This window comes from Culex pipiens, chromosome 3 (assembly GCF_016801865.2).
Source record: "Culex pipiens pallens isolate TS chromosome 3, TS_CPP_V2, whole genome shotgun sequence".
Lineage (NCBI taxonomy): Eukaryota > Metazoa > Arthropoda > Insecta > Diptera > Culicidae > Culex > Culex pipiens.
The window spans coordinates 1,010,908-1,082,996 of NC_068939.1; the positions used below are offsets into that span (position 1 = coordinate 1,010,908).

General features: G+C 33.6%; 3 non-coding genes across 3 annotated transcripts; 1 reads left to right on the forward strand and 2 right to left on the reverse strand.

The window, feature by feature from the left end:
- Nucleotides 1–24,835: 24,835 nt before the first annotated feature.
- Nucleotides 24,836–24,908, reverse strand: Trnav-cac (transfer RNA valine (anticodon CAC)). Its single transcript has one exon. It is a non-coding gene; the product is annotated as a tRNA-Val (tRNA).
- A 2,718-nt stretch (nt 24,909–27,626) lies between these two features.
- Nucleotides 27,627–27,699, reverse strand: Trnav-cac (transfer RNA valine (anticodon CAC)). The gene has a single exon. It is a non-coding gene; the product is annotated as a tRNA-Val (tRNA).
- Nucleotides 27,700–30,198: 2,499 nt separating this feature from the next.
- On the forward strand, nt 30,199–30,271 carry Trnav-aac (transfer RNA valine (anticodon AAC)). The gene has a single exon. It is a non-coding gene; the product is annotated as a tRNA-Val (tRNA).
- The last annotated feature ends 41,818 nt before the right edge of the window (nt 30,272–72,089 follow it).

Consider the following 72,089-nt stretch of genomic DNA (forward strand, 5'->3'; position numbering starts at 1 on the left):
ACACGCAGCTGGATTACTACTTTTTTAGCTGTGTAATCACTGAATTATCTAAATTTGGTCGTAGAAGGCGTAGATTGCGATATAAAATTTTGATGTCCGTAGATTGACAAGCCTAACAACTTTCAAGAAGACAAAAAATCCCAAAAATATTCCTGCAAAGCTAAAATGTCAAAAACACCCTGGTCTTTTCAACACTATGTGGTGCTTGGCTACACAGCTAAAAAAGTAGTAATCCAGCTGCGTGTAAAAGGCCTGGGTGTAAAATAAATATTGCATTATTTTATGCAATTTTGTGTGAATTTACACCCTGAAATATGTAGCCCATCAGTATGGAAAACCTACATGAACTATATGTCAAGCTCATATATGCGTTTATCCTTACAGGTTTTCATCGGTCTGCTGGCCGAGTGGGCTAAGGCGCCAGTCTTTACTGTTGGTGCTGGGTTTGAATCCCGTCGGTTGCAATTTTTTTTTTGTGTTTGCAAAAAAATTACATGCAGTGTGTAATATTAAGTGTTTATTTTGACGAAGGTGGTGTGCATGCTTTTGCATGCGATTTTACCATCGAATTTTTTGCTGTGTATTCTTCCAAAAACAAGCTCTCCTACATTATGCATTTTATAATTAAGCAACTCTCTACGAAATCGGCCGATTTAAACCATTTTTATTTTTTGTGTTTTTTGATTTGGCTCAAACTTTGTGGGGGCCTTTCCTATGACCAAATAAGCTATTTTGTGTCATTGGTTTACCCATACAAGTCTCCATACAATTTTGGAAGCTGTCCATACAAAAATGGTACTTACATATTCAAATAGCTGTAACTTTTGAGTGAATTTTCTAATCAATTTGGTGTCTTCGGCAAAGTTATAGGTATTGTTGAGGACTATGAGAAAAAAATAGGTAAATAAACTTTAATTTCACAAAAACTCAATTTCCCAAAATACGTATTTTTTGATTTTCGAGATTTTTTTATATGTTTTAGGGGACAAAAACCCGCAACTTTTGAGCCATAGAGAAACATGGTCAAAAAATCTGTTGCCGAGTCATGATTTTTTGAAAAAATAGTCATTTTAGGAAAAATTCGAAATTTTATGCAAAAACAAATTTGACGTACATTTATAATGTAAAATTGAATTTTCAATCGAAAAGTACTTTACAGATTTTTTGATAAAGGGCTCTGTTTTCAAGATATAGCCACCGAAAGTTTGATTCTAGCGAAATATTTGCAGTTTTTCGATTTTTATAAATAGTGACCATGAGTGACCATTTCTGAAAATATTTGATTTGAAAAGTTCAGAAAATCTATATATATAAAAAATTTCGACGGTTTTGTTCGAACGCGAATCAGTCCAGTAAGGAGCGTCGGATCGAGGTGCTCTTTTTTGCGTTGGGTTCGTATAAGTCCAAGGAAGGTTCTTACGCCAAAAAAGTGACAACTTTGGCCACTCTGGGACCGATTCCGGAGCATCTGCAGATTGTATGGGAAAATTTACGTAAACTCAAATTTTGATCACAGGAGGCTGAATAAGCAAACAAGCTATACGTCAAGAAACAAAAAAAAAGACAAGACGAAGTTTGACGGGTTAGGCTTGTTTTCTATAAAATTGTCTAAGAGACATTGAAGATTGGACCTCGGGTTACTGAGATACATATATAAATATTTTGAAAATGTTTAAATCAATACTTACATTTTAAAAGGGCCAAACATTGAATATTACGCTCATTTAAAATGTTAGTATTTAGTGTTTTTAAAATAATGAAAAAATTATAATTTAATAAAAAATGTTGAATTTTTAGGTATCTCTACATATGCTGTGTGTGTTCTGTTCTACCTGAACTCCAAAAACTCGGGGACGTCGATCCGTACAGCATCGTTCTATTCTCGCGCTGCTGTGCGGTTCCTGTGCTATGGTTAGTCGTCACCGGACTCTATACTCCCACCATCTACCTCCTCCTACGGCAGGTTCTCACGCGGGGGAAGCAGCAATGTGATTTTGCACTGATAGAGATATGTTGTTGCAATTGTTTTTTGATTGCCACCAGTTTGGCTCTGGGATGTTTAGGAACTAGGGATGTGCAGGAAGTTATAAATTTGCAACATAAGTCAATATAATGAATTTGCCTCTTTTTTTATTTGTATAATTTTGTTTTGATTTGATGTCGTAACTACATTTTCAATCAATCCAACGTGTTTGCTGACTTTTGCATTGTTCCAACCGAATATCGTCAGCAACCAAACGTTCGTAGAAAAAGGACAGCACACGTCTAGTTGTGGAGAATAAGAGCATTTCAAGCTTCGAGATCCTCATCCCGCAAAGTGCTATCGTTCGTTGCACATAGGGTCAGAGGGCTGCTGCTGCCAAAGAGTAAATAGACTTTCCACACGGACCCCACAGAGCATCAACATTGCAAGCAACTTCACTGCTGCAACTACTGGAACTTTCCAATAGGGTGGTTCATATTTTAAAGGCTTTATTCGCAAAAAAAACTTCTTCCGCACTAAACATTGCTTTAAAGTTGAAGACTCTACAAACTTATATTTTTTTTAAAGATTACAAAATCACTCTATTTCACAAACTTCCTTCCCGAAGACTAGTTGGTAAAGGATGCTGGGTGGGAAAATGCGTTGCCCGATGTGATTGCAGCATTTCAGAGGACGATGCTAGTAGCAAGAAATGCACCATCACTACTGTGGCTGGTTCGTTCGGTGCAGCATGGTCCGAAAAGGTATTTAAGCAATGGAATGTGCATATTCTGCCCTTTGCTGCGGGCTGCGCCACCACCACCAGTTGGATCCTTCCTTTCTACGCGGCCACTGTCTGCTGTCTGTTGGTCCATGGCGGGGCGTCGCGATGGTTTGGCTAGACTCAATCTCAGAATGGGACCATCATCCGTCCCGTTGTTGGTTGGTGGAATGACCTGAGGCAGGAGTCTTTGCAGGGCAAACGCCGACTGCCGACTGACGCGATCACTTTCACGTTAAATGAAATTTTCGTCTAGAGTGAAGATTTTGGTGTTGGTTGCTTTCAGATTGGATGTGTGTTACTTAGCGAAAATTAGTGCAAGCTGTCGGGCGGAGTTGGATATTGACATCCACGTAGGTCACTGATAAATTCTTTGGCAGATGCTTTCATCCAAGATTAATATTTGATTACATTGCTACAATCTGAAACTTGTAAGAAGCTATAGCTTCGAGGTTTAAATTGTTTGTTCTGTAAAATGTTTAATAACACTGTTAATCCTGAAATATCTCTGTTTTGTATTCGCTGCATAAGAAAAAAATCCTGATTTGATCAAAATATGGTGTTATTCATTAGGACTTCGCACAACAATCGTTTCTTAAATTTTTGATTCGATTGAAACTTTGTGAGTGTTTTTTCTATAACCAATAGCACAGCTCGACATTTTTGAGTTTTATATCAGTGAACGCTTTAGATCCGATAAAGTATGATAGATTTGGCCTCCCTAAACATGCTCTAATCGTCAAAATTTAATTTAAGTGAACTCTCCGCCAATAAATAAAATTGTGTTTATGCAAGCTGCTGTCCATGTTCGCATAAATGTTCCAATGGACATTGTTCCATATGCAAATGGCAAAGCATATACTAAAGTTTTGGCTCAGAAACATTTTTAAAGTAATACAATTATAATTATTGATGTTCCTGTAAGGATTTCAGCTCTACTAAATAACGTAGCATGATGATTTTGTAATAATAATGCAATCGATGCCACTCCACGTGTTCACCGTCTGATATGGGGCGTCGTGGTTTTCACCTAGCCGTCATAGCATACTAAGGAAATGCGATGCTTTTGAAGGATGAATCGTTAGTTTTGGAGACACCGGACGTCGATCCAATGCGCACCTTGGGGACAGAACGGACAACCCTAATTCCTTCTGGTATGTGTTCATTGGACCATCCCCTACACACTTGTCTTTATTCCGAGTGAATCCAAGTTGTCCCCAGACCTGCAGGAACGATTGAACGAAAAGCATAACAATCCCATAGTAATTTCCATGTAAACTTTACACCGCTGGGGACAGGCCAATTCTCAACCAAATGGGCTGATATTTGGCATGAGAGTCCCTATGGGTATCCTCTACTAGGGGAACATCGGTTTGCCTGATTCTGAGAACTTTTTTGTTTGGATGAAACACCCTAATATACATACCTAAAACTTTGCCGAAGACACCAAATCGATCAAAAAATTCCTTCAAAAGATACAGATTTTTGAATTTTTATACATCGTTTTTCTATGGACAGCTGCGAAATTTGTATGGAAAATTATATGGACAAACTTATGATGCAAAATGGCTTCATTGGGTATACCGAAGACACCAAAAATGTTTCAGTCGGATTAAAAAATACGAAAATTAAAATTCTAAAAAAAAGACAGATTTCGTAGAGAATTGCTCAGGAAAGGGGGAAGGCAAAATGGACTTTCAAAAATGTTTGAAATGGCCCCACTACCATCCAACTAACCAGACTAAATTATTATCATTTTCATTTGGGAGTAATATAGTTCATCTAAAATCTTTAGCCCATACTTCTATTTGAAATGCGGCCAAAGGCAAACATTCGGGAAATAGGACAAGCTTTTCGGTAAAAATATTACCGAGACTGAAAAATCAAGTCTTACATAAAGAATTGGCCGAAAACTGCACAAAAAATAACCAAGACATATTTTATTTTGAACATTCCTATTTTCAAAATTTTGACATTTTGATTTTTCTCTGATCCCTTCTCGATTTGATTGCTTAGTAAAGGGAAGGTTTGGGGAAGGTAGTGTATCATCACAAGTTGGACCTTATCACGACACCTTAGAGAAGGTGGCCTTTGGATTGTTAACAGTAATTTTTACTTTAGTAGGCTAAATTTACCCTACCAAGATAGTCAAGATGGCGTCTAATATAGCGACTGAGTACGAAAATGAACACAAAAGCTTATATCTCTATGCAATCGACAACTCTATTTTAGGTAATTTGAGGTTGCTGAAACTTTTCTGAATCATTTAGGTGAGGATGGCGCCAACCGCATAGGTGGATTAAGTTATTTTTTAACCACCTTTCAGTACATTCCGCGATATAAATCCTTCTCTAAAACGGATCCTGTTGATTGGATTTTTCTAGAACTAACAAGGCTATGATGATGGTGAAATAAATCATTTTAGTTTTAATAAACATGCCCAAATTTAACAGGTAATCCTGATCAGTTTCGTTCATCCACCCTTCATCAGCCGGTCATCCCAGTAAAAAAAAAGGAAAAACTAGCACCCAGTTCCATTTTATTTGTTTTATCCTTTTTTGCACCCCCTAAACCTCCCTGCAGCGGTGTGTGATGTCCTCCAGTCAGAATCGTACTACTATTTCGTGGTACGATGGGAACTGGCACATAGTTTTCACCCAAAGTGAAATTCTGGTTTCATTTTGTTTTTGGACTAGAGAGAAAAAAAAAAGCTCGCTGCTACACTCGAAACGAACAAGTTTTTGTGCACTCCTCTTGTGTGGGCTAGGAAAAAGAGACGGGGTGGGTGGATGAGTCTCCTCTATATGCTACTGTTGCCACTATTACTCTGTGTGTGTCGCCTGGTGCAATCCGCTCCTGCAGCAGCCCCCTTTTTGCTAGCCACACGTAAGGATCTATGTGCAGAGTGGTGCAGCAGCAGCAGCACAGTCAGTGGTCTCCTCCTGGAGCTCTTCGGTTGCAAATATGTTGCTGAACCACCCCCACTCCTGCAGGTCCCACACCTCCCTTTGGATGCACTTGCTTGCAGCTGCTTTTGCTTGGTTGTGCTCTAGCTCCATCATCATGAATCAGTTTTGAAGTAAGTTTATACATAAAATATCAGAAGCGCTTTTGCCGTTCCACAAAAGCCATTGTGTCGGTGCTAGCTAGCTCGCTGGCTGGCTGGTGTGTTCTCTGTTTGAGCAAACTATTGCTTTCTGTACGAGCGCTGCTGCTGTTGGCAAGAAGTGGGCTGGGTTGGGGATGATGAGGACAAACGAACGGAGGGCAAAAGTTTTGCCGAGTTGAAGCTTTTGGCTGCCCCTCAAACCACCCTTTGCAAAAGCAGAAGCAGCAGGGGCAGGACGGGAGCTGAATAACTTGGAGTAAGTTGCACCTTGGTCTGGAGCGTACACGTACATACAAACACACTGACTGTGCATAGTTATAACAAGAATGTACTCTGCAAAACTGCAGGAAACTTATTCGTTTGACGGAGCTTTCCACTGGGAAAAGGGCTTGAGACGAGAGGGGTGGAGAACGGAACAACCCGGAGAGAGTGAGAATGAATTTTAGTGTCCTTTGTTTGATGAGCTGTATCGACCAATCGAACATTGTTTGGTTTAAATTTAGAGTTTGAAAAATGAACAGCAAATATGAGGACAAAGCGGGAGAATATAATTTTCTTAAGTAAGGAAAATTGGAGAGTTCGCTAGCCTTTATAGTATATTCTGAATTTTAACCCTGATGTATTATTAGAAAATTTGTTCGAAAATTGAGAGTTAGGGTCATTAAAAAACAATAAAGTTTGTTTCCCTGTACAAATTAACACATATAATTTAATTGAAATTTCAGCAATTTTAGTGCATAACGTTACTGAAGAAGTCCTTTCTATATCATCTTTTGCATTGAATGACTAGTAATGTGTTAACAGTAACAACCTTTTAAAGGAACAACTATGTTTATTAGGAAAGTAATTGCCCTACGAAATGAATGATATACGTTATTATTAGGCTTAGTGATTTTTCATGCTCCAAAATAGCAAATTTCACGGGTACCTCAATTTCAAAACACCAAATTTCAAGCAAATTTTGCGGAACGTGAAAAATGTTAAAATAACTCTGAAAATATTTTGTCTAAATCACATAAACAACTTTTTATGCTTCATTATATATTACTCATCAATAAACCACAAAAATCTTTACTAAATTTGAACGTGACACAAATATTTATATTTTAAAACAAAATGTAGGGCATTATCATTTATTAAACTACTTTTTTAATATTCGACTAATAAAGCTAAAACGTTTTTGCTGATTAGCGTCTGTTTTATCAGTTTACATTTTATTAAATTTCATATCAAAGCAAGATTCAACAGTCTTGTCCAGCCAAAGTGAGTAAAATAGTTTAAATTTTCTGCGACATTTAGCCCATTCAAAATAATGTTTAAGGATTTCATCTCTCTTTTCAAAAACTAAATTTAAAATCAATAGGTAAAAATAATATAATTTGCAACGAAATCAAAATTTTAGTTCAAAATGAGAACAGAGAACAAAAAACTTGTGGCATATTTAACTTTCACGGAGATCAATAAACCAAATATCGTTAAAATTAAACTGGACTTAGAAAAAAATCTGAAATGTTTTTAAAAGGTGATTTCAAAGATATAAGGCTGGTACAAATATTTTTAAAAGTTTTTGTCACCCCCCCCCCTTCAAAATTGGCCCGAAAAATCAGGGGGCAAAAAAAATATTTTTACAATAAACTTCAAAATTTTAATGAAAATTCAAGTGCAACCAGCTGAAATCAAATTAAAATACATTCTCCTGCGTTTAAAATCATTTTTAGCATGTTTGGGTTTATGAAAAAGTCTTAAGATTTTTTGAAAATTTTCGATGCAAAATCTTTTTTTTCGATACAATTTTTGTTTTTGTCAGATCTCAAATTTTTTGAAAACTAATGATTGCAAAACAACTGAACTAGTGTAAAATGCATTTTAAAACACTTTTTTCATTTAAATGTGAAGACTATGGCTTGTTATTTAAATTTTTATATTTTTTTATTTTTTTGCCCCCCCCCCCTTGACCTCGGCCAGGGCCGAGGGACAAAAACTTTTTTAAATATTTGCATCGGCCTAAATTCTCTTTATTTAATTTTAGATAAAAAAAGCTTATTTCTTTTATTTTTTTAACATTTCAAATAAAATAGTAGTTAAATTTTTACTAAAGCGAAAAAAAATTACTTTATTTTATGAGCCCCTAAACAAACTGAAAAATCTGAACAATTCTTCAAATGGATCATATTAAGCTTTTCAATTTAAAACTTATAAAAATTACAAAAAAAAAAGTCTTCATGGTTGAAATATTGATGTCATTTGAAGAAAAAAAATATTTGAAAAAAATTATAAATTTCAAGAATTTAACACCGTCCGCGAAATCTTCAAAATTCACTGACCCTATATTAGTAATTGAACAAGGGTATTCACTCGCTTAATTCTACAGTAGTTCTTTAAATTATTTTTATTTCTATTTATGTTTGATAAAATATTCTGAGAAAAATCGTTACAGTTTCACACAAACATAAAATTTCACGGAATTTCGCAGAAAAAGACAAATTTCGCGGATTTCACGCTGTCCTTCACTAACCCTAGTTATTATTATTATTAAAAAACGTTACTTAATCCACCCTTGGTTGGTGGTCGGTGCCTTCCTCACATTTAGAGAGTAATGCTATCCAAAATAGATACAAAAGGACGGACCTTTCAGTGTTCTATCAACTTGATTCATACCATCAGATTGGGTAGTAAGATCATCATAATTCAGGGCTTTTATGTGCTTATAACTTTTGATAGGGTTGTCAGATCTGCAATCTATTGAACTCATTGGAAAGGTCTTTCGATTACCTATCCAACGACAAGTCGCATGGTAGATCCGGACAACGTTTCCATCAAAATATATGAGATCCGGCCTCTTAAAAACTCATACATAACACTTAAGTGCCTATAACTTTTGATAGGGTTGTCAGATCTGCAATCTATTGAACTCGTTGGAAAGGTCTTTCGATTACCTATCCAACGACCAGTCGCATGGTAGATCCGGACAACGTTCTCATCAAAATATCTGAGATTCTGCCTCTAAAATGTGTATAAATAACACATAAAAGCTTATAACTTTCGATAGGGTTGTCAGATCTTCAATGTCTTGAACGCGTTGGAAAGGTCTCTTTATTACCTTTCTAAAAATGTATAGCATGGCGGGTTTTCTTACAAAAACCACCCTTTTTACAATCTTCCGGACTTTTGTCAAAATCGTTTTTTTAGCATAACTTTTGAAGTACTTAACTAAACTTTATAATTTTCAATAGCGACTTATGGGACCCCAAGACGGATCGAATGAGACCAAAACGGTCCAAATCGGTTCAGCCAGCGCCGAGATAATCGAGTGCATATTTTTTGGTGCACCCCCGTTTTTCGAGTGATTTTATAGCCTTTTCTCAGTAAAGTGAGGAAGGCAAAAATCATCGTTGAACGAAAGGCACCCCGAAAATAAATACATAAATATTTATTTAGCCGGAATATATATTTTTTTCGATATTTGGTCCCAAATAAAAAAACCGTTAGGTCGTTGCCAATATTTTTTAAAGTTTGTATCAATCGACTATGACCAAAGCAGATGGGGCGGGGTTCGAAACAGTCATAAGGTTACGAAATATAAGCAATGACGAATTTTTTTATCGTGGCATAAACTTTCAAAAATATTTGCAACAATCTTAAAAGATTTAATTAAAATGTAAACATTAACGATCAACGATGTATTTAAAATAGTTAACAATTAATTTAGGCTGGTCCAAAATTTTATTTCAAGTTTTTGTCTCCTCCCTCAAAGCTGGACCGAAGAATCAGGGGGCAAAACAAATATTTTTGAACTGTACATTCTGGCTTGTAATACCAATTTTTTTTTTACTTTTTCGCCATTTTTAAGCATTAATTTCATTAAAGAGTCGAGTAAATCTACTTGAAGAAACCTCCAAAAGTATAAGCTTTGTAATCTACTCAAATGCACCGATCACACTTTTGCTTGAATACATATTTGAGAAACAGGAAGTCCCTCGTCTGGATCACCCTAGAAATATACAATCAAACCGCCCTCGCACAAAGCAACCAGCCTCACGAAACAAAGCCCTTGCCACGCAGACAGGTTCCGTTAGCATGCCAAGCCATAATCAATCACGGCGGCACTTGGCCACACGGCGGAGACGACAGAGCGAACCTTCCAAAGATCGCTCCGGCGTCGGTGTGGTCCCTCCTCGGCGATCGGACTTCATGCGCGCTCTCCCCCAGAAACGGTTTTTGAGCCGTTTATTGCAATCCATCCATTTATGACTCTCCCCCCATTCCTCCTACGTCTTGCGGGGCGTTCAGTTCTAGCCCGTTCCGGCGTTCGGCTCGGGCTCCGTCAACGTTGTCAATATAAGCCGGCGAGGGCTTTGGGTTGAATCGTGTGAAAATATTGGTTCGCTTTCTGGGCTCTTTCGGTGATGTTATGTTGATTGAGGAATGCAGCTTCATTTTATGAATTCAATAATGATGAGTTGAGCGACCAGGGAGGTCTTCTAAACACCGGAACCAGTCATCTCTCGACATGATGCTGATGCTTAAATTTGAATTATGCAACTAAATTTGAGCAGTGACTGAAAGTAAACGCGTCATAAATCGATTGGGCAAAAAATGTGGCAACCGAACCGATCGGTATCACTTGGCCCAAAAAACTTCCAAATTTCTATTAATATCTTTATTTTGGTTTCGTATTGCATCCGTTTCCACCTTACCCCTGTTGCTGCTACTTTCTCGTGTTGACAGCGTGTGATTCTCCAAAAAAATAGAAAAAAAGCTAAACCTGGGAGAACGTGATGGTGCTAATTTCGATCTTTGCCACTCGCCACGGCGCTCATTAGACCCCCTCCGTAAAAGATCGACTCTAGAAAGAGTGCTCCGAGGCAAACACAGATTTCTGGGGAAAAACACAGCGCGGCCTAAAAATATCGACTTTTCATTTATAGGTGTAGTATGGACGAGTATAAAATAATTACAAGATTTATTTATAAATGTTTGCGCCGCTGCTCAGAGCTCAGCACAGCTTTTCTTTTGGTGGCCGAGGAGGGAAGATGATGAGCATGAGCACTGGAAGAGGTGTGCGCACATTGAGTGAAATGTACACCGAGAGCAATTTCAGAGCCGAGAAGTGAGCCAAAACGTTTAAAATGTGATCAACACTCATGGCACCCCTCTAGCGGCCAAGGCAGGCCAATTGGACGGTCCTAGTGGGGATTAGGACGACTGGCGGAGGAAACGACAGGAAAATGCTGGGTTCACCCACACGTGTGTGCGAGACAACAAACATTGGGAATTTGGAGGAAAATTAGCAGGATAAATTATTGGGCGGATTTTTTTTTTTGAAAGACGTAATTCAAGCTGAGCTGCGTAGTTGTTGAATTGAAGTGATGGATATGTTGTCTGTTCAACGAAGTTAAATTGATTCAGATGAAGTCATCTGTTTTGAGCGAGACAAATTCTCCATGAAAACCGGAATTAAGTTTGGTGTTTCAATTGGCCTCAACTTTACAAGGGCCTTTAAAAAAAAAATTAGGAACATTCCAAATGATAAGCTTTAAGCTAAAAGTCCTTGAAAATGTGAAAGGTACATAGCAAATTCTGAGGTTCGATTTCAGTTAATATTTACTGAAAATTGCACTACTGAAATTTTCAGTTAGTTTTTCGCTGAACTTCAGTTAAAATTTTTATGGAGCTGTCAAAGTTTGCTGGAATTTCAGCAAGTTTTCATTTACTGAAAATTTTAGTAGTGCAGATTTCAGTAAATTTAACTGAATTCAGTAATGAGAAATTATTGTTTTTTTGTGTATTCGAAGTTAACGACCTCCAGTAAGCCAATAAAGTAAATTTTCTACAACCGACATACTGGCCACTATCTTGCATAACATATACCCAAAGCACCTCGTTCTTATTTGTTGGGTTAAAAATTGGACTCAATGATCCAAAATGAGACTATTTTAGGAGAACTTATTTCAACCTAAAATTAAGTCCACGTACAAATCCAGGGTTGACAGGAAAATTGGAAAGTAAAAATCAAGTTAATGCCAGCTTGGTGTTTTTTTTAATAAAAATGATTTGCAAATTACTAGTATTGTTGAAGAATTATTTTAAAAAAACAGCCAAATAGCTTAAAATCTGGCAAAATATTTCAAAACCCTTAATTTGAACATTTATGTTGCAACCTGGCAAAGGACCATCTTTAAACCACGTGAATACATTTTTGGAAATCTCAAACGGGTGTTAAACAATGCAAAATTAGGAACGTATTTTCTGTTTTGGAAGTAAATTTTCATAAAAATTTTAGTATGGATAAAAATAATTAATGAAAAATATCACTTTTTAGCTTACACAGCATCAAAGGAAGTTGTTGTCATTTAATTGTCTTTATATTCAAAAATCTTCAAACTTACGTACCGTAAAACGGGGTGACTTTGATAGCCGGAGTGACTTTGATAGGTTTGGTATTTTTCCGCAAAATGAAGAGTACAATTAAAATACGAACGGAATTGTTTAGAATCATACTGACTGCGGAAGAGAAGTGTTCAAAGTACCTCAAAAAGAACTTTTTATAAAATTTTGAAAAGTTTAAAAAGTTAGTTAACTATAGTTGAGAAAATGTTGATGAAAGTCATTATTTTAAACTTCTCAAAGCCCAAGTAACATTTTAGGCTTTATCAAAGCTGTCGCAACCGCTATAAAACCTATCAGCCAAAACCAACATTAAAACCCCTTAGTCGTAACACACTCCCCAGAACCTTGATAAACCCCACTTAAAACCCAAAAGGACCTCCGCAAAAGGTTGTTACGGCCTATTTATAAAACCTACATAGGAGTTCAAGGCTTTACAACTGAATCCTAACAACATCCGCAGGGCCTTGATAAAACCTTTGTTAAAACCTAGTCAGGAGTTATGGAAAAATGACATTTCATACGTCTTTAAACGTCTTATGCCAAATAGGTTTTATTTTGGCAAAAAATAAGTCTTCGTCTTGCCAAATGAAATTATGGAGATGGTTGTCAAAAATGGCGATGATAAATAATAGATATTAGAGGTAATCCAAATAATTTGAAAGCTTATTTCTCACAATTGATGGCTCAAATTCAGCTGCGGTTGAAATTTTATTGATAAATGTAGGGGAGATAGAGCCAAAAAATTCAACTCGCTTCATCAAAAATCAATATTTTGTAATCATACACACCAAAAAATAATCGTGTAATTTTATGTCTTTTCGATGCACATAACTGGAGCGTCATATAAGACGTGAAATTACATCTGATTTTAAAATTACACGACATTGGAAGCCAAAATTATGCTCGAGTAAAATTACGTTATCTGAGAATTACATCGATGTATTTTTTATAAGCTGACGTTTGCTGACTTTTCTGGTGACTTGAAACCAACAATTTTAAACATTTTCAGTCAATAAACTTTATTTTTATGCCTTTTCAAACATATTCATTCACAACATACAATCAACAAATATTTTTTCACTTTTTTCATATTTAAACTGTTTCACTTTGTAAACACTGCCACAAAAAGACTGGCTCGATGATCCGCATTCAATGAAATTGCCATTTTGCTTCTTCCCAGTGGTATTGTGTCCACAGGGTTAAAATCCGCCGGCTCCAACTCACCGAGATCCCGGAGGAATCTCCTTGAACAGCTAGCAACCAGATAAAAATGGATCCGACAGGTTCCGAGTTGTTGTGTCCTTTTCAGATTCTCCTGTTGCTGAATGGTTCCGACCACGGCACGGTCACGGAGTCAACACGCATCCTAGCCAGCTATCATAGAAATGATTCCGTTGCTGATGCGCCTCGGAACAAGACCGTGATTTTCGGCTCACTGAAATTGAACAGAAGATATCGACGAAATGAACATTAATTCAGCCGATTCTTCGGAAATTCCAGAACATACCTTCGTATTTGATTTTTGTTCATCTCTCTTGTCCTATAGAGTCAGGTTCCGGAGTATTCTGGATTTTATTCCCGAGGTTTTCGAGGAACAACAAACCTGCGCCCGCTCCGTTTACTCACAATGCTTCGCGATGTTTTGACAATTCGATTGGCTACACTCTCATGGAAGAAGCAATAAATTGGCTTAAATTTGTGTTTCATTTGATGTAAAATTAAATCAATTTACACGCTCCAGCTATGTGCATCAAACGAAACTTGTTATTACGTTTCGTACAATGTAAAATTAGGCTGGAGAATTTTCCTTTGAAATTTGATAATTCGCGTTATGAAAGCCGCAATATTACATCGGATTTTCGATTACATTAATCTGTGTTCTGTTCATTTCTTAATTACGCTCAAAGTAATATTCATAATTTTTTAGTGTGTATAGTGTTTAATGTTAAAAAATATTTTATTGCAATTCTTTGAAAAAAAATGATCAAAATATTTTAAAACATCTATCGCTATATAAATCATGCCAGAAATTCAGCATAAATGTGTATTTTCATCAAATTTAAATCAAATTTTTCAGTTTTCTATTTTTTCAATCAAGATGGCGGTCAATCATATTCAATCAGAGCACGCGTCTAGCGCCATATTTATGCACTGCTATTTGGCCGCGATAAATGCTCTTTAAGGAGCTTATGGTTTTAAGTGAGCTTTTTACATGCCTAATGGCACTTGACAGCTACAACACCCTAGGTTTTAACAAAGCATGCGATAAAACCGTTTGGCATGGCTTTGCCATCTGGTTTTCAAGCCTCTGTTAAAACTTTCATAAAACCTTATTGAAAGCCAGTCGGCTTTTATTTCCACCCGGTTTTATGTCCGAGGCATAAAACCCTGTTAGAACCTATTAATTAGCTCTTGCTTGTTGGTTGCGGTGAATGCCCAAATAAAACTATTAGGCAATCAAGATGCTACAATAAACCCTTAATAAAACTTGGTGGTGGCTAGCTGGTTTAAAAATGTTACTTAGGAGTGTTATGATTTCTCAATGAACATGATTTTTAATCGGAAAACGGAATTCATTTTCGGATTCTTTGGGCAATTTTCTACTAGGAGAAGGGTAAATAAGTTTTTAAATAATAAATAATATGTGTTTTTGAAAAACAATTTTAAAAAATCTCCAAATTTTTAGGCAATTTCTGTTGAACAAATTCCATGTAAAATGTAAAAACCAGAGCGTCCAATTTCCCGTCCCGGGAAAAAAATTCCCGGGATTTCTCGAAAAAAAAAATTTCCCGTTTCCCGGGAAATTTGTAAATTTCCCGAAATTCAAGCGGAAGTATACATTTTCTTGAATTTTTGGAACTATTTTTTGAAATGCTCTGAAAAAATAATAAATGAACAAACTCAACATGATTTTGTTCAATTAATTGTATTGCTTGGTTTATATATAATTAATCTGATTATCAGAAATTATGATATCAGAATCATTTCTGATAATATTAAATTTTGAAGCAACTGGGAATAGATCTTACTTAATGAGTATTAAATTATTACAATTAGGTAAGCTTTTAACAGATTGATGTTATTTCATCAAATCAATATTAACTCCTTGCCTTCAAATTAAAATTGAGATTTTTTTATGTTTTTGTTTATCATGATCAAATGAGATGAAAATTGAATTTGTGCAAAAATAATTAATTCAATTGGTTGAATACCTACCTACCTACTAAAGAAATTACAATTTGAAGTAAAAGAATTATGGGGCACTGGTGCAACTACAGGTGTTAGAGGGTTAAATGTAAAAAAGAAGACTTTCTGTGGAATGTATTAATTAATCGTATAATTTAAATCATGTTGCATAATAATACAAAAAAAAATCATTGAAAAATTACTTTCTACTGCTTGTTCTCAAAAAATGTATTCAAAGCTTGCTTCAAATATTTGAAAACATTGGGTTGTTTGGAGTAAAACCAACACTAAAAAGCTTTATCATTTGTTCAAGAGCTGAAACCAGTATTTGTCATGAAAGACATAATTTCTGCATGTTTTTTTTCTCATTTCGATAAACTGGTCACAGAGGCAAGTTCAAAAGAAATTTTATGATTGTGGATTATGGATTCATTTTACTCACAGTTCAAACACATTGATAAAAAATATTTCTCATCAAAAAATTCCAAAATATATTTAATTGTAGTTCAATGATTTTTTACATGCAGTCAAGCTGTTAATTGATCTTTACACTTATTCAAACCATTAATTTTGATGTTCTATACAATTTTGTTGCATAATATTAATTAAAACCAAGATCATAACAATTTTCAATAAATTTAAAATTTCCTGGGAATTCTCGGGATTTCCCGGGAAATTGGCTGAAAATTTCCCTTTTCCCGGGAAATTTGTAACCCCGGGAAATTGGACGCTCTAGTGAAAACTTTTGATTTGTGCTTCGAATTCAGTATGAAATACAATAAAAATCAATAATTTTATAAGAAAAACCATTTTTAGCAAATTTCACGACAAATTTCGTCTTTTTAACAATTTTGCCTAAAATTTTATATGTATTTTGTTAAAAAAATTATAAACTTAGTTAACTAAATATAAACATTGATTTTTTTTTCTTAAAAACTATATCAGCTACATTAGTGATCTTTCATTTAACGTACAAATAAAGTTTGAACATCTTAAATATGTTTTTAACAAGAATAACTATGACTAAGAATTGTTAACGTAACTATTTTTCTAAACACTATTGAAAAAACTTTTTTCCAAAATAGTACATGGACTTTGTGTGGCCTTCCCCAGTACATGTTTTAAAAATAATAATCTTGAGAAAAACCTTACTTGTTGGAAAATATTCCAAAAACAAATTGAAATCCTATCAAAGTCCCCGGTTTACGGTACCCAATTTTGCAACAATCTGATTGTGAAAATAGTGAAAATTTGCTGTCTACAATTTTGTAGACATTACTTAAGAAGATGAACCAAAAATGTTGTCGATAGTTCCGGTAATTTTGAAGTTACTGAAATGTTTTTTACAAAAATCTTGACTCAAAAGCTCTGGTTAATGTGCACCGTTAATTTCTTAAAATCATCAATAGAGTGCAAATCTGTCAAACCAAATAAATAAAGTAAACTGGATAATCTTATGCCTCAAAATCTTCAACGCCGCCGATTTCCCTTTAATGTGTATCGTCTAAAATCTCTGTACTTGGATGATGATTTCAAGCAGTAAAATAGCTAAAAGACATCAAACAACGATACAAACACACACACACTCACACAAAACCCGTGATGACTACGACGCTTCTGCCATCTCCTACGGTTGGCGTTGACGATGACGATGATGATAGCATAAATAATGTGTCAAGGATAATAGAAGCTGTCGACGACGACAACGACAACGACGAAGGCAAGTGGGAAAAGGAGACGAGCGATGAAGAAAGCATCCAGATTGACGGTGGAAATACAACCATCCTCGTAAAGTAGCTACACCGCCGAGTACATGTTTCAAGTTCTAGGACCGGGGAAAAGGGAAATGGTTTGGGATAAAGTGGGTTGCGGGGAGGTTGGCAGATTTTCCCTCCTTCCCATCGAGGAGGCTCTTAAGTGGTTTGGGAAGTTTCGGGGTCGAGAAAAACTCGCTCCGAACTTCTCCTTTCGAAACAACGCTCGGAAAATTTTCTTCTCCAACATTGTGCCGTCAGAAGCACGGCGCGAAAGGCAGAGCTTTATGTGGAGCCATTTGCGAATCCGAAGCGAACCGGAGCAGTGCTGATGCTGTGGATCTCTATGTACGAACGGTATACCGTTTCCAAGCCGTAGAAAAGTACATAAACCTTTGGGGGGATGATGGTTAAATTTTCACCATGCTGCTGCTCTCTTTTGTCGATGCTGGAAGACAGCTTTTGTGACGAGCATAGCAGGACGATATCTGACGTCAGGTGGTGGTTCCACCCACGACGACGATGCGTTAGATCGGCCAGAACGCTCGTCCCGAGGCAACGCAAATTTTCCCATGCTTTTGCAAAGGTAGCAGTACTCTTCACTGAATTAACTACTTGAAATACTGAGAACAGCAATCAAGTTTCATTTTGGCACCTTATACCCTAACTAAAGATACATATTTACCAGGTACATTAAGTCTTGCTACCACTTGCTAATTTATTCTGCAGAATTGTGGTTGAATTCACGCTGTAACTTGAATCCGATTGAATTGTACAGTATCCAGCATAAATACAGAAATAACAAATCAAATCTTCATTCACCATTTAAAGATCCTTCACAAAACGCTCAATCCAAATCAACACCCAATTATAACTTGACATAAAAAGGATATCCGTCAACATGCTGAACGTTTCCTCAGAGGGTGAGTGCCATGCATTTTGAAAAGACAAGAAAAGACGAAAAGTTTGAATTTATAAAAACAAAAATCGTATTCCAAACAGTTACCAGGAGCAATGCGCCCAGTGGAAATGAAAAAAGCTTTACTGAGAAACTGTTTTGCGAAGAGTAAGGGAGGAAAATGTTAACAAAAGGAAAAAAAGCTAACCGGCAGGATTCTCTGTTGGATAGAGAAGGAAGAGAAAAGTGGAAGTGTAACTTTCTCATCGTGATATCGTCAGCTGTGTGCTATCTTGTGACAACGACCATTTAGTACTTTTCGAGAAAATCGATTTTTAAAGTTTGATGATAATTATTTTCAAAACTATGAATGATAGAACCAAATTTTTTGAAGCAATCGGTTCGTATACTATCGTTTAACAAACGCTCCAAATTTCAACTAATTTGGTTACATAAGTTAAAAGATACAGTAAATTATGTAATCAAAAATCTGAAAAGCACGTGTCACAAGTGTGTTTCGAAAGTAAAATTGTACTACGTGTCACAAGTGTGCACAGAATTCCCATACAAACTAAAATAAGCTCAAAGCAATGCATGGTTTAATCGACTTAATCAGTTTATTTTTTAAAACAAAAGATTGCATTGCCTTCAGAAAATGTGTATCAACATAAATTTGTGAAAACAAGAAAAAATTTCCACATTTTCCAACAACATGTATGACGTGTCACAAGTGTGCACGATCATTTTGATGATAAATTGGTCTATGTCACAAGTGTGTATTGCGATATCCGGGAAACGGAAGCGAGTATCAAAAATCGGGTTAAAGCATCTTGTAGTGTTTGTTAAGTATAGCAAAACGTCATCATTAACTCGTGTTCGACCAAAATGGTCTATGTCACAAGATAGCACACAGCTGACGATATGTTAATATTCTGTTTGGTCGCTCCGTACGAATGTATAGCTTAGAAAATAGGTGGGCAGGTGAAGGTTAGAGTATTTTCACATTTTGCTGGAAGCTCCAATTCTTCAAACTTTGCATTTTGTACTAAAGCTATTTTAGGAGTGGGTTGTTGTTGGATCGGTGGAGTCGGAATTTGTTTAGAGCGTCAAATTGCTCGTCCCGTGAAAAACATTCCCTGGATTTCCGTTTAAAAATAAATCTATTTTCCCAGGAAACTTTGTAGAATTTCGAAGCAAAATAATAAACAGAATCAGGATGAAAACAATTTTTTTAAACATAAAATCCAATTTCCCGTTTCGTGGGAATTTATGTAACCCCGGGAAATTAGACGGTCTAGCTTCTAGTCGGAATCGGAAATCAAAGTTTCCAGAAGCCAAAAATGGAGTCAGATATGAACCATCCTTTTTAAAGCTTCCGGACATTCGAAGTAATTAACTAAAATTTACAATTTTCAATAGTTCCTTATGGGATTCAAAGTCAAATTGGATGAGATCGATAAGGTAAAAATAGGATAGCTACACAGTGAAAAAATCATTACATCTGGGAAGGGGTACCGAAAAATTTGTACTTTTTCCTTCTGAAAATGTGCAATTTTACCCCTATCATTTAATCTCTTCCATCGAAGGTTTGAATGGGACTTCGGATAATCGAATCATGAACAAACAAACAATAAACGTTTTGTTAGTTTCTTTTAACATCAAACTTGAGCGGATCAAATAATCCAATTTTTTGCGTTACGTAATAAAAGAACACTCCCTATATGGTTCGAATTATTTTGACCAAGTAACTCGAATACCAATTGGAGCATTTTTGATCTTGATTCTGCAGGTGTGACGTGTAATCGCTATATACCTATACATCTGTGCTCTCTTGTTCTAACTAGATAGGAAACTTAGCAAGCTTAGCACAAGAGAGAACAGAGGCATCGATACACGAAATCATCATTTTTGCAAGATTATGAAACTTTTAATCTATTTAAAACAAGTTCAAGGCGGTAGTACCGCAGCCAAAGCATATTTGTATATAACTTCGAGATAAAATTAATTCACGACGCATTTGCTCGACAAGTCCTTCCTCCCTGTGCTTCGGGAGGGGTTAGAAGGCAGAGTGTTAATACTTGCCACTCACATCGTTATTGCCGTACTTTATACTTGGCTTCTGAGCTAGAATGCTGAACGTGAGGACAAGATTTTATCCCGGCTCCCGGTCCGTAAGGACCTGAAACTTTAAATTGCTGGAAAGTTTTGCCCTTCTCAGAACAGCATAGTGGAAACCGACACTTGCTAATGAAAATCCATTCCATTACACTCACTTACTCCTCCTCTATTGGTTTCAGGTGAACCGCTCTATGGGACAGTTGTGTGCTACAATAATTTGTATTGAAGAAGAAGCTGTTCAATAACTTCAACGAGCAGCTCTTCCAACCATAAACCATTTTACCAATAAAAATTAATCATTCCTCGTTCGACCTGAATCTCCCAATACGCACATAGATAATCAAAGTCACGTGCTCTTTCGATTAGATCCAATTATTCAAACGGTTCCCATCCTCCAGAAGATGCCACCAGCCAAGTAGCGGCAACGGCGAGGAAAATGAACGCCATAATCCAAACCATTCATCACGGCCCTCGTGTTTTTTTTTTCGCTGCTTCTTGTTTCGCTTTGCTATGTGTCCCTCCAAATCCAGAAACCACAATGGCTTGACTTTCACTTCATCTTTTCCATTCCACCCCCACCCACCCACACACACACGCCCAAATATCATTCACTCAAGGCTTCGCGCCATCACGGCGACGTCGACGGCAGCAACTCCACCGACGGCGGCTCCTACTTTGACTCCAGCAGGAGGACTCCAACTCCAACGTCCCACCAGAGGCCCCGCACACTCCGGAGAGTGCGTAATAATTATCTTACCATATGGTAGAAAGCACCGGTGCGAGGTGGCGGCGTCGACTCCGGAGTTAACCTCCGGGAAAAACGGCGATGGCATAAATCATTACACCCTCACAACAACCTCCTCGTCAGGGCTCGTTTTTGTGGCGAGCGAAATTTATTAGCGGCTGGAGCCAAAGTGGCAAGTGAACGTGCGTGCGTGCGTGCGTATGTGTGCACAAGGTTGGTGTGACGTCAGGCTGTTTGATGACTGTGTTCCTTGAAAGATTCTGAGAGGGCCGGGTTGGGTTTCAGGAAACATCGGCTTCTTCCTTGGAGAGGGGTGGGGTTTTGTGTTCACTCTGGTGGAAAATAATTACTTTGTGTGCTTTGCGAAGTTGTCGCGAATTTTGTTTGCTTTTGAAGATTTATTCTAAGTATTTGAAATACTTAGATTTATTATCAAGTTTAACTCAAAACCCTTATTCTAAAATAATTAAGGCCGTTGCAAATATTTTTCAAAGTTCATGGTGCCCCCACCCCTTGAAAATTCGTCCAAAAAATCAACTTTTTCAAAAAACCGAAAAATCAACTTTTTCAAAGAACTTCAAAATTTCAATGAAAATAGAAGTTAAGTAAACTGAAAACAATCTAAAATACTTTTTTTCTGCATTGATAATCATATTCAGCATGTTTTGGCTGGATTAAAAATATTTTGAATTTTTATTAAATTCCAATGCACAGCACCGCAAAAACTTTTTTTTACCGCGAAAAATAAAATTTTCGACAATATTTAGATATTTTGGAAACTAATGATTGCAAAACAACTGGACAGGTTTATAAAGCATTTTAAAACACATTCAAGTGTTGAAACCATGGCTCGTAAATTCAATTTTTAAACTTTTTTTTTTAATTTTTCAAAAAATGTTAAATTTGAGGAAAACAAAAATTAATGAAAAAAAAACTTTTTACGGTACTGTACATCGAAAATTTTCAAAAATTCCAGAGATTTTTCAATAAAATCTAAACTTGTTGAAAAATTTTCAACACGCAGGGGAATGCATTTTAAATTAATTTCAGCTGATTGCACTTGAATTTCCATTGAAATTTTCAAGTTTTCTGAAAAAAATATTTGTTTTTGCCCCCTGATTTTTTTGGCAGATTTTGAAGGAGGGGGGAGACAAAAACTTTTAAGAATATTTGTACCAGCCTAAGCAAATCCAAAGTTTTTTTTAAAAAAGGTCCTATAACCTATTGTCTTTCAAATGTTTATAGGACTTAATAAAAAAAAAATCGAGAAATGTAAACTTTGAGTGTATCCTTTTCACAACTTATGTCAATGCCCATCAGAGTAAGCGGGACACACTCAATTACATTTGTTTATAGGACCTATTAAAAAAAATCTAGATATGTTTTTAGGCGTTCATGTGAGTAGAGTATAGTATTAGCTGGCAAATTCGGAAAAATACAGAAAACGCGTTTTAGTTTTCTGCCACTAACTAAGGCCGTTGCAAACATTTTTCAAAATTTATGCACTTTGGTCAGAGTCGAGAGACATAAACTTCAAAAAATATTTGCAACGGCCTAAATGACGCCCCTCAAACAAAATGCTGACCAATTCTATTTAAACAAATAATTTTACAAATCAATTTTAATAATTATGGTAATATTCTATATACATTCAATAGCAGAAATTGTGAAAACAAGCAACAAATTTAAAAAGTGACTGAAAAACATTGAAAAATGTAAAATTAAAAATAAGAGTTATTGTGATAAACCAAATACAAGTCCACGCTCTATTTTCAATACTCTTTGCAAATACTATCAAAAACAAGCATAATCTACACATTCAAAAAAAAAAAAATACTGAAAATGAAAAAAAAATTAAGATACCTGAAAAAAAAGAAAAACAAGAAACATGCAAAATAAAACGATTTAATTTAACTCAACAACAAGATAAACAAAAGTACCAACAGTTGAAAAATCATGAGGAGCTAAGTTCCGTATATTTTTGAGAAAAACTAACTAAACTTATTCAACCAAAATTTTACCACAAACATGTCTTAAGGCGTCATCCATAAAATATGTCACGCTAAAATCGGCCAAAATTAACCCCCCCTCCCCCCTATGTCACACTTTGTCACGTTGGCTCTGACCCCCCCTCAGAAAGTACGTCACGTTTTGTCGGACCCCCCCCCCCCCCCGCCCCTCCGCACTATCTTGGTTTTTGTACAATTTTACACAGTAAAAAAATCATGGTAATATTACGTCTGGGAAGGGGTACATTTTTTATGTCAGAAAAAATGTGTAATTTTACCTCTGAAAATGAGTAATTTTACCACTTTTCTGGTGTATTGACAATTCTTGAGTCTAAATTGAGGTAAATTTACATCAATAAATCTGTAAAATTCAACCTTCAGAAATCACAGCTTCGAAATTTACACATTTTTTTACTGTGTGGCATGATTTATAAAAAGGATGATTTTGAAATTCGGAATTCATTCGAGAATGTTTTTAATTTTTGCAGGTTGCGTTTGGATTTTTTAAATTTTGTTCAATGTTGTAGTGATAAAAATCACCATCACAGTTTTTTGAAGCATATTAAATCTATCATCAAAAACTCTGTTTCATAAAGCCTTGAATCGTGTTTGATTTATGAGTAAATGTTATCAAACATTAAATTTTTAAAGCTATATTAAAAAAAAAGTTCAATATTAAATAAATAGTCTAGCGTGACGTCACAGTCTCACGTACCCCCCTCTCCCCCTTGTCACACTTTGTCACACTTGCGACAACCCCCCCTCGCCCCCTAGAGCGTGACGTACTTTATGGATGACGCCTAATCTGCAATACAAATCAATGAATAAAATGCCCACTGAATACTTAATAAATCACGAGAAGTGCTATTGGTTATAAATATTGACGAATAATCATCAATAAATTCATAGTGAAAAATATCAGATGTGCTACTACCAAAAATTATTTAAACGTTAAAACATAAATACTACTATGTATTGTTTTTATTTATTTTTAAAATCGTAATATGGTAAACTGCTCCTGATCGCATAAATGTCCCATATGCATTTTCATCGCATTTGAGTTATTAAGGGGTTACATACATGTAGAAAATCACAAAATTTCATATTACACAAAATTTATCAAATTCACTAAAAAGATAATTTTCAATCACTCCTGAAAGTTTCATGAAGATATTTCATGAATAAACTGAGTTAGAGACGATTTAAACTCAAAATTTTGCTATGTGCAAAGCGGACTGTCAAACTTTCTGAGCGTTTTTCTCGAAACACCGAGTTGATTTACGGGTGCCACGATATCTCGAGATGGGACGGACCGAATTAGCTGAAATTTGAGGTGAAGACTCTCAAGACATATCCCGTGTGCATAACGAAGCCCGATTTTGAAATTTTGCAATTAAAAAAATACAAAAAATAAACTTTTTGGAAATCGGCCTTCGTCATGCACACAAGACCGGTTTAAGGAGTCTTCACCAAAATTTTGAGCCAATTTGGTCAAGGCAGTGTTGAGATATAGTGGCACCCGTTTTTTGAAAATGCTAACTTCAAATAGCTATATCTAAACTGTGATACAACCAAATGTCTTCAAATTTATTTTGTTAACAGATGAGAATGTATATTTCAATACCCTGAAAACAGATTTAGAAAAAAAAATTAAATGTGTGCTCATACCAACCTCTGATTTTTTGCCGATTTGCATGTATGTAACCCCTTAATGCAATTTGGTCCGAAATCACTCTAAAACGCCTGCCGGTTGTTCTCCTAAATCAAAACAGTTAACTTCATACGCCCAAATGGTTTGCAGCCAGTTCAACTCAAGAATTGTACGGGCTTAGCCAAGACATAATCCAGAAAGCGAGTAAAGATTGAGCCAAAAATAATTCCCTGTTTCCGCCCGGGTTCGAACCGGGGACCTTCTGCGTGTGAAGCAGACGTGATAACCGCTACACTACGGAAACGCTCTGACAGGGTTGCAATCGGTTCGGATCAAGTCAACCGCGCAAACAAAAATGTTAGCCAAGGAAGTGTATAAGTTAATCGTCAGGCAGAGACTGAGTGAGTGAGTTGTGTGTGCGTCCGAACCCTAAGAAACAACTTAGTTTTGTCTCATCGTAAACCGTTTGAGTGTGTGTCTATCAGCTTTCTTGCCACACAAACTGTTCACTTTGCTGTTTTACATGTGCCGACTCGCAAAGCCGGACAGGCAATTATCTATTGAAGTATGTCGCTTTTTGTTGCATTATTTATTCGACCTTGTCTGGGGACTCTCCCTTTGGATAGCTGCTTCCCTTCCACAAGTAATTGCAATCCAATGTGAAACTAACTTGACTGACTGTCTCTCTCTCTGTAAAACATTACCCTTCGGTTTGTCCGGTTGTCGTACAGTCGGTGCATTGATTGACACGTAGATGTTAACATATGTTTTTCCTTTTGATCCCTCCCCACAGTAGTGCACCCTGTTTTGCTGCTCGGCTTTAAAGATTTGATTTCACACATAATGCATGAAATTGCTTGAAAACGACCGTCTTTGGGGGTCTCACCGAGTTGGATGGGGGAAAATCGCTGTAATAAGCAAATTGCTCATGTTCGCACCGAGTAACGGTTAATACTAATCACTCTCAGCTGCATCGCTTCAGTCAATTTGGATCATAAATATCTCAGGTATATCTCATTTAATTTGGTCATTTGTTTGCAGAGACCTTCGCGGCATCACCTAAATCATCACTCGTTCCAGGAAATACATCCTCTGGAATATATTGATCCGCAAACATCGACAATGACAGCAAATCATTTATCTACTTAACTGCCCTTCCCCCACTCCAAATCACGAATTCCATCGGAAGATTGCTCATTCCGGAGGTGCTTCGATATCCCAACCCAAACCCCCACGCACCTGTATGCACCCATGTATATGTCGACAGGTGAATTATTGATGGCAGCACAATGGGAGGGAAAGCTCCCGTGTTTACTAGGAACATAAACACACTCACTCACTGACGTTCACCGGTGGGACACATCGGGATGATTATAAGGAACCTGAGCTGCCGGAGTCTCGGAGTGTGTGTGTGTGTTTGCCTAGCGAATAATAACTGTATCGCCTCTGGCCGGACCGTGACAACGACGATTCCAAGCATCAACAGGAAGAGAGTCCATGTACTATGTACTAGTTGACTACACTAGTTAGTAGGAGAGAGAGAGAGAGAGTGAGCGTCGCAGCAGTTTATCAAATGATAGTCAAAATCGACTGTTTGTTTAATAGTTTATGCCTATCAATTATGCAAACAATCTGCGCCAGGAAGGAGTGAACACCGTGTCCGGAAAGGTGTCACAGGAAGATCCGGTTCGTTACAGCTGGAACGCTGTTGCTAGTCGAAGTGATTAATGCAAAGCTGATTTATTTTTTCAAAATTGACCTTTTTTAAATGCACGATTATCTGTATATGTTTCAATAAAATGTTTCAAACTCTAAACTGGCAGCACTGCAACTAAATTATTATGTCCCAGTCTAAGGCCACATATTTCAACAGAGATAAGCAACCTCTTAAATCTCGCCACCAGATCCTGCCTCATCCCAACCCATCCAATTGATGCAAATTCCGTTCTAGCGGGGAAGTCAGTATCAATATGTGTGCGCCTGAGAGTTGTGTAGTAGGAATAACCTAATAAATTAATTAGCCTTCTCGTCGTCATCGTCTTGTGCACACCAACCAACCCGTCCCCAGCGGGCTCTCCCTGTCCGGCAGCGAAGGACAATGAGGCGATATCTTAGCCGCCACCGTGTTCCGATTCCCCCAACAGGCACACACACACACAAACTTCCGCTTTCTCCTGACCCTCCCACACACACACACACACACCCCCGCCATTATGGTCGTGACAGCCGTGACTCGCGGCTCCAACGACGTCCGCCATGGATAATTTGTAGCCAGCGAAAACCAATTGATCCGGTGGCAACGGAACGGGGATCTCGCTTCTGGCGACACGCCACTTGACACGGACGCGCCGCGAATTCAAGTCCTTCCGGCCTGGTGGACTGTAAACAAGCGATTAGGAGAGAGAGAGAGAGCGCGGCAGAGTCCGCCGGCCGTCACTTGCCAAGGATACGCGGGTGTCAAAATATTGACCGGATCCTCGGGGTCACAGCTCAGCGTAATGGATAGTTTCCCGTTGGCAAAGGTGGAAACGTGGGTGTTACTCACGTCGTGCTTGAAGATGACTTCTTCCTGGAGTACAAACAGTACATTTAAGAGGCAGCGGATTTAGATTTTTGGTTTGCGAATACGTTTCAATTCGAATTTTTCAATTTCAATTTCAATTCGGTTTTATTTGTGAATAATCCAACTTACAATGAGTTCATTTAGGTATATAACAGAGTTTTGGTGTTCCTTTCAGCTGTGTTTTACATCGTAATTCAATCGAAAAATTATTACTTATAACTATGGAATAGACAAGAGTAAGAAAAAGTTTTCAAAAAACTTACAGAAAGACAATTTGAATTTGAAACGTTATTTTTCAACTTATTATTAATACTGCAAAGAAAAAAAGTTTCAGAAACTTTATTGTTATAAATAACATAAAATGTTATTGGCCTAGTATTTTCAAGTATCAAAAAAAATATTCCCAAGTTGTTTCCGTCTGCTCGGGTATATGTGGAAAATCCAACAAAAAATATTCTCTGTTTCCGCCCGGGTTCGAACCGGGGACCTTCTGCGTGTGAAGCAGACGTGATAACCGCTACACTACGGAAACGCGCTTATATTAGGAAAATCACACTCGACTGAAAAAATAAAAATTGTCGAAAAAATAAGTAATTTTAAAACTCCTGACCCGACTATCCAAAGTCCTCGCAAAAAAATTATTTCGAATAACTAATCGAATCATCGGAATAATCGAAACACGGAAAAAAGTTTTCATTACTTGTTTTGAGTCGTTGATCTCAAATATTACCCTAAAAATGCTCCTAATTGATTTGGATACTTAAAATACAAAATGCGGCCAAAATGCCGGTGCCGTGATTTATGGATGGTCGCTCGACACAATCACGTTTTACCCCGATTTGTTCAAATTCGAATAGTTGATTGTCTATTAGTAACATGCATTTTTTAATATTTCTAGATTAAATTTTCAAAACAACCTATCCCTCATGGGTTTCCTATGCAGATAGGGCCTTTTGAAAATTTAATCTAGATTTCATCTAGCCATTTTGGCCGCCATCTTGGATTCTTTAAACCACGTCGACACTTAAGGGAGGAAAAAAAATGTCCAAATTTAGTGAGCACAGCAATTTTTATGTTCCATTTGAGGTCCTAAAAAAACTCCCCAAAGTTTGGGAACGATTGGTTTAGTCCTCACTTTTCAGCGTTTTCAAAACTGGTCTAAAACGTGATTTTAGATTTTTTTTTTAAGACACGTTTTAGACCAGTTTTGAGGACACCGTATCTTTTTTAACCCACTTGAGGTCGCGTACGTGTACTTTGTACACAGTTTGTAAGAGCACTTGTAAGAAAGGCGAAAACACGCGACTTCCCGAAGGTTAAGGGGCAAGCTAGCACCACTCTCTTCGGAAAAGTTGTAGAGCACCTTCCAGAGCATCCGAATGTGAATCCGGTTTTAGTACAGCGTGAAACAAGAATATTATAAATATCAAAATAAAACGTTACTTAATCCCCCCTTAGGTGGTTGGTGCCTTCCTCATATTCATAAAGTCAATACATTCAGTAAAAATAGCAACATTCCCCTTAACATGTTTAACAAATCAACTTTATTACTCATTTCTTTTGATATGGTTCGCAGACCTTCAATATTTCTGGCTCATCGGCAAGGTCTCATAAAAAAACCTATCCAACGATAGTTCGCATGGAGGATTCAGACAATATCTGAAATCCGACATCTTAAAAGTGTATAAATAACACTTAAGTGCCAATAACTTTTAATAGGGTTGTCAGATCCTTGATGTTTTAGGCTCATTTGAAAGGTCTTTTGATTATCTATCTAACGATGGATCGCATGATGGACCCGGACATCATTTTTAATGAAATATCTGAGATCCGGCCTCCAAAAAGTGTATAAATATCACTTAAGTGCCAAATGCTTTTGATAGGGTTGTCAGATCCTTGATGTTTTAGGCTCATTTGAAAGGTCTTTCGATTATCTATCTAACGATGGATCGCATGATGGACCCGGACATCATTTTCATTGAAATATCTGAGATCCGGCCTCCAAAAAGTGTATAAATAACACTTAAGTGCTAATAACTTTTGATAGGGTTGTCAGATCTAAAATGTTTTGGGCTCATTGGAAAGGTCTTTTTAATAACTTTCAGAAAATGTATAACATGATAGGGTTTCTTGCAAAAACCACCCTTTTTACAATCTTCCGGACATACGCCAAAATCGTTTTTTTAGCATAACTTTTGAAGTACTCAACTAAACTTGCTGATTTTAAATAGAGACCTATGGGACCCCAAGACGGATCGAATGAGACTAATATGGTCATATTCCGTTCATCCAGTCCGGAGATAATCGAGTGACAATTTTTTTGTCCACCCACCTACACACATCCACACAGACATTTGCTCAGAACATGATATTGAGTCGATAGGTATTTGTGAAGGTGAGTCTACGAGGTCAAATTAAGAAGTTCATTTTTCAAGTGATTTTATAGCCTTTCCTCAGTAAGGTGAGGGAGGCAAAAATGGGTTTTTCCATACAAAATCCCATATAAAATTCAAATGCTTTGCGCAAAGTGAGGACTTTCGTTTCAAAACTTTAGGAAGTTGTTTAGGACCCCAAAAGGAACTGCAAAATGTATGTGCTGGAAAATCGATTTTGATATAACACCCTAATGGACAATTGTCCACAAAGGGGGGGGAGGGGGTCTGAGATTTCCAAAAAAGTGTCCACGTGGCCAAACAAAGTTCGACGTTCAAAAATAAGACAACGAAAAAAATAAATATTTTATTGTGATTCCATTGTCCACAAATTTGATTATCCGAAGTAAAATCTTTCCAAAGCTATCGGATAATTGAGCCTAAACTGTATTAACATATCAAGCTTGGAAAAATCGAACTGGCGCAATGTTCTGCGTCTGCGTCTGCGTTCGACGGTTGATCATGTTCTTAGCATTACCACGGCAAGAACATTTTAAACAGTTTGAAAAATTTCGACTCGAATTTGAAGTACCTTTTTTACTTTAAGCTGGCAATATTACTTCGACAAGAACATCCTTGGTGCTTTAAAAACGTACAAGGTTTCCGTGGTGTAGTGGTTATCACATCCGCCTAACACGCGGAAGGCCCCCGGTTCGATCCCGGGCGGAAACAAAATGTTTTTTTTTGTAATAAGTGGTAAACAACAATGTTAAAATAATTTAATGATTATTGTTGTTTATTTCAATAAGGTGTCTGTTATTAGATTAAATTAATAATCATGAGTGCGCTGAAAAAACCATCAGAACCCCCAAGCTTATTAAACACCCCTCAAATTTAGGGAAAAGTTCGGTATAAATCTCCTCACCGAAATGAGAGTCGGAAATTTCACGCCGGAACGGAGGTGTGAAATATTTACATCGACAATTTTCCGGCTATAATCGGGTTTATGTCCAGTTGGCCGTTGTCCCAGGGACGATGCGTTCGCTGTTTCTTGACAAGGACAATTTTCCGCACCTACGCTGCACACAAACACACGTACGTACGGATCCTGGATGATGATAGATGGGCCCGTTGTCGTTGGGACTTTGGTTCGCTGCACACATATTGCAGCAAACGCAGCCACAAAGAGAGGGGAGGAGCGCGTCACATGTATGACTTCATTTGCCCATCCCGTCTTCCCCAAATGCAACATTGTTGTGTTCATGGTCACGGATATATTAACACTGATCAACGACTGATAAAACCTTAGAGGGGGGTTGTTTAAATTTATTGGAAATAGCTTAAAATAGGGTTGGGTGACCACACAACAGGCCTCGTCGGACTATTTGGCATTGATTCAAGGACTCGTGTTCAAAGGGTGGCAAAAGGAGTGCAGGAGCGAAAAACACTGCTGTGTGTTTGTGCATTAGAACGGTGTTGAAATTAAGGGGGGATGATAGTATCACACACATTTAAAAATATTCGAATCTTGTCGCACGTCGCTTTTGACGTTCCGAGAAAATCGAGTTTAAATATTTGACCTTGAATAAACGAAACAATATTTGTTTGGTTGACCATTCTGTCCATTGTCCCAAAAGTTGGTTGAAATTGGTTGCCGAGGTCTCGAGTTATAATAACAAAAGTTTACGGTAGTCGGGCATGTACGTGTGTCAAACGTGATATCAAATAAAATCTCTTTGGCTAGTTGTCGCACTTCCAGCAATTTTCGAGGTGTGTCAAGATAGCACGATCAGATCGAATCCTCTTTCATATGAAGAGTGACAACAATGCACGATGTTTTTTTTCGGGTTTTTGTTGAATATTTCAAGGTTGAAATCGAATTTTGAGGATCTGTGAAGGTCAACAGTGAGGCATTGCGAGCTGCATAAAATGGCATTCTTAACTCAATTTGACCAAAAATGCACGTGTGACAAGATAGCACGACAAAAGATCGTCGTTAAAATGAAGCTAGAGGCTAACTTTTGTTTCAATTGATTGTGGTTTGTGGTTAAATACATTGTAAACTTACTTTTGGCCTTATGCTCATTTTTTTGTGCATAAAATCAAATGCGTTTAGAACATTTTCTATAACTCAACACCAAACAAAAAACCTTCCACAGATTCTATGTATAATTCCTCGATAGGTCGATCCACTTATTCCCAATAGATATTGACCATCAACTCTGTAAGCAAAAGTAGCAGAAAAAAAACCGTCTCCAATTCCTACCGATACACCACCAATGGAACCATCACAGGGAAAGTAACCTCAGCTTAGCCCTGGTACCTGTCCACGTCGGGGCCAATTTTTCCTCGAGGGATCGAGACCGACTGTCGGAGGATGGACACAAGGAAAACCCCCCAGTAAAGAACCCAGAAGAATTGGACGACGTGTATCACGCTATGTATCACCCATTATTGCTGGCAGCCATCAGCGGCAACCGACGGCATCCATATGTGTGTGCATGTGTGGGAAAGTTTGAATGCCAACATCATACATAAAATACACATACACACAGAAAGGGATGGACGAGGGTGGGCTCATGCACAAGGATCCAGGATATCGGCCGGTGGCACTTTTTAGGTCATCTCGCAATCCGTGTCCGTACACTTGTGCGTGTTTTGTACTGCCAAAATATCCACCCCGTAGGTTCGTACATAGAACGGGGTTCTAGTCTAGAACGAACATTTCAACATTCCGGGTCGCGAGGATGGGAACGACCAATTTTGGCAATAACTCAGAGGTAGCTGCTGTGATTGAACATAAAAGACAGGATTCAAAAATTACAGATGTAAATTCTATCGTGATCTATCTCTCAGACTTTTTAAATAACTAAAATTAAGTTCTAATCATAATTTGTGAAAAAAGAGTTTCAATTGTTAAACTCATGTGTTATTAGAAATTTCAACAAATTGTTAGTTTATTTGCTTTTAAATCACGTGAAATGAATCCCGTTGATTGTCCCAAATATTAAAATCGTCACCCAATTGGTACGATTCGATTCCACTTATCCTTTCGGTAAATAAACCTGTGCCAGTCAAACTCGATTGCGATGTGCAAGGCAGAGGGACCATACCGGACTCTCAATTTGGGTTCGACACACACACACAAACAATCACCCACGCGCACCTCCCGTACCGGACAGGATATGATGAGTGGGTTACCGACCCTCTCTAACTCTCCCTCTCCCACTCTCTCTATCCTTCCTCGTTGATCGGATTCACACCACAAAAGTGGAAGAGGGCTGTCCATGCTGCCACCCACAACCACCCACCACCCACTGTGCACCCCCAACCACCGATCGTCATCAGCTGAGTCGGAAATGGCTATTGTGTTGTAGTGGTGGTGGCTGAAGCGGTCCGACCAACTGCCCTGTGGTGATGGTGAGCTCGGTGGGAAAACGGGTCAAAAGCGGATGTTTAACAAGTGCCTCTCGAACCACCGACCGGCCGGCTGGCCGATTCAAATGATTGAGGCACGGTGTGTTGTTGTGGGAAAAAAAGTTTGAAAAAAAGATTATAACAATAAATGCAATCAACTCCCACGCTATGGAACGGGTTCATCTAGAAAATTTGATTTTTTTAGGGTGAAGCAAATATTTAAATATGATAAAAAATATGATATAATCCAGTAATTTTTTTTATAACTTTTGATTATGCTTTACCATTTTCAATTGCTCAAAAACTAATTATCGTGTAAACACAGCTGAATGATCTGTATTATACGCATGTATTGTAGATTATCCACCATGAATACTGAATTGTACCTAATTTTATAGAAAAAAATACTTTTATATTTTTTTTAATATTGCCAATCATGACATGTCCAGTTTGAATCAGGTACATTTCGCTGAAACTCGTCTTGGAAAATGTTTTTTTTTTGTTTAAAAGATTACAGGGATTGCTTTGTTTTTTCTTGTGTAAATATAAATTCTAAATTATATTTTTTTAATTCAAATTATTTCAATTGCACTTTGTCTCAAAACAAAACCTCAGTTAAAACAAAAATGAAATTTACTCTAAACTCTAGAGTCTAAAGCAGTGGTTCTCAACCTTTTTCGATCTATTCCCCCTTGGTTTATTTTCAAGAACTTCATTCCCCCCTTCAATTTTCATTGCCATTGCTAAATCTCTTGAAAATCTTTTACTAACTGTTTCTGTATGAAGAAAATCTAAATGCTCACAGTTTCAATTCATACAAATCCACTTAACTAAGCTACTCTTGTTTAATATTTAATTCGATATTCAGCAAAACGCTATAGAAATCAATCTTGGCTGATCTTTCTTTTTAAAGAAAGAATATTGTTATTTTTCAAAAGCTACTCAAGTTAAATTAAATTTTAAAAGAATTAGTTTATGCTTGGAAAAAAAATTTAACAACCAAAAATTTTAAGAAAGATCTGTTACAATAAAATATGAACAGCTCTTGCTGGAAAAACCCAGAACTCGTGGATTTTTTTTTAAAAAGCACAGTTCATGCTCAAAACAATGTTTATACTTGAAAGAATACTGTATCAATTAAATCAGTGTTTCTCAACTCGTGGGGAATTCGACCATTCTTGGGGGGAATGAGGATACAATAGAAATTCTTTGTTTTGATTTTTTTTTTTTTTGCTAAATACTAAAAAAAATCTGGGGCGCTTCTATCAAAGTTCAATGCTCATTATTATTTTTAAATTTCTTGTGATTTTTTTCGATTTTAATTTTTAAAAATGTCTAAAATATAACGGCTAAAAACTTAAAAATTATGAATGTTTTTTCGAAGAAATCAATTTCTCTGAAATTTCATATTGTTTGAAATATGAAGAGTTCTTGAATAGTTTCGTTTTCAAAAAAATGCTAAACTAAATGTCTGTTATACAAAATTCATTGACATTCTTGCAAACATGAGCAGTGCATTATTATTTTTTAATAATTCCCTCGAGTTCGGGTTTTTTTTTGTTAATAAGCCAATCTTAATGGTTTTTGTAAGAGATTTTTTTTTAAATTTGTTGGCTGTTTAAATTTTTCTTTAGACATTTGCATTCCATTGACCATGAGCAGTTTATGAAAAATTGTTAAAACAAATCGCTGAGAATTCGTTCTTTGCAAGAGTAGAAAAAATATTTTGTATTGAAAAATGTTATCTTTCTACATAAATTAAAGCCAAAATTATGATTTTTGTGAATTAATACTCAATTTCTAATTGAAGGGGGGAATGAAGGTCTTCAACATAATCCAAGGGGGGAATTGGTCGAAAAAGGTTGAAAACCGCTGAATTAAATAGTATGTACATCTCTTTTATAGAAACTAGAACAAAAATATTCAAGACATGCTACTGTTTAAAACAATAACGTCATGATTCGATTTCCCGGACGCTTCGAAACCCGGACACTTCATCTTGTTTTATCAATTATTTGGATATAAGTTCGCATTATGAACAGAGTTACCAGGTCAAAATTTGGAAAATCTGGCAAAGTATCGATCAAAAATCTGGAAAAATCTGGCCGATGAAAATCTAACAAACCTTACTGGAAAAGGGGAGGAAGGATATGAATTAACTCAAAAGTTTGTATGATTTAACATTTTCTTTTAGGCAACCCCCTTTGAATTGTTTTGATTTTCATTAAATTAGTTCATTTTAATCAAAAAGTTGTTCAAAATGGCCATAAAGTGAGAAATCTGGCAAAATCTGTCAATATCTGGCACTGAGAAGGATGAATCTTTATTCTGGCTGACAGTTGAAAAATCTGGCATTCCCAGATTTATCTGGCAGCCTGGCAACCCTGATAATGAATGTCAAAACTGTGTTATTTGATGAATTCCAACATCAACTTTCATTTTAAGTTTGTTTGAATGCTGTAGTTAGTGCCAAAACAATTAAATACAATAAAATTATAAGTTTACCAAAAATACGAAACATTTCACTTGAAATATTTCATAGGCGTTCGAAGCACCGGGAAGGCAAAGCAGAAATTTATGGTTTCGATTTCCTTAAATTCTAGCAAATTTTTATATAAACTATCGATTGTTTTGATGTGAACAGCTTATTTGAGACCTAAAGAATGTCATTAACTAACATTTCAGTCCAAATTTGTGCGATTCATAAGTAAAATCGAGTGTCCGGATTTCGAATCAGCTTTTATCAGTGTCCGGGATTCGAAGCACAACAAGTCATTTTAATTTCAAAATTCTGATTAAACATTGTTAGAAAAGACATATTTTGCATGCATTTTCTTGAAACTGACTGTTTATACTACATCCTTATGATATTTCTACATTTCCAACTTATTACATGATTTTTTGCCAGCTATAACAAAAATAATATGCTACTAAGTGTCCGGATTTCGAATCATGACGTTATAGACATTCAGTGAAATTGATTTAAGAAAGCCTTTTTGTCAATGAACTGCAAATATTGGAGAGAATGAACAAACTCATGAAATTGAATAAAATAATATCTTCAAATATACACAGGCTCATTTATATTAAATTAATATCTTCAACGCAGACTAAAATCGTTTTATGCTGAGAGCTGCTCATAATAAACAAACAATTATTTTTCCCAATTTGTTTGCTGCACAATTTGACCGATTTTTTTTTTTCAAATAGAACATCTTAGATATCTCTAAAGATGAAACCAAAAAAAAACAGTTTTATTTTTTTAAAGAAATTAAAATATTTCACAAGGTATTCATTAATCATTGTAAGCATAAAATATTTCGAATGAAGTGCCAAATAAAAATTTATGTTCTTAGTAACAATTTTCTAAAACATATAATTTCTATTAAATATTAATGACCAAATTCCCACCCAGGGGTTCCTCAACGGTTGAGAAACACTGGTCTAAAGTAATGAATAAAATTAATGTTGAAACTGCATTTTTCAAATCAATGCAAAAAAGATTATTTTTCAGATAAATAATCATAATTTTTTTTTTGCAAGAACTGCTCATATTTTATAGAATGAAATAACTGAAAAATAAATCAAAAATGTTTTGTAAGCTGCTTATTTTTTAAAGAAACAACTCATGCTCACGAAAAATGCAAAAAACTTTCAAAAATAATTATGAAATAATTATGAAATAATTTTAAAACCTTCTCTATAATTTATTCAACGATTGTTCAGGGAAAGTGCTCTAGAACGTAGAGTGTAATGTTCGATTGGATTTGGAAAACTGCATTGGCAGAACTGTTTAAACTCGAGCATCAGAAGAAAATAAATGTTTTGGAACCCAACAAAGGAATAGAAGCTTAAAAAAAATAAATAAAAATTTTAAATTGAGCATCACATCTTGATGATGCAAACACAAATTTTAAAAATCATCAAGATGAGTTAAAACTTCTTTACTCAAAAACTGCCTTCGAAAGGGCCACCGTTCAAGGCACTATCATCGCCATGAATATCCGGAAGGGGACTGCCGCCGCCGCCGCCGTTGTTTGTACGGCCAATTCGACAGTTTGGATAACCTAGAACCTTTTGCCACGGGGAGATGGCAGGACAACGGCGACGAACGTACTGGCTGGCTTGGCTGGTGTTGGTAGTTATTGTTGCTGCTGTTGCTGCTGGCGGTCGTTGTATCGTTGCGACCATATGTTGCTATTGTTGTTCATGGGCATTTCTATCCTGTGCGGTGAACGGACCTCTGTAGCCAGTGTGTGTGTGTGTGAGTGTATGTGCGAGCGCGTGGGTTTGTGTATTTGAGTTTCCAACATTCTCGCTCGCACTGTTTATGTATGTCCAGTTGGTGATCGAATCAATTATCATTAATTCATTTAGGGAGCGAATGGGGCTACTCGATGGCTACACTGGATTTGGTGCTGGAGGATGAGCCTGAACTGTGCTGTGGTGTTGGCTGGAAGCCGATACAATAAATATTGTTGGAAATAGCCTCCGGTATTGATTTACTGACAGTGCTTTGCTGCCGTAGGAGTCTGTTTGGGTGCAAACATTCAAAAATTTGGAAACCATCCCACCACCAGTTTGACCTCCGGTTTGAATCGACCTTTCTCACAACTCTCTCCGGTGATCTAATTTCCCCTTTTCTACAATGTTTTCCCAAAAAAAAGCAACCCCCAGCATTTCTCCAAGCATCTCGAAATCGATACTCTTCCCCTGCCAACGAGGGGCAAATTTTCCCCACCCCAAGCAAAGAGTACAGCAAACGCAAAAATTCACCGTGGAAAACTTCGGTTCTAACCTGCCAAAAGTGCTGCTGCCCTGGTGCACTCGAGGCGCGATTTCAACGGAGTGTGATTGTGCCCCTCACGACGGCTAACCGGTCGGACATGCTCCAAGAATCTCCCGCCCAGGAGAAAGAGGAGAGACTGGGCCCGGCGTGTGAAAAAGGAGCAATTTCTCCTCCTTCCCATTTGGGCTTGGAGAAAGAGCGGCTATGAGCATTCTACGAGATGTGAGTTTTTCCATTTGTAAGGAAACGGAAACATACCTTACTGTTTGTTTTTTTCTACCTTCTTGTTTGTTTTTTTCTTATTAATCGTAATCGAATTATGCTGAACTAGTAAAATATTTAAGATCATTCATTTTTTTTTAAATTTAGTAAACAAGCAAAACTTTAATAAATTGTGGTTTTTATTTTCATTCCAACTGTACAATAACTTCCCAGCCGGCCAGCGGGCTTTTGGTTGTACTGGAAAAATGTACTACCTGTTGTTAGATTACACAGCGTAACAAAAAAATTTTTTTTGTGATTAGCAGGACGATTCAAAAAACTCCCCGAGGGATCGGCTTCCTGAACACAATGCAACCTGGCCCATGTCTTAATTGTTACCCTAGCTCGAGATATTCAATGCAGAAGTATTGCATATGAATCACCCCCCGTCGAAAAAATATTTTTTATTTTGTTTTCACTGTAACTTAAGTTCTATTAGGTCTTTTTAGATGCTTCTGGTGTCATTAGACGGTAAATTGTTAGAAAAACCCAAAATATGGTCCCATTGGTCGGTTCCCGTAACCGGTTCCGGTGGAAATCCGGATTATTGGCCAAAATTGTGCGAAATCTTCAAAATTTTGAAATTTGTTGCTCTTTATGCGAAAAAAACATACTATTGCTTCAAACAATCAATACAAACTCAAAAAATGGTTTGTCCAAGCATATCCGAAGGTGTTTTATCGAAAATGTGGCCATTGAGAACCGGTTCTGGCCAATCCGGATCCGGAAACTAGAAAACATTTAAGCAGTTTTTTTTCAAAATTCCTATGTGCCAGACAATTTAGAAAAACAAATGTGGTGTTGAAGCATTTTTTGCTACTCTATACTTTCAGAATCCCAAAATATGGCCAAGGGGCCAATTGGAACCTGTTCTGACTGTCCCGGATCCGGGAAACAGTGGTCACATGACATTTTTATTGAATTTATTAAAGAGTTGTTTTAGTTACCAGAATTTCAAAATTCCTTGAAAAAAAATCTGAATTTATTTATAGCCAGAATCAGAAATGTGGCCATCGGAAATCTGTTCTAAATGTTCCGGATCATGAAACCAGTGGACACTTGACAATTTTATTTAAAATTAAAAAAAAAATAAGTTTAATTTTTTTTAAATTAATCTAAATTTTATCAAAATTAGATTCAGACATGTAGCCAAATGGCCAACCGGACCCTGTTTATATATTCCGGATCAGGGAACCAGTGGACAAAATTCAAGATTCCTGGAAAACAAATCAGATCAGAAATTTGGCCGAGTGGCCAACCGGAACCTGTTTTAAATGTTGTTAAAATATTGTCAAATATTTAGTTAAGAAATTTTCAGGATTCCTTAAAATGAATCTGAATTTATTTAAAATCAGATTTATTAATGTGGCAAATGGGAACTTGTTCTAAATTATCCGGATAAGGAAACCAGATGACACTTGACATTTTAATTAAATTTATTTAAAAAAATTACTGGATTTATAAGATTCCTGTTCTATTTTAAATTTATTTAAAATTTCATCGACATTATAATTAAATTTGTTTTAAAACATAGTTACTGGATTTATAAGATTCCTGTAAAAAATATGAATTTATTTAATATCAGATTCCGAAATGTTGCCAAATGGCTGATGGGAACCTGTTCTTAATAATCCGGATCAGGAAACCAGTGGACACTTGACATTTTAATTAAATTTATTTAAAAAAAAAACATAGTCACCGGATTTATTAAATTTCTAGCAAAATTCTGAATTAATTAAAAATTGTTTTGACAATTTAATTTCATTTATTTTAAAAACATAGTAACTGGATTTATCAGATTCTTCGAAAAATCAGAATTTATTTAAAATCATTTTAAAATTTTAATTAAATTTATTTTAAAAAATAGTTACTGGACTTAACAGATTCCTGGAAAAAAATCAGAATTTATTTAAAATCAAAATCTGACGTGTGGCCAAATGGCCAAATGAACCTGTTCTAAATAATCCGGATCAGGAAACCACTGGACACTTGACATTTTAATTAAATTTATTTAAAAAAGTTACCGGAATAATAAGAAAAGATAAGAATTGGATTAAAAAAAAAAGATTTTGTTTAAAATTATTTTGAAATTTTAATTAAATTTATTTTAAAAAATAGTAGCTGGACTTTACAGATTCCTGGAAAAAAAAATCTGAATTTATTTAAAATCAGAACCAGAAATGTGGCCAAATGGCCAATTGGAACCTGTTCTAAATAATCCGGATCATAAAACCAGTTGACACTTGACATTTTAAATAAATTTATTTTAAAAAAATTACTGGATTTATAAGATTCCTGTTAAAAAATAAGAATTTATTTAAAATTATTTAGACATTTTAGTTAAATTTATTTAAAAACATAGTTACTTGATTTATAAGAGTCCCTGAATATTCTGACTTTACTTAAAATTATTTTGACAAATTAATCAAATTTATTTAAAAAACATAGTTATTGGATTTATCAGATTCTTCGAAAAAGCAGAATTATTTAAAATCAGAATTAGAATTTAATTAAATTTATTTAAAATCAGAATCAGAAATGGGTCGAATGGCCAATTGGAACCTGTTCTAAATAATCTGGATCATGAAACCAGTTGACACTTGACATTTTTATGAAATTTATTAAAAAAAAAATACTGGATTTATAAGATTCCTGTTAAAAATACAGAATTTATTTAAAATTATTTTGACATTTTTGTTAAATTTATCTAAAAACATAGTAACTGGATTTATAAGAGTCCCTGAAAAATTCTGACTTTACTTAAAATTATTTTGACAAATTAATCAAATTTATTTAAAAAAAATGGTTACTGGATTGATAAGATTTTTCCAAAAATTCTTTTTTTATTTTAAATTATTTTGAAATTTTAATTAAATTTATTTTTAAAAATAGTTACTGGACTTAACAGATTCCTAGAAAAATCCGAATTTATTTAAAATCAATATCTGATGTGTGGCCAGTTGGCCAATTGGAACCTGTTATAAATAATCCGGATCATGAAACCAGTTGAAACTAGACCTTTTTCTTAAATTTATTTTTAAAAAATACTGGATTTATAAGATTCCTGTTAAAAAATCAGAATTTATTTAAAATTATTATGACATTTTAGTTAAATTTATTTAAAAACATAGTTACTTGATTTATAAGAGTCCCTGAAAAATTCTGACTTTACTTAAAATTATTTTGACAAATTAATCAAATTTATTTTAAAAAAACATAGTTACTGGATTTATAAGATTCTTCGAAAAATCAGAATTTATTGAAAATCATCTTGAAATTTTAATTAAATTTATTTCTAAAAATAGTTACTGGACTTAACAGAATCCTGGAAAAAATCAGAATTTATTTAAAAACAGAATCTGATGTGTGGTCAAGGGGCCAATGGGAACCTGTTCTAAGTGTCTTGGATCCGGGAAACAGTGGTCACATGACATTTTTTTTGGATGTATTATAAAGTTGTTTTAGTAACCAGAATTTCAAAATTCCTTGAAAAAAATCTGAATTTATTTATAGCCAGAATCAGAAATGTGGCCATCGGGAATCTATTCTAAATGTTCCGGATCATGAAACCAGTGGACACTTGACAATTTTATTTAGAAATAAAAAAAAAATAAGTTTAATTTTTTTTAAATTAATCTAAATTTCATCAAAATACGATTCAGACATGTAGCCAAATGGCCAACCGGACCCTGTTTATATATTCCGGATCAGGGAACCAGTGGACAAAATTCAAGATTCCTGGAAAACAAATCAGATCAGAAATTTGGCCGTGTGGCCTACCGGAACCTGTTTTAAATGTTGTTAAAATATTGTCAAATATTTTAATTAAGAAATTTTCAGGATTCCTTAAAATGAATCTGAATTTGTTTAAAATCAGATTTATAAATGTGGCCAATGGGAACCTGTTCTAAATAATCCGGATTAGGAAACCAGTTGACACTTGACATTTTAATTAAGTTTATTTAAAAAAAGAAATATCGAATTTATAAGATTCCTGTAAAAATCTAAATTTATTTGAAATCATTTTGAAATTTTAATTAAATTTATTTTAAAAATAATTACACGACTTAAAAAAATTCTGCAGAAAATCTTGATTTATTTAAAATAAGAATCAGAAAGTATCTGATTTTAAATAAATTCAGATTCATTTGATTGAGTTTTGAAATTATCCTAATTAATATATTCGACAACATTTTAACAACATTTAAAATACGTTCCGGTTGGCCACTTGGCCACATTTCTGATTCTGATTTAAAGTAAATTCTGATTTTTTGCAGAAATTTATTAAGTCAAATATTTTTTTTTTGAATAAATTTAATTATAATGTCAAAATAATTTTAAATAAATTCTGATTTTTTAACAGGAATCTCATAAATCCAGTAACTTTTTTTTAAATAAATTTAATTTAAATGACAAGTGTCATCTAGTTTCCTGATCCGGATAATTTAGACAAAGTTACCATTGGCCATTTGGCCACACTTAAGATTCTGATTTTGAATAAATTGCGTTTTTTTCAGGAATCTGTTGAGTCCAGTAACTATTTTTAAAAATAAATGTAATTAAAATTTCAAAATGATTTTAAATAAATTCAGATTTTTCGAAGAATCTTATAAATCCAGTAACTATGTTTTTTTTTAAATAAATTTGATTAATTTGTCAAAATAATTTTAGGTAAAGTCAGAATTTTTCAGGGACTCTTATAAATCAAGTAACTATGTTTTTAAATAAATTTAACTAAAATGTCAAAACAATTTTAAATAAATTCTGTTTTTTAACAGGAATCTTATAAATCCAGTATTTTTTTTAATAAATTTAATTAAAATGTCATGTGTCAACTGGTTTCATGATCCGGATTATTTAGAACAGGTTCCAATTGGCCATTTGGTCACATTTCTTATTCTGATTTTAAATAAATTCAGTTTTTCTCCAGGAATCTGTTTAGTCCAGTTACTATTTTTTAAAATAATTTCAATTAAAATTTCAAAATAATTTAAAATAAAATCTGTTTTATTTTAACAGTAATCTTATTATTCCAGTAAATTTTTTAATCAAATCTATTCTAATCTAATCTAACCCTAGCGCAGCCAGTTTTTCGAGGGCATCCTGGAAAATGCCTTAGGTTGATTAACGCGTAGCATCCTCTTGTCATTATTAACAGTTGCAGTGCCCCAATGCAATAAATTGCTTTGAAACATCACAAACGTTAAAACGGCCAGGCTAACTGCGTAAAGTTTACCACAAAGATGATTCGTTGAATTGGATTGAGTTTGAACACGAATGTTCAAACAGCAATACAGTTCTGAATCTACAGGGGAGGAAGAAACGTGGGGATCCCCCGCTCACGTTCCTGTTTGTTTAGGCAATTTATCGTTGGGAGCCACCATGCTAAGAAGTTTTGGTGCTCCGGGACCCTCGGGGAAATAAATAAATAAAATTAAAATGTCAAGTGTCCACTAGTTTCCTGATCCGGATTATTTAGAACAGGTTCCCATTAGCCATTTGACCCATTTCTGATTCTGATTTTAAATATAAACAGATTTTTTTTAAGGAATCTGTTAAGTCCAGCAACTACTTTTAAAAATAAATTTAAATAAAATTTCAAAATGATTTTAAATAATTTCAGATTTTTCGAAGAATCTTATAAATCCAGTACCTATGTTTTTTAAATGAATTTGATTAATTTGTCAAAATAATGTTAAGTAAAGTCAGAATTTTTCAGAGACTCTTATAAATCAAGTAACTATGTTTTTGAATAAATTTAACTAAAATGTCAAAATAATTTTAAATAAATTCCCTTTTTTTAACAGGAATCTTATAAATCCAGTATTTTTTGTAAATAAATTTAATTAAAGTGTCAAGTGTCAACTGGTTTCATGATCCGGATTATTTAGAACAGGTTCCAATTGGCCATCTGGCCATACATCAGATTCTGATTTTAAATAAATTCTGATTTTTTCTAGGAATCTGTTAAGTCCAGTAACTATTTTTAGAAATAAATTTAATTAAAATTTCAAATCCAATAACTATGTTTTTTAAATAAATTTGATTAATTTGTCAAAATAATTTTAAGTAAAGTCAGAATATTCAGGGACTCTTATAAATCAAGTAACTATGTTTTTAAATAAATTTAACTAAAATGTCTAAATAATTTTAAATAAATTCTTATTTTTTAACAGGAATCTTATAAATCCAGTAATTTTTTTAAAATAAATTTATTTAAAATGTCAAGTGTCAACTGGTTTTATGATCCGGATTATTTAGAACAGGTTCCAATTGGCCATTTGGCCACATTTCTGGTTCTGATTTTAAATAAATTCAGATTTTTTTTCCAGGAATCTGTAAAGTCCAGCTACTATTTTTTAAAATAAATTTAATTAAAATTTCAAAATAATTTTAAACAAAATCTTTTTTTTTTAATCCAATTCTTATCTTTTCTTATTATTCCGGTAACTTTTTTAAATAAATTTAATTAAAATGTCAAGTGTCCAGTGGTTTCCTGATCCGGATTATTTAGAACAGGTTCATTTGGCCATTTGGCCACACGTCAGATTTTGATTTTAAATAAATTCTGATTTTTTTCCAGGAATCTGTTAAGTCCAGTAACTATTTTTTTAAATAAATTTAATTAAAATTTTAAAATGATTTTAAATAAATTCTGATTTTTCGAAGAATCTGATAAATCCAGTTACTATGTTTTTAAAATAAATGAAATTAAACTGTCAAAATAATTTTTAATTAATTCAGAATTTTGCCAGGAATTTTATAAATCCGGTGACTATGTTTTTTTTTAAATAAATTTAATTAAAATGTCAAGTGTCCACTGGTTTCCTGATCCGGATTATTAAGAACAGGTTCCCATTAGCCATTTGGCAATATTTCGTAATCTGGTATTAAATAAATTCATATTTTTTACAGGAATCTTTTTTAAGTCGTGTAATTATTTTTATAATTAATTTAATTAAAATTTCAAAATGATTTCAAATAAATTTAGATTTTTACAGGAATCTTATAAATCCAGTAACTATGTCTTTAAAATAAATTAAATGAAAATGTAAAAATAAATTTAAATAAACTCTGATTTTTTAAACAGGAATCTTATAAATTCGATATCTCTTTTTTTGAATAAACTTAATTAAAATGTCAAGTGTCAACTGGTTTCCTAATCCGGATTATTTAGAACAGGTTCCCATTAGCCACATTTATAAATCTGATTTTAAATAAATTCAGATTCATTTTAAGGAATCCTGAAAATTTCTTAATTAAAATATTTGACATTATTTTATTTAAAACAGGTTCCGGTAGGCCACTCAGCCAAATTTCTGATCTGATTTGTTTTCCAGGAATCTTGAATTTTGTCCACAGGTTCCCTGATTTTTCGAAGAATCTGATAAATCCAGTTACTATGTTTTTAAAATAAATGAAATTAAATTGTCAAAACAATTTTTAATTAATTCAGAATTTTGCCAGAAATTTAATAAATCCGGTGACTATGTTTTTTTTTTTAAATAAATTTAATTAAAATGTCAAGTGTCCACTGGTTTCCTGATCCGGATTATTAAGAACAGGTTCCCATCAGCCATTTGGCAACATTTCGGAATCTGATATTAAATAAATTCATATTTTTTACAGGAATCTTATAATTCCAGTAACTATGTTTTAAAACAAATTTAATTATAATGTCGATGAAATTTTAAATAAATTTAAAATAGAACAGGAATCTTATAAATCCAGTAATTTTTTTAAATAAATTTAATTAAAATGTCAAGTGTCATCTGGTTTCCTTATCCGGATAATTTAGAACAAGTTCCCATTTGCCACATTAATAAATCTGATTTTAAATAAATTCAGATTCATTTTAAGGAATCCTGAAAATTTCTTAACTAAATATTTGACAATATTTTAACAACATTTAAAACAGGTTCCGGTTGGCCACTCGGCCAAATTTCTGATCTGATTTGTTTTCCAGGAATCTTGAATTTTGTCCACTGGTTCCCTGATCCGGAATATATAAACAGGGTCCGGTTGGCCATTTGGCTACATGTCTGAATCTAATTTTGATAAAATTTAGATTAATTTAAAAAAAATTAAACTTATTTTTTTTTAATTTTAAATAAAATTGTCAAGTGTCCACTGGTTTCATGATCCGGAACATTTAGAACAGATTTCCGATGGCCACATTTCTGATTCTGGCTATAAATAAATTCAGATTTTTTTTCAAGGAATTTTGAAATTCTGGTAACTAAAACAACTCTTTAATAAATTCAATAAAAATGTCATGTGACCACTGTTTCCCGGATCCGGGACAGTCAGAACAGGTTCCAATTGGCCCCTTGGCCATATTTTGGGATTCTGAAAGTATAGAGTAGCAAAAAATGCTTCAACACCACATTTGTTTTTCTAAATTGTCTGGCACATAGGAATTTTGAAAAAAAAACTGCTTAAATGTTTTCTAGTTTCCGGATCCGGATTGGCCAGAACCGGTTCTCAATGGCCACATTTTCGATAAAACACCTTCGGATATGCTTGGACAAACCATTTTTTGAGTTTGTATTGATTGTTTGAAGCAATAGTATGTTTTTTTCGCATAAAGAGCAACAAATTTCAAAATTTTGAAGATTTCGCACAATTTTGGCCAATAATCCGGATTTCCACCGGAACCGGTTACGGGAACCGACCAATGGGACCATATTTTGGGTTTTTCTAACAATTTACCGTCTAATGACACCAGAAGCATCTAAAAAGACCTAATAGAACTTAAGTTACAGTGAAAACAAAATAAAAAATATTTTTTCGACGGGGGGTGATTCATATGCAATACTTCTGCATTGAATATCTCGAGCTAGGGTAACAATTAAGACATGGGCCAGGTTGCATTGTGTTCAGGAAGCCGATCCCTCGGGGAGTTTTTTGAATCGTCCTGCTAATCACAAAAAAAAATTTTTTGTTACGCTGTGTTATTAGACCATTATCATTAATCGACCTTGATGAAATTATAAAACAAGAAAACATCGATGATTCATTGAAATTATGAGCTATTTTTTACGTGAAAATGTTCAGAAATAATATTCCAACATATTATTCAAAATCTTTCGAAATTTTATGAAACCTGTCTTTTATGTAAAATTAGATGCCATATTTTTCATCGGTCTTTTATGTAAAATTAGACGCCGTATTTTTCATCGGAAAAAAACACTGAAAAAGTTTTAAAAATTCTCCCATTTTCCGTTACTCGACTGTAAAAAAATTTGGAACATGTCATTTTAAGAGAAATTCAATGTACTTTTCGAATCTACTCTGACCCAGAAGGCTCATTTTTTCATTTAGAACAAAATTTTTCATTTTAAAATTTCGTGTTTTTTTCTAACTTTTCAAAACTTTTTTTTCGTAAAATCGCGATAACTCGTGATGTTTATAAGCAAACCCCTCGATGAAAAATACATTTTTCCAAATTCTGATGGCGTACTACAAATCAGGCGTCTAATTTTACATAAAAGTCCCTTTGACACAAAATTTCTATCTCATCACCGTTTCAGGCTGCAAATTATTTTAAAACACCTCTTTTTTCGCATGTTCAAAAATTGAAGGGGTAGTACCGCCCCTCCGTCACGAGGTATCAAAAACGGACCTCGGATTCATGATCAGGGACAAAAGTTACCCCTTAGGACAAAGTTTCACGCAAATCGAAGAGGGGTCGGGGCAACTTTTCCCTATTTCGTGTGAGTTGGTAGAGAATTACCCCAATACATTTATTAAGTTATCAAAGATTGAAATCCTAAAACTAGTAATTGCCATTAAGGCCGTTGTGACTTTGATTCAATCTCCAATTTGAATTAATGCAAAAACATTCAGAAGTGCAATCGTCAAACACTCCAACGCGTTCAAATTGACAAACAACTTCCGGTCGGTCCCTGATTCAGATTCACCCCAGGAGTTTGCAGAAGATGGCCGAAAATGGTGAGCCCGCTTAAATAATAAAATAAAAATGTAAAAAAATATCACACAAATACGCAGCCTCTGATTTCATCATCACCTTATTTCTCGGTAATGGTCAACGAACCAATAAACCAACAAGAGCACAGACGCACAAAAAAGCAGAAATCTTTGCACACCTAAAGAAACCGGGACAGAATCGTCGTCGTCGGTCACCGAAGTTCACTCGGTCTCGGACTCTGTGTCGCGTCCCTCCTTGCCGCCCGATACGCGCGCGAGATTTGTTAAACAAAGAGGGAACTCTCGACTCAACTCCCCAAAGTCCAACGAGTCCAAGAACTGGTTTACAACCCTTCCAACTCAGACATACCTTGACGCACTTCTTCCCGCGCGTCTCGATCGGATTGTTGGCCACATATTCTCGGGGTTTCGCGCTAATAGCTCATAAATTTATCATCACCATTGCGTCGTCCCCTCTCCACAGGTCGCGCGTGCATCTTCTCTTCTGCCAGCAGCCGAACTTCCTACTCCGCGGAGTCGTCCACAAATCCGAAGATCAGTCGAAGGCGCGCACATAAATCTCCTGCTATTTTCGCCTCGCGATCGCGCGCCGTTGGCCGGCGAAGTTGGGTTTATTCTTGAGGATCATATTCATACTTGCACACACGCGCGGCCAAAGCACAACCAGGTAAAGATCGCCAAAGGAAGCAGCCGAAGGGAGCCCCGGGCAAGCGTGTTTGTTGTTATGATCGCTGCGGAATTGTGGGTGGAGTGAGGGGTGGTGAGGGGAGGACGGGAGTTTAGAAGAACTCCACGACAGCAATTGACTGGTGTAAAAACTCACATGTTTGCGAGTCAGCGATACTTGTAGCCCCAGCGGGGATGGTCAGGGCTGAAATCAGCAACAGAATTTCATAGAGCAAAGTTTTCGACCGAATTAAATACTAGGCGTCTCCATATAATCAACGATCTCAGCAGAACTTTTATTTTTTAAAATAAATAGCAGGCCAAAAAAATCAAACTAGTATTTTTTGTTTGGCGATTTGGTGATCCGATTCGAAATAGGGTGGTCCAAAAAATGTCGTTTTAACTCGCCGCGATGCAAAAAAAGATGACTATTTGGGCTTTTAATGAAATACTTACAAAACAAACGTAGCTGAAACTATTGTTTGTTATGAGGTTTTGAATAATGTTTTTTGGCGAAAATAAAACAAAATTCATCTTCGTTACGTTTCGACCTACCAAACTGGTGAAAATCAATTACAGTGGACTCTCTGGCTGTCGATCTTCTCGATGTCAATATTGCTCCAGCTGTCAATAAATTTTTCAGTCCCTTCAAATAGATTGCTTTGATTTTCCGTTCTATAATTTGATAACTCCCGCTCTCGACGGTCCCTTCAATATCGACAACGAGAGAGTCCACTGTAATAGTTTTCCGAAAAAGGTTTTTTTGAAGAAAAAAAAACAATATCAGAACTTGGGACATCAATTAAACCTAAAGCACCATGCGTCTCCAGTGAAATATACAGATTACTCATTTCTATGGAGAAGGATGGTTCTTTCGGTTCGATTGATATACAGTCAAACCTCGCATAAGAGCGCCTCGCATATGCAACTTTGCATATACGAGTCATTCCACCTGATAGATCGTGGAAGTTATCCCGGGGAAGTTATCCTGGACGCCATAAAGATGGCGGCCGTAGGCCGTAGGATAACTGTCAAAGGATAACTTCCCATCTTCCTCTTAGATGGGAAGTTATCCTGGGAGGTTATCCTACGGCTAAAAACGGCGGCCATCTTTATGGCATCCAGGATAACTTTAGGTTATCCTACGGCAGATTATGAAAAATAAATATGATTCAAGAAATTAAACACTGTTTAAACAATAACATAGTTTGGTTTTCCAAAATCTTAAAAAAGATGAATAATTTAGATAACGGATTCAAAATTAAATAAATTCAAACATTCTGAAAAATCCCAAGGCTCCTCAGAAATAAATGAAAGGATTTAACTAAACAGTCAAAACCTCCTAGGGCCAGCTATGGGGAGTTGATAAAATTATTCTAAAAATGTAGAACATTATTTCCAAGTCCTACAAGCATGTTTTTCAATTCGGCATGCTTGCCAAGTAATTTAAAAATGTTTCCTGAACATATTATAATGAAATTTGGAATAAATTCAAAGAAATTCTCAAAGAACCTCGTAGGGCCAGCTATGGGGAGTTGATAAAATTATTCTAAAAATGTAGAACATTATTTCCAAGTCCTACAAGCATGTTTTTCAATTCGGCATGCTTGCCAAGTAATTTTAAAAATGTTTTCAGAACATATTATGATAAAATTTGGAATAAATTCAAAGAAATTCTCAAAGAACCTCGTAGGGCCAGCTATGGGGAGTTGATAAAATTATTTTAAAAATGTAGAACATTATTTCCAAGTCCTACAAGCATGTTTTTCAATTCGGCATGCTTGCCAAGTAATTTTAAAAATGTTTTCAGAACATATTATGATAAAATTTGGAATAAATTCAAAGAAATTCTCAAAGAATCTCGTAGGGCCAGCTATGGGGAGTTGATAAAATTATTCTAAAAATGTAGAACATTATTTCCAAGTCCTACAAGCATGTTTTTCAATTCGGCATGCTTGCCAAGTAATTTTAAAAATGTTTCCTGAACATATTATAATGAAATTTGGAATAAATTCAAAGAAATTCTCAAAGAACCTCGTAGGGCCAGCTATGGGGAGTTGATAAAATTATTCTAAAAATGTAGAACATTATTTCCAAGTCCTACAAGCATGTTTTTCAATTCGGCATGCTTGCCAAGTAATTTTAAAAATGTTTTCAGAACATATTATGATAAAATTTGGAATAAATTCAAAGAAATTCTCAAAGAACCTCGTAGGGCCAGCTATGGGGAGTTGATAAAATTATTCTAAAAATGTAGAACATTATTTCCAAGTCCTACAAGCATGTTTTTCAATTCGGCATGCTTGCCAAGTAATTTTAAAAATGTTTTCAGAACATATTATGATAAAATTTGGAATAAATTCAAAGAAATTCTCAAAGAACCTCGTAGGGCCAGCTATGGGGAGTTGATAAAATTATTTTAAAAATGTAGAACATTATTTCCAAGTCCTACAAGCATGTTTTTCAATTCGGCATGCTTGCCAAGTAATTTTAAAAATGTTTCCTGAACATATTATAATAAAATTTGGAATAAATTCAAAGAAATTCTCAAAGAACCTCGTAGGGCCAGCTATGGGGAGTTGATAAAATTATTCTAAAAATGTAGAACATTATTTCCAAGTCCTACAAGCATGTTTTTCAATTCGGCATGCTTGCCAAGTAATTTTAAAAATGTTTTCAGAACATATTATGATAAAATTTGGAATAAATTCAAATAAATTCTCAAAGAATCTCGTAGGGCCAGCTATGGGGAGTTGATAAAATTATTCTAAAAATGTAGAACATTATTTCCAAGTCCTACAAGCATGTTTTTCAATTCGGCATGCTTGCCAAGTAATTTTAAAAATGTTTCCTGAACATATTATAATGAAATTTGGAATAAATTCAAAGAAATTCTCAAAGAACCTCGTAGGGCCAGCTATGGGGAGTTGATAAAATTATTCTAAAAATGTAGAACATTATTTCCAAGTCCTACAAGCATGTTTTTCAATTCGGCATGCTTGCCAAGTAATTTTAAAAATGTTTTCAGAACATATTATGATAAAATTTGGAATAAATTCAAAGAAATTCTCAAAGAATCTCGTAGGGCCAGCTATGGGGAGTTGATAAAATTATTCTAAAAATGTAGAACATTATTTCCAAGTCCTACAAGCATGTTTTTCAATTCGGCATGCTTGCCAAGTAATTTTAAAAATGTTTCCTGAACATATTATAATGAAATTTGGAATAAATTCAAAGAAATTCTCAAAGAACCTCGTAGGGCCAGCTATGGGGAGTTGATAAAATTATTCTAAAAATGTAGAACATTATTTCCAAGTCCTACAAGCATGTTTTTCAATTCGGCATGCTTGCCAAGTAATTTTAAAAATGTTTTCAGAACATATTATGATAAAATTTGGAATAAATTCAAATAAATTCTCAAAGAATCTCGTAGGGCCAGCTATGGGGAGTTGATAAAATTATTCTAAAAATGTAGAACATTATTTCCAAGTCCTACAAGCATGTTTTTCAATTCGGCATGCTTGCCAAGTAATTTTAAAAATGTTTTCAGAACATATTATGATAAAATTTGGAATAAATTCAAATAAATTCTCAAAGAATCTCGTAGGGCCAGCTATGGGGAGTTGATAAAATTATTCTAAAAATGTAGAACATTATTTACAAGTCCTACAAGCATGTTTTTCAATTCGGCATGCTTGCCAAGTAATTTTAAAAATGTTTTCAGAACATATTATGATAAAATTTGGAATAAATTCAAATAAATTCTCAAAGAACCTCGTAGGGCCAGCTATGGGGAGTTGATAAAATTATTCTAAAAATGTAGAACATTATTTCCAAGTCCTTCAAGCATGTTTTTCAATTCGGCATGCTTGCCAAGTAATTTTAAAAATGTTTTCAGAACATATTATGATAAAATTTGGAATAAATTCAAAGAAATTCTCAAAGAATCTCGTAGGGCCAGCTATGGGGAGTTGATAAAATTATTTTAAAAATGTAGAACATTATTTCCAAGTCCTACAAGCATGTTTTTCAATTCGGCATGCTTGCCAAGTAATTTTAAAAATGTTTCCTGAACATATTATAATAAAATTTGGAATAAATTCAAAGAAATTCTCAAAGAACCTCGTAGGGCCAGCTATGGGGAGTTGATAAAATTATTCTAAAAATGTAGAACATTATTTCCAAGTCCTACAAGCATGTTTTACAATTCGGCATGCTTGCCAAGTAATTTTAAAAATATTTTCAGAACATATTATGATAAAATTTGGAATAAATTCAAAGAAATTCTCAAAGAACCTCGTAGGGCCAGCTATGGGGAGTTGATAAAATTATTCTAAAAATGTAGAACATTATTTACAAGTCCTACAAGCATGTTTTTCAATTCGACATGCTTGCCAAGTAATTTTAAAAATGTTTTCAGAACATATTATAATAAAATTTGGAATAAATTCAAAGAAATTCTCAAAGAACCTCGTAGGGCCAGCTATAGGGAGTTGATAAAATTATTCTAAAAATGTAGAACATTATTTCCAAGTCCTACAAGCATGTTTTTCAATTCGGCATGCTTGCCAAGTAATTTTAAAAAATGTTTTCAGAACATATTATAATAAAATTTGGAATAAATTCAAAGAAATTCTCAAAGAACCTCGTAGGGCCAGCTATAGGGAGTTGATACAATTATTCTAAAAATGTAGAACATTATTTCCAAGTCCTACAAGCATGTTTTTCAATTCGGCATGCTTGCCAAGTAATTTTAAAAAATGTTTTCAGAACATATTATAATAAAATTTGGAATAAATTCAAAGAAATTCTCAAAGAACCTCGTAGGGCCAGCTATAGGGAGTTGATAAAATTATTCTAAAAATGTAGAACATTATTTCCAAGTCCTACAAGCACGTTTTTCAATTCGGCATGCTTGCCAAGTAATTTTAAAAATGTTTTCAGAACATATTATGATAAAATTTGGAATAAATTCAAAGAAATTCTCAAAGAACCTCGTAGGGCCAGCTATGGGGAGTTGATAAAATTATTCTAAAAATGTAGAACATTATTTCCAAGTCCTACAAGCATGTTTTACAATTCGGCATGCTTGCCAAGTAATTTTAAAAATATTTTCAGAACATATTATGATAAAATTTGGAATAAATTCAAAGAAATTCTCAAAGAACCTCGTAGGGCCAGCTATGGGGAGTTGATAAAATTATTCTAAAAATGTAGAACATTATTTACAAGTCCTACAAGCATGTTTTTCAATTCGGCATGCTTGCCAAGTAATTTTAAAAAATGTTTTCAGAACATATTATAATAAAATTTGGAATAAATTCAAAGAAATTCTCAAAGAACCTCGTAGGGCCAGCTATGCGGAGTTGATAAAATTATTCTAAAAATGTAGAACATTATTTACAAGTCTAACAAGCACGTTTTTCAATTCGGCATGCTTGCCAAGTAATTTTAAAAATATTTTCAGAACATATTATAATAAAATTTGGAATAAATTCAAAGAAATTCTCAAAGAACCTCGTAGGGCCAGCTATAGGGAGTTGATAAAATTATTCTAAAAATGTAGAACATTATTTACAAGTCCTACAAGCATGGTTTTCAATTCGGCATGCTTGCCAAGTAATTTTAAAAATGTTTTCAGAACATATTATGATAAAATTTGGAATAAATTCAAAGAAATTCTCAAAGAACCTCGTAGGGCCAGCTATGGGGAGTTGATAAAATTATTCTAAAAATGTAGAACATTATTTCCAAGTCCTACAAGCATGTTTTTCAATTCGGCATGCTTGCCAAGTAATTTTAAAAATGTTTTCAGAACATATTATAATAAAATTTGGAATAAATTCAAAGAAATTCTCAAAGAACCTCGTAGGGCCAGCTATAGGGAGTTGATAAAATTATTCTAAAAATGTAGAACATTATTTACAAGTCCTACAAGCATGTTTTTCAATTCGGCATGCTTGCCAAGTAATTTTAAAAAATGTTTTCAGAACATATTATAATAAAATTTGGAATAAATTCAAAGAAATTCTCAAAGAACCTCGTAGGGCCAGCTATAGGGAGTTGATAAAATTATTCTAAAAATGTAGAACATTATTTCCAAGTCCTACAAGCATGTTTTTCAATTCGGCATGCTTGCCAAGTAATTTTAAAAATGTTTTCAGAACATATTATAATAAAATTTGGAATAAATTCAAAGAAATTCTCAAAGAACCTCGTAGGGCCAGCTATAGGGAGTTGATAAAATTATTCTAAAAATGTAGAACATTATTTCCAAGTCCTACAAGCATGTTTTTCAATTCGGCATGCTTGCCAAGTAATTTTAAAAATGTTTTCAGAACATATTATGATAAAATTTGGAATAAATTCAAAGAAATTCTCAAAGAACCTCGTAGGGCCAGCTATGGGGAGTTGATAAAATTATTCTAAAAATGTAGAACATTATTTCCAAGTCCTACAAGCATGTTTTTCAATTCGGCATGCTTGCCAAGTATGAACATATTATAATAAAATTTGGAATAAATTCAAAGAAATTCTCAAAGAACCTCGTAGGGCCAGCTATGGGGAGTTGATAAAATTATTCTAAAAATGTAGAACATTATTTCCAAGTCCTACAAGCATGTTTTTCAATTCGGCATGCTTGCCAAGTAATTTTAAAAATGTTTTCAGAACATATTATGATAAAATTTGGAATAAATTCAAAGAAATTCTCAAAGAACCTCGTAGGGCCAGCTATGGGGAGTTGATAAAATTATTCTAAAAATGTAGAACATTATTTCCAAGTCCTACAAGCATGTTTTTCAATTCGGCATGCTTGCCAAGTAATTTTAAAAATGTTTTCAGAACATATTATGATAAAATTTGGAATAAATTCAAAGAAATTCTCAAAGAACCTCGTAGGGCCAGCTATGGGGAGTTGATAAAATTATTCTAAAAATGTAGAACATTATTTCCAAGTCCTACAAGCATGTTTTTCAATTCGGCATGCTTGCCAAGTAATTTTAAAAATGTTTCCTGAACATATTATAATAAAATTTGGAATAAATTCAAAGAAATTCTCAAAGAACCTCGTAGGGCCAGCTATAGGGAGTTGATAAAATTATTCTAAAAATGTAGAACATTATTTCCAAGTCCTACAAGCATGTTTTTCAATTCGGCATGCTTGCCAAGTAATTTTAAAAATGTTTTCAGAACATATTATGATAAAATTTGGAATAAATTCAAATAAATTCTCAAAGAATCTCGTAGGGCCAGCTATGGGGAGTTGATAAAATTATTCTAAAAATGTAGAACATTATTTCCAAGTCCTACAAGCATGTTTTTCAATTCGGCATGCTTGCCAAGTAATTTTAAAAATGTTTCCTGAACATATTATAATGAAATTTGGAATAAATTCAAAGAAATTCTCAAAGAACCTCGTAGGGCCAGCTATGGGGAGTTGATAAAATTATTCTAAAAATGTAGAACATTATTTCCAAGTCCTACAAGCATGTTTTTCAATTCGGCATGCTTGCCAAGTAATTTTAAAAATGTTTTCAGAACATATTATGATAAAATTTGGAATAAATTCAAAGAAATTCTCAAAGAATCTCGTAGGGCCAGCTATGGGGAGTTGATAAAATTATTCTAAAAATGTAGAACATTATTTCCAAGTCCTACAAGCATGTTTTTCAATTCGGCATGCTTGCCAAGTAATTTTAAAAATGTTTCCTGAACATATTATAATAAAATTTGGAATAAATTCAAAGAAATTCTCAAAGAACCTCGTAGGGCCAGCTATGGGGAGTTGATAAAATTATTCTAAAAATGTAGAACATTATTTCCAAGTCCTACAAGCATGTTTTTCAATTCGGCATGCTTGCCAAGTAATTTTAAAAATGTTTTCAGAACATATTATGATAAAATTTGGAATAAATTCAAAGAAATTCTCAAAGAACCTCGTAGGGCCAGCTATGGGGAGTTGATAAAATTATTCTAAAAATGTAGAACATTATTTCCAAGTCCTACAAGCATGTTTTTCAATTCGGCATGCTTGCCAAGTAATTTTAAAAATGTTTTCAGAACATATTATGATAAAATTTGGAATAAATTCAAAGAAATTCTCAAAGAACCTCGTAGGGCCAGCTATGGGGAGTTGATAAAATTATTCTAAAAATGTAGAACATTATTTCCAAGTCCTACAAGCATGTTTTTCAATTCGGCATGCTTGCCAAGTAATTTTAAAAATGTTTTCAGAACATATTATGATAAAATTTGGAATAAATTCAAAGAAATTCTCAAAGAACCTCGTAGGGCCAGCTATGGGGAGTTGATAAAATTATTCTAAAAATGTAGAACATTATTTCCAAGTCCTACAAGCATGTTTTTCAATTCGGCATGCTTGCCAAGTAATTTTAAAAATGTTTTCAGAACATATTATGATAAAATTTGGAATAAATTCAAATAAATTCTCAAAGAATCTCGTAGGGCCAGCTATGGGGAGTTGATAAAATTATTCTAAAAATGTAGAACATTATTTCCAAGTCCTACAAGCATGTTTTTCAATTCGGCATGCTTGCCAAGTAATTTTAAAAATGTTTTCAGAACATATTATGATAAAATTTGGAATAAATTCAAAGAAATTCTCAAAGAACCTCGTAGGGCCAGCTATGGGGAGTTGATAAAATTATTCTAAAAATGTAGAACATTATTTCCAAGTCCTACAAGCATGTTTTACAATTCGGCATGCTTGCCAAGTAATTTTAAAAATATTTTCAGAACATATTATGATAAAATTTGGAATAAATTCAAAGAAATTCTCAAAGAACCTCGTAGGGCCAGCTATGGGGAGTTGATAAAATTATTCTAAAAATGTAGAACATTATTTCCAAGTCCTACAAGCATGTTTTTCAATTCGGCATGCTTGCCAAGTAATTTTAAAAATATTTTCAGAACATATTATGATAAAATTTGGAATAAATTCAAAGAAATTCTCAAAGAACCTCGTAGGGCCAGCTATGGGGAGTTGATAAAATTATTCTAAAAATGTAGAACATTATTTCCAAGTCCTACAAGCATGTTTTTCAATTCGGCATGCTTGCCAAGTAATTTTAAAAATGTTTTCAGAACATATTATGATAAAATTTGGAATAAATTCAAATAAATTCTCAAAGAATCTCGTAGGGCCAGCTATGGGGAGTTGATAAAATTATTTTAAAAATGTAGAACATTATTTCCAAGTCCTACAAGCATGTTTTTCAATTCGGCATGCTTGCCAAGTAATTTTAAAAATGTTTCCTGAACATATTATAATAAAATTTGGAATAAATTCAAAGAAATTCTCAAAGAACCTCGTAGGGCCAGCTATGGGGAGTTGATAAAATTATTCTAAAAATGTAGAACATTATTTCCAAGTCCTACAAGCATGTTTTTCAATTCGGCATGCTTGCCAAGTAATTTTAAAAATGTTTTCAGAACATATTATGATAAAATTTGGAATAAATTCAAATAAATTCTCAAAGAATCTCGTAGGGCCAGCTATGGGGAGTTGATAAAATTATTCTAAAAATGTAGAACATTATTTCCAAGTCCTACAAGCATGTTTTTCAATTCGGCATGCTTGCCAAGTAATTTTAAAAATGTTTTCAGAACATATTATGATAAAATTTGGAATAAATTCAAAGAAATTCTCAAAGAACCTCGTAGGGCCAGCTATGGGGAGTTGATAAAATTATTCTAAAAATGTAGAACATTATTTCCAAGTCCTACAAGCATGTTTTACAATTCGGCATGCTTGCCAAGTAATTTTAAAAATGTTTTCAGAACATATTATGATAAAATTTGGAATAAATTCAAAGAAATTCTCAAAGAACCTCGTAGGGCCAGCTATGGGGAGTTGATAAAATTATTCTAAAAATGTAGAACATTATTTCCAAGTCCTACAAGCATGTTTTACAATTCGGCATGCTTGCCAAGTAATTTTAAAAATGTTTTCAGAACATATTATGATAAAATTTGGAATAAATTCAAAGAAATTCTCAAAGAACCTCGTAGGGCCAGCTATGGGGAGTTGATAAAATTATTCTAAAAATGTAGAACATTATTTCCAAGTCCTACAAGCATGTTTTTCAATTCGGCATGCTTGCCAAGTAATTTTAAAAATGTTTTCAGAACATATTATGATAAAATTTGGAATAAATTCAAAGAAATTCTCAAAGAACCTCGTAGGGCCAGCTATGGGGAGTTGATAAAATTATTCTAAAAATGTAGAACATTATTTCCAAGTCCTACAAGCATGTTTTTCAATTCGGCATGCTTGCCAAGTAATTTTAAAAATGTTTTCAGAACATATTATGATAAAATTTGGAATAAATTCAAAGAAATTCTCAAAGAACCTCGTAGGGCCAGCTATGGGGAGTTGATAAAATTATTCTAAAAATGTAGAACATTATTTCCAAGTCCTACAAGCATGTTTTTCAATTCGGCATGCTTGCCAAGTAATTTTAAAAATGTTTCCTGAACATATTATAATAAAATTTGGAATAAATTCAAAGAAATTCTCAAAGAACCTCGTAGGGCCAGCTATGGGGAGTTGATAAAATTATTCTAAAAATGTAGAACATTATTTCCAAGTCCTACAAGCATGTTTTTCAATTCGGCATGCTTGCCAAGTAATTTTAAAAATGTTTTCAGAACATATTATGATAAAATTTGGAATAAATTCAAAGAAATTCTCAAAGAATCTCGTAGGGCCAGCTATGGGGAGTTGATAAAATTATTCTAAAAATGTAGAACATTATTTCCAAGTCCTACAAGCATGTTTTTCAATTCGGCATGCTTGCCAAGTAATTTTAAAAATGTTTCCAGAACATATTATAATAAAATTTGGAATAAATTCAAAGAAATTCTCAAAGAACCTCGTAGGGCCAGCTATGGGGAGTTGATAAAATTATTCTAAAAATGTAGAACATTATTTCCAAGTCCTACAAGCATGTTTTTCAATTCGGCATGCTTGCCAAGTAATTTTAAAAATGTTTTCAGAACATATTATGATAAAATTTGGAATAAATTCAAATAAATTCTCAAAGAATCTCGTAGGGCCAGCTATGGGGAGTTGATAAAATTATTCTAAAAATGTAGAACATTATTTCCAAGTCCTACAAGCATGTTTTTCAATTCGGCATGCTTGCCAAGTAATTTTAAAAATGTTTTCAGAACATATTATGATAAAATTTGGAATAAATTCAAAGAAATTCTCAAAGAACCTCGTAGGGCCAGCTATGGGGAGTTGATAAAATTATTCTAAAAATGTAGAACATTATTTCCAAGTCCTACAAGCATGTTTTTCAATTCGGCATGCTTGCCAAGTAATTTTAAAAATGTTTTCAGAACATATTATGATAAAATTTGGAATAAATTCAAAGAAATTCTCAAAGAACCTCGTAGGGCCAGCTATGGGGAGTTGATAAAATTATTCTAAAAATGTAGAACATTATTTCCAAGTCCTACAAGCATGTTTTTCAATTCGGCATGCTTGCCAAGTAATTTTAAAAATGTTTTCAGAACATATTATGATAAAATTTGGAATAAATTCAAAGAAATTCTCAAAGAACCTCGTAGGGCCAGCTATGGGGAGTTGATAAAATTATTCTAAAAATGTAGAACATTATTTCCAAGTCCTACAAGCATGTTTTTCAATTCGGCATGCTTGCCAAGTAATTTTAAAAATGTTTTCAGAACATATTATGATAAAATTTGGAATAAATTCAAAGAAATTCTCAAAGAACCTCGTAGGGCCAGCTATGGGGAGTTGATAAAATTATTCTAAAAATGTAGAACATTATTTCCAAGTCCTACAAGCATGTTTTACAATTCGGCATGCTTGCCAAGTAATTTTAAAAATGTTTTCAGAACATATTATGATAAAATTTGGAATAAATTCAAAGAAATTCTCAAAGAACCTCGTAGGGCCAGCTATGGGGAGTTGATAAAATTATTCTAAAAATGTAGAACATTATTTCCAAGTCCTACAAGCATGTTTTACAATTCGGCATGCTTGCCAAGTAATTTTAAAAATATTTTCAGAACATATTATGATAAAATTTGGAATAAATTCAAAGAAATTCTCAAAGAACCTCGTAGGGCCAGCTATGGGGAGTTGATAAAATTATTCTAAAAATGTAGAACATTATTTCCAAGTCCTACAAGCATGTTTTTCAATTCGGCATGCTTGCCAAGTAATTTTAAAAATGTTTTCAGAACATATTATGATAAAATTTGGAATAAATTCAAATAAATTCTCAAAGAATCTCGTAGGGCCAGCTATGGGGAGTTGATAAAATTATTCTAAAAATGTAGAACATTATTTCCAAGTCCTACAAGCATGTTTTTCAATTCGGCATGCTTGCCAAGTAATTTTAAAAATGTTTCCTGAACATATTATAATAAAATTTGGAATAAATTCAAAGAAATTCTCAAAGAACCTCGTAGGGCCAGCTATGGGGAGTTGATAAAATTATTCTAAAAATGTAGAACATTATTTCCAAGTCCTACAAGCATGTTTTTCAATTCGGCATGCTTGCCAAGTAATTTTAAAAATGTTTTCAGAACATATTATGATAAAATTTGGAATAAATTCAAATAAATTCTCAAAGAATCTCGTAGGGCCAGCTATGGGGAGTTGATAAAATTATTCTAAAAATGTAGAACATTATTTCCAAGTCCTACAAGCATGTTTTTCAATTCGGCATGCTTGCCAAGTAATTTTAAAAATGTTTTCAGAACATATTATGATAAAATTTGGAATAAATTCAAAGAAATTCTCAAAGAACCTCGTAGGGCCAGCTATGGGGAGTTGATAAAATTATTCTAAAAATGTAGAACATTATTTCCAAGTCCTACAAGCATGTTTTTCAATTCGGCATGCTTGCCAAGTAATTTTAAAAATGTTTTCAGAACATATTATGATAAAATTTGGAATAAATTCAAAGAAATTCTCAAAGAATCTCGTAGGGCCAGCTATGGGGAGTTGATAAAATTATTTTAAAAATGTAGAACATTATTTCCAAGTCCTACAAGCATGTTTTTCAATTCGGCATGCTTGCCAAGTAATTTTAAAAATGTTTCCTGAACATATTATAATAAAATTTGGAATAAATTCAAAGAAATTCTCAAAGAACCTCGTAGGGCCAGCTATGGGGAGTTGATAAAATTATTCTAAAAATGTAGAACATTATTTCCAAGTCCTACAAGCATGTTTTTCAATTCGGCATGCTTGCCAAGTAATTTTAAAAATGTTTTCAGAACATATTATGATAAAATTTGGAATAAATTCAAAGAAATTCTCAAAGAACCTCGTAGGGCCAGCTATGGGGAGTTGATAAAATTATTCTAAAAATGTAGAACATTATTTCCAAGTCCTACAAGCATGTTTTTCAATTCGGCATGCTTGCCAAGTAATTTTAAAAATGTTTTCAGAACATATTATGATAAAATTTGGAATAAATTCAAAGAAATTCTCAAAGAATCTCGTAGGGCCAGCTATGGGGAGTTGATAAAATTATTCTAAAAATGTAGAACATTATTTCCAAGTCCTACAAGCATGTTTTTCAATTCGGCATGCTTGCCAAGTAATTTTAAAAATGTTTCCTGAACATATTATAATAAAATTTGGAATAAATTCAAAGAAATTCTCAAAGAACCTCGTAGGGCCAGCTATGGGGAGTTGATAAAATTATTTTAAAAATGTAGAACATTATTTCCAAGTCCTACAAGCATGTTTTTCAATTCGGCATGCTTGCCAAGTAATTTTAAAAATGTTTTCAGAACATATTATGATAAAATTTGGAATAAATTCAAAGAAATTCTCAAAGAACCTCGTAGGGCCAGCTATGGGGAGTTGATAAAATTATTCTAAAAATGTAGAACATTATTTCCAAGTCCTACAAGCATGTTTTTCAATTCGGCATGCTTGCCAAGTAATTTTAAAAATGTTTTCAGAACATATTATGATAAAATTTGGAATAAATTCAAAGAAATTCTCAAAGAATCTCGTAGGGCCAGCTATGGGGAGTTGATAAAATTATTCTAAAAATGTAGAACATTATTTCCAAGTCCTACAAGCATGTTTTTCAATTCGGCATGCTTGCCAAGTAATTTTAAAAATGTTTCCTGAACATATTATAATAAAATTTGGAATAAATTCAAAGAAATTCTCAAAGAACCTCGTAGGGCCAGCTATGGGGAGTTGATAAAATTATTCTAAAAATGTAGAACATTATTTCCAAGTCCTACAAGCATGTTTTTCAATTCGGCATGCTTGCCAAGTAATTTTAAAAATGTTTTCAGAACATATTATGATAAAATTTGGAATAAATTCAAAGAAATTCTCAAAGAACCTCGTAGGGCCAGCTATGGGGAGTTGATAAAATTATTTTAAAAATGTAGAACATTATTTCCAAGTCCTACAAGCATGTTTTTCAATTCGGCATGCTTGCCAAGTAATTTTAAAAATGTTTCCTGAACATATTATAATAAAATTTGGAATAAATTCAAATAAATTCTCAAAGAATCTCGTAGGGCCAGCTATGGGGAGTTGATAAAATTATTCTAAAAATGTAGAACATTATTTCCAAGTCCTACAAGCATGTTTTTCAATTCGGCATGCTTGCCAAGTAATTTTAAAAATGTTTTCAGAACATATTATGATAAAATTTGGAATAAATTCAAAGAAATTCTCAAAGAACCTCGTAGGGCCAGCTATGGGGAGTTGATAAAATTATTCTAAAAATGTAGAACATTATTTCCAAGTCCTACAAGCATGTTTTTCAATTCGGCATGCTTGCCAAGTAATTTTAAAAATGTTTTCAGAACATATTATGATAAAATTTGGAATAAATTCAAATAAATTCTCAAAGAATCTCGTAGGGCCAGCTATGGGGAGTTGATAAAATTATTTTAAAAATGTAGAACATTATTTCCAAGTCCTACAAGCATGTTTTTCAATTCGGCATGCTTGCCAAGTAATTTTAAAAATGTTTCCTGAACATATTATAATAAAATTTGGAATAAATTCAAAGAAATTCTCAAAGAACCTCGTAGGGCCAGCTATGGGGAGTTGATAAAATTATTCTAAAAATGTAGAACATTATTTCCAAGTCCTACAAGCATGTTTTTCAATTCGGCATGCTTGCCAAGTAATTTTAAAAATGTTTTCAGAACATATTATGATAAAATTTGGAATAAATTCAAATAAATTCTCAAAGAATCTCGTAGGGCCAGCTATGGGGAGTTGATAAAATTATTTTAAAAATGTAGAACATTATTTCCAAGTCCTACAAGCATGTTTTTCAATTCGGCATGCTTGCCAAGTAATTTTAAAAATGTTTTCAGAACATATTATGATAAAATTTGGAATAAATTCAAATAAATTCTCAAGGAATCTCGTAGGGCCAGCTATGGGGAGTTGATAAAATTATTCTAAAAATGTAGAACATTATTTCCAAGTCCTACAAGCATGTTTTTCAATTCGGCATGCTTGCCAAGTAATTTTAAAAATGTTTTCAGAACATATTATGATAAAATTTGGAATAAATTCAAATAAATTCTCAAAGAATCTCGTAGGGCCAGCTATGGGGAGTTGATAAAATTATTCTAAAAATGTAGAACATTATTTCCAAGTCCTACAAGCATGTTTTTCAATTCGGCATGCTTGCCAAGTAATTTTAAAAATGTTTCCTGAACATATTATAATAAAATTTGGAATAAATTTAAAGAAACTCTCAAAAAACCTCGTAAAGCCAGCTATAAGGAGTTGATAAAATTATTTTAAAATGCAGAACACAATGTTGAAGTTCTATTAGCATGTACATTTATTCGGCATGCTTAATTGCCAAGTAAATTGAAATATATTTTAAGATAATGTTTGATAAAAATAATAATGTTCTTCATTTTTAAAATAAGTTATCAATAGTGCGTCCATCCCGGGAATTCTCGGGACAAAAATCCCGGGATTTTTCCAAAACCGGGAATTCCCGGATCCCGGGATTTTTAATATTTTTTCCCGGGAATTCCCGAAATTGAAAAAAAAAACAATTTTGGTCTGTTATAATTTGGGAGTACATAGTAATCGATACGAATTTGAAGCATTAAAATTTGTATTCGGCATATTTTAGTATAAATTTGGCTTATTAGGGAAATTTGTTAAAATTTTAGTTCACAAATCCGAAAAAATGCCTTGCGCATTAAATATTTTCTGTATAATTTAATGTATTTTTAAAAGACTGGGTATTATATTCACGTATATTTAAGATTTTAAATATAAAAAAACATATAAGACAAATTAGACAAATTCGGACAGCTATTCAAGTCAATTTTTTGTATCGTGTTTTGAATAACTTCGGTTAAAACTGGATCAAAACAAAACAATTAGTACACCGACTTTCGAATTAAATGCTCTGAAATCCTATGCTTATTCAGCCTGTAATCCTGATTCTCCCCAGTTGGCGGAGTATTTTAAAGATAATTTGTTAAATATGTGTTATATAAAATAAGAAATTCAAAACTTATCTATACATTGATTGGTATCATTTTATTTCTAGAGTTTTTTTTAAAAGGTCCTATAAATGAAAGACAATAGCCTACATTTCTAAAAAAAATCTGGATTTGTTGTCGTATCTCGTTTTTTAGACATTTTGAATGAAATTTTTCAAGCTTTTCTAGTTATTACGGCATATAAAAAATACATAAAATAAATATATTTTTAAAACACTTATTTAATTTGAATCACATTGGAATCAAAAATTGTAATTTATTTGAAATCCAAAGCACATGAAAGAACAAAACAAAAATCCATTTTTAATTACTTTTAAGTTATTTAAAAACTGTCGTCCTTGTTTGGATTGAAGTGTAGATTGTCACCTTTTTTTATTATTGAGCTTATTCTACGGGTTTTAGCATGAAAGAAAAATCTATGAAAACATAGATTTGATGACTGCTTAAAAAATTTCCCGGGATCCCGGGAATTCCCGGGATTTCGAAAATATTTTTCCCGTTTCCCGGGAAATTCAAAACCCGGGAAAATTGGACGCCCTAGTTATCAACTTCTTATTGTTTTGAATTTCATTGAATTTATTCAACATTTTAAAATATGTTCTGAAAACATTTTTAAAATTACTTGGCAAGCATACCGAATTGAAAACCATGCTTGTAGGACTTGTAAATAATGTTCTACATTTTTAGAATAATTTTATCAACTCCCTATAGCTGGCCCTACGAGGTTCTTTGAGAATTTCTTTGAATTTATTCCAAATTTTATTATAATATGTTCTGAAAACATTTTTAAAATTACTTGGCAAGCATGCCGAATTGAAAAACGTGCTTGTTAGACTTGTAAATAATGTTCTACATTTTTAGAATAATTTTATCAACTCCCCATAGCTGGCCCGACGAGGTTCTTTGAGAATTTCTTTGAATTTATTCCAAATTTTATTATAATATGTTCTGAAAACATTTTTAAAATTACTTGGCAAGCATGCCGAATTGAAAAACATGCTTGTAGGACTTGGAAATAATGTTCTACATTTTTAGAATAATTTTATCAACTCCCTATAGCTGGCCCTACGAGGTTCTTTGAGAATTTCTTTGAATTTATTCCAAATTTTATTATAATATGTTCTGAAAACATTTTTTAAAATTACTTGGCAAGCATGCCGAATTGAAAAACATGCTTGTAGGACTTGGAAATAATGTTCTACATTTTTAGAATAATTGTATCAACTCCCTATAGCTGGCCCTACGAGGTTCTTTGAGAATTTCTTTGAATTTATTCCAAATTTTATTATAATATGTTCTGAAAACATTTTTTAAAATTACTTGGCAAGCATGCCGAATTGAAAAACATGCTTGTAGGACTTGTAAATAATGTTCTACATTTTTAGAATAATTTTATCAACTCCCTATAGCTGGCCCTACGAGGTTCTTTGAGAATTTCTTTGAATTTATTCCAAATTTTATTATAATATGTTCTGAAAACATTTTTAAAATTACTTGGCAAGCATGCCGAATTGAAAAACATGCTTGTAGGACTTGTAAATAATGTTCTACATTTTTAGAATAATTTTATCAACTCCCCATAGCTGGCCCTACGAGGTTCTTTGAGAATTTCTTTGAATTTATTCCAAATTTTATCATAATATGTTCTGAAAATATTTTTAAAATTACTTGGCAAGCATGCCGAATTGTAAAACATGCTTGTAGGACTTGGAAATAATGTTCTACATTTTTAGAATAATTTTATCAACTCCCCATAGCTGGCCCTACGAGGTTCTTTGAGAATTTCTTTGAATTTATTCCAAATTTTATTATAATATGTTCTGAAAACATTTTTAAAATTACTTGGCAAGCATGCCGAATTGAAAAACGTGCTTGTTAGACTTGTAAATAATGTTCTACATTTTTAGAATAATTTTATCAACTCCCCATAGCTGGCCCTACGAGGTTCTTTGAGAATTTCTTTGAATTTATTCCAAATTTTATTATAATATGTTCTGAAAACATTTTTAAAATTACTTGGCAAGCATGCCGAATTGAAAAACATGCTTGTAGGACTTGGAAATAATGTTCTACATTTTTAGAATAATTTTATCAACTCCCTATAGCTGGCCCTACGAGGTTCTTTGAGAATTTCTTTGAATTTATTCCAAATTTTATTATAATATGTTCTGAAAACATTTTTTAAAATTACTTGGCAAGCATGCCGAATTGAAAAACATGCTTGTAGGACTTGGAAATAATGTTCTACATTTTTAGAATAATTGTATCAACTCCCTATAGCTGGCCCTACGAGGTTCTTTGAGAATTTCTTTGAATTTATTCCAAATTTTATTATAATATGTTCTGAAAACATTTTTAAAATTACTTGGCAAGCATGCCGAATTGAAAAACATGCTTGTAGGACTTGTAAATAATGTTCTACATTTTTAGAATAATTTTATCAACTCCGCATAGCTGGCCCTACGAGGTTCTTTGAGAATTTCTTTGAATTTATTCCAAATTTTATTATAATATGTTCTGAAAACATTTTTTAAAATTACTTGGCAAGCATGCCGAATTGAAAAACATGCTTGTAGGACTTGTAAATAATGTTCTACATTTTTAGAATAATTTTATCAACTCCGCATAGCTGGCCCTACGAGGTTCTTTGAGAATTTCTTTGAATTTATTCCAAATTTTATTATAATATGTTCTGAAAACATTTTTAAAATTACTTGGCAAGCATGCCGAATTGAAAAACGTGCTTGTTAGACTTGTAAATAATGTTCTACATTTTTAGAATAATTTTATCAACTCCCTATAGCTGGCCCTACGAGGTTCTTTGAGAATTTCTTTGAATTTATTCCAAATTTTATTATAATATGTTCAGGAAACATTTTTAAAATTACTTGGCAAGCATGCCGAATTGAAAAACATGCTTGTAGGACTTGGAAATAATGTTCTACATTTTTAGAATAATTTTATCAACTCCCTATAGCTGGCCCTACGAGGTTCTTTGAGAATTTCTTTGAATTTATTCCAAATTTTATCATAATATGTTCTGAAAACATTTTTAAAATTACTTGGCAAGCATGCCGAATTGAAAAACGTGCTTGTTAGACTTGTAAATAATGTTCTACATTTTTAGAATAATTTTATCAACTCCGCATAGCTGGCCCTACGAGGTTCTTTGAGAATTTCTTTGAATTTATTCCAAATTTTATTATAATATGTTCTGAAAACATTTTTAAAATTACTTGGCAAGCATGCCGAATTGAAAAACGTGCTTGTTAGACTTGTAAATAATGTTCTACATTTTTAGAATAATTTTATCAACTCCGCATAGCTGGCCCTACGAGGTTCTTTGAGAATTTCTTTGAATTTATTCCAAATTTTATTATAATATGTTCTGAAAACATTTTTAAAATTACTTGGCAAGCATGCCGAATTGAAAAACATGCTTGTAGGACTTGTAAATAATGTTCTACATTTTTAGAATAATTTTATCAACTCCCTATAGCTGGCCCTACGAGGTTCTTTGAGAATTTCTTTGAATTTATTCCAAATTTTATTATAATATGTTCTGAAAACATTTTTTAAAATTACTTGGCAAGCATGCCGAATTGAAAACCATGCTTGTAGGACTTGTAAATAATGTTCTACATTTTTAGAATAATTTTATCAACTCCCTATAGCTGGCCCTACGAGGTTCTTTGAGAATTTCTTTGAATTTATTCCAAATTTTATTATAATATGTTCTGAAAACATTTTTTAAAATTACTTGGCAAGCATGCCGAATTGAAAAACATGCTTGTAGGACTTGTAAATAATGTTCTACATTTTTAGAATAATTTTATCAACTCCCTATAGCTGGCCCTACGAGGTTCTTTGAGAATTTCTTTGAATTTATTCCAAATTTTATTATAATATGTTCTGAAAACATTTTTTAAAATTACTTGGCAAGCATGCCGAATTGAAAAACATGCTTGTAGGACTTGTAAATAATGTTCTACATTTTTAGAATAATTTTATCAACTCCCCATAGCTGGCCCTACGAGGTTCTTTGAGAATTTCTTTGAATTTATTCCAAATTTTATCATAATATGTTCTGAAAATATTTTTAAAATTACTTGGCAAGCATGCCGAATTGTAAAACATGCTTGTAGGACTTGGAAATAATGTTCTACATTTTTAGAATAATTTTATCAACTCCCCATAGCTGGCCCTACGAGGTTCTTTGAGAATTTCTTTGAATTTATTCCAAATTTTATTATAATATGTTCTGAAAACATTTTTAAAATTACTTGGCAAGCATGCCGAATTGAAAAACGTGCTTGTTAGACTTGTAAATAATGTTCTACATTTTTAGAATAATTTTATCAACTCCCCATAGCTGGCCCTACGAGGTTCTTTGAGAATTTCTTTGAATTTATTCCAAATTTTATTATAATATGTTCTGAAAACATTTTTAAAATTACTTGGCAAGCATGCCGAATTGAAAAACATGCTTGTAGGACTTGGAAATAATGTTCTACATTTTTAGAATAATTTTATCAACTCCCTATAGCTGGCCCTACGAGGTTCTTTGAGAATTTCTTTGAATTTATTCCAAATTTTATTATAATATGTTCTGAAAACATTTTTTAAAATTACTTGGCAAGCATGCCGAATTGAAAAACATGCTTGTAGGACTTGGAAATAATGTTCTACATTTTTAGAATAATTGTATCAACTCCCTATAGCTGGCCCTACGAGGTTCTTTGAGAATTTCTTTGAATTTATTCCAAATTTTATTATAATATGTTCTGAAAACATTTTTTAAAATTACTTGGCAAGCATGCCGAATTGAAAAACATGCTTGTAGGACTTGTAAATAATGTTCTACATTTTTAGAATAATTTTATCAACTCCCTATAGCTGGCCCTACGAGGTTCTTTGAGAATTTCTTTGAATTTATTCCAAATTTTATTATAATATGTTCTGAAAACATTTTTAAAATTACTTGGCAAGCATGCCGAATTGAAAAACATGCTTGTAGGACTTGGAAATAATGTTCTACATTTTTAGAATAATTTTATCAACTCCCCATAGCTGGCCCTACGAGGTTCTTTGAGAATTTCTTTGAATTTATTCCAAATTTTATCATAATATGTTCTGAAAACATTTTTAAAATTACTTGGCAAGCATGCCGAATTGAAAACCATGCTTGTAGGACTTGTAAATAATGTTCTACATTTTTAGAATAATTTTATCAACTCCCTATAGCTGGCCCTACGAGGTTCCTTGAGAATTTCTTTGAATTTATTCCAAATTTTATTATAATATGTTCTGAAAATATTTTTAAAATTACTTGGCAAGCATGCCGAATTGAAAAACGTGCTTGTTAGACTTGTAAATAATGTTCTACATTTTTAGAATAATTTTATCAACTCCGCATAGCTGGCCCTACGAGGTTCTTTGAGAATTTCTTTGAATTTATTCCAAATTTTATTATAATATGTTCTGAAAACATTTTTTAAAATTACTTGGCAAGCATGCCGAATTGAAAAACGTGCTTGTTAGACTTGTAAATAATGTTCTACATTTTTAGAATAATTTTATCAACTCCGCATAGCTGGCCCTACGAGGTTCTTTGAGAATTTCTTTGAATTTATTCCAAATTTTATTATAATATGTTCTGAAAACATTTTTTAAAATTACTTGGCAAGCATGCCGAATTGAAAAACATGCTTGTAGGACTTGTAAATAATGTTCTACATTTTTAGAATAATTTTATCAACTCCCTATAGCTGGCCCTACGAGGTTCTTTGAGAATTTCTTTGAATTTATTCCAAATTTTATTATAATATGTTCTGAAAACATTTTTTAAAATTACTTGGCAAGCATGCCGAATTGAAAACCATGCTTGTAGGACTTGGAAATAATGTTCTACATTTTTAGAATAATTTTATCAACTCCCTATAGCTGGCCCTACGAGGTTCTTTGAGAATTTCTTTGAATTTATTCCAAATTTTATTATAATATGTTCTGAAAACATTTTTTAAAATTACTTGGCAAGCATGCCGAATTGAAAACCATGCTTGTAGGACTTGTAAATAATGTTCTACATTTTTAGAATAATTTTATCAACTCCCCATAGCTGGCCCTACGAGGTTCTTTGAGAATTTCTTTGAATTTATTCCAAATTTTATTATAATATGTTCTGAAAACATTTTTAAAATTACTTGGCAAGCATGCCGAATTGAAAACCATGCTTGTAGGACTTGTAAATAATGTTCTACATTTTTAGAATAATTGTATCAACTCCCTATTGCTGGCCCTACGAGGTTCTTTGAGAATTTCTTTGAATTTATTCCAAATTTTATTATAATATGTTCAGGAAACATTTTTAAAATTACTTGGCAAGCATGCCGAATTGAAAAACATGCTTGTAGGACTTGTAAATAATGTTCTACATTTTTAGAATAATTTTATCAACTCCCTATAGCTGGCCCTACGAGGTTCTTTGAGAATTTCTTTGAATTTATTCCAAATTTTATTATAATATGTTCTGAAAACATTTTTAAAATTACTTGGCAAGCATGCCGAATTGAAAACATGCTTGTAGGAATTGGAAATAATGTTCTACATTTTTAGAATAATTTTATCAACTCCCTATAGCTGGCCCTACGAGGTTCTTTGAGAATTTCTTTGAATTTATTCCAAATTTTATTATAATATGTTCTGAAAACATTTTTAAAATTACTTGGCAAGCATGCCGAATTGAAAAACATGCTTGTAGGACTTGTAAATAATGTTCTACATTTTTAGAATAATTTTATCAACTCCCTATAGCTGGCCCTACGAGGTTCTTTGAGAATTTCTTTGAATTTATTCCAAATTTTATTATAATATGTTCAGGAAACATTTTTAAAATTACTTGGCAAGCATGCCGAATTGAAAAACATGCTTGTAGGA